General features: G+C 38.7%; 3 protein-coding genes and 2 long non-coding RNA genes across 7 annotated transcripts; 1 reads left to right on the forward strand and 4 right to left on the reverse strand.

Annotated features, from left to right (window-relative positions):
* Positions 1-9416: 9416 nt before the first annotated feature.
* Positions 9417-18333, reverse strand: LOC139977418 (uncharacterized). 2 transcript variants are annotated; one of them, XM_071986745.1, is made up of 5 exons: positions 18180-18333; positions 15075-15269; positions 11601-11672; positions 10125-10247; positions 9417-9589 (listed from the first exon to the last, which is right to left on the reverse strand). In XM_071986745.1, exons 2-5 carry the CDS (start codon positions 15250-15252, stop codon positions 9567-9569), a joined length of 396 nt encoding a protein of 131 aa, XP_071842846.1. In that variant the 5' UTR covers positions 15253-15269; positions 18180-18333; the 3' UTR covers positions 9417-9566. The 2 variants fall into 2 exon arrangements, with proteins under 2 accessions (XP_071842846.1, XP_071842839.1); XM_071986738.1 differs by lacking the exon at positions 18180-18333 and adding an exon at positions 17956-18001.
* Positions 18334-23660: 5327 nt separating this feature from the next.
* LOC139977445 (uncharacterized) lies at positions 23661-25268 on the forward strand. The gene is made up of 2 exons (XR_011796542.1): positions 23661-23905; positions 24171-25268. It is a non-coding gene; the product is annotated as an uncharacterized lncRNA (long non-coding RNA).
* A 209-nt stretch (positions 25269-25477) lies between these two features.
* LOC139977440 (uncharacterized) lies at positions 25478-27814 on the reverse strand. The gene is made up of 4 exons (XR_011796541.1): positions 27658-27814; positions 26773-26956; positions 26177-26390; positions 25478-25652 (listed from the first exon to the last, which is right to left on the reverse strand). It is a non-coding gene; the product is annotated as an uncharacterized lncRNA (long non-coding RNA).
* Positions 27815-34351: 6537 nt separating this feature from the next.
* Positions 34352-42851, reverse strand: LOC139977429 (uncharacterized). Of its 2 annotated transcripts, none has more exons than XM_071986768.1 (5): positions 42826-42851; positions 39921-40091; positions 37222-37293; positions 35751-35891; positions 34352-35066 (listed from the first exon to the last, which is right to left on the reverse strand). In XM_071986768.1, exons 2-5 carry the CDS (start codon positions 40072-40074, stop codon positions 35053-35055), a joined length of 381 nt encoding a protein of 126 aa, XP_071842869.1. In that variant the 5' UTR covers positions 40075-40091; positions 42826-42851; the 3' UTR covers positions 34352-35052. The 2 variants fall into 2 exon arrangements, with proteins under 2 accessions (XP_071842869.1, XP_071842861.1); XM_071986760.1 differs by lacking the exon at positions 42826-42851 and adding an exon at positions 42602-42647.
* Positions 42852-48229: 5378 nt separating this feature from the next.
* LOC139977869 (uncharacterized) lies at positions 48230-48934 on the reverse strand. The gene has a single exon (XM_071987571.1). The coding sequence runs from the start codon at positions 48932-48934 to the stop codon at positions 48230-48232; it is 705 nt and encodes a 234-aa protein (XP_071843672.1).
* Positions 48935-50551: the final 1617 nt, after the last annotated feature.

Consider the following 50551-nt stretch of genomic DNA (forward strand, 5'->3'; position numbering starts at 1 on the left):
CACTTACTTTTACACATTCTCTTACATCGGCTCTTTAATAGATAAGAAGTTTGCTAACAGTTTTTGTTTATTTTAAGAACAGTTAATTAGCACAATTCTCACCAAGCCATGTCATTTGCATTACCGGACAGCGCTTAATCTAATAGGTCTGTTTATGTATAGTTATAATCATTAGCAAATAGTGTCCGTATAGGAACCAGTACCAAAAACAAAAAGGGTCTAATAAATACTTAGCAAACTTTCTCTCTCTCCACCCCCCCCCCCTCCACACCTCCCTCTCTCTCAACCTCTTCTCTCTCTTTCGTATGTTTGTTTGGTTTCATTTGTAGGCCATTGAATTGTATACCAGCTTGGTCGTCTCTAGACTTTGCAATTTTTTTTTTTCGGCGAATTCTGTTTAATCTTCGGAGTCCTTATAAACCATACTTAAATAAATAGTACACTACATGTGATCTGCTACATGTGATCTGTTACGTGTGATCTACGTGTGATCTACATGTGCTCTGTTGCCTCTGCCTGCTCCGTGTCTTCTGTTGCTGTGTGTTATTTAACGGAGCTGGGAGGGCGTGGTGAGGGGGTGGGTGGGGTGGGGTGGGGGGGGGGAGCGATACAGAACAACAGAACAGTACTCAACATCGGGTGGTCGTAAAATAGTTGAGGTCGTTCCTTCTGTGATTTTTGTAGGTTTGTGGGCTATACAAACAGACTATGGTCCATTTACCTTATTTTTCCAGAAGTCTATAACGGTGAAGTGGAATCCATGGCGTCAAAAATTTGGGACAAAGTTCAACGCAAAATGAAACTTTGTGGAAAATCAGGACATTTGCAGTGCAGTGATCGAGACCCTACCCGTACTCGTATTGTAACATAGTTACCTGTGTATCAACTCGTACTCAGTTCTCTGTGGATAATTTTCAATAGTTGAGTGCAGGAATAAATGCAAAATTAAGTACTTCCACTCGTACTTACGGCCTTGTGCTCGTACTCGAGTATACTCATTGCAAGGGGAATTCTACTCGTTCTTCAGTCCTTGAGTTGGTAGTCGTACCCACACAAAAGCAGTGTCGGAGCTAGGGGTATTGGTCAGGGGCGGGGGGGGGGCGAGAATGGCCTGTAGGGGCGCTTTCGACACTATCTAAGCGGAGCGCCACCACAGGTTGGCGCGGAGCGTACACACATTTTTTGAGTAAAGATACTCCCTAGATCGCCGGAAATGACCCTTTCCGGGCCTTGCTAATTTGCAGAGAAACGAAGAATAAATAGGTGTCATCGCCAAAGTACATGCACTTCATCACAATCTCTGTGGTATCTTTGTTAGTGCTCATGTTTTCGAAAAATATAGATCGAAAACCCTGTACAGTTCTTGGAAATAGTTTCGTACAACGGAATTAAGTGCCGATAAATTAAAGACCCCCGTACGTTAGAGCATTTTGTCAGAAAATTACACAAACAAATTGTGACAAATGTCAATAGGTAGATGAGAGCGCAAAACAAAGTCAATAATCGCGAATAAGTAAAAAGTGATAAATAGCTGAAAAGGGCGCCAGCATTCCATTTGAGTCCGTCAGGGGGGGGGGGATCCGCTCCCCTGACTGTGTGGACGCTCCGCCACTGTACAAAAGGGAATTTTACTTGTACTCGTAAGTCATGCTGTTGTATTCATACTAATAGCCATGCTTTAAGTGCAATTGGTGTTGATGGGGGATGGGGTGGAAGAGGGGGGGGGGATTTCGGTTCATTCGTTGGTAAAAGACTATAAACAAAAGTCTCTAGAATTTGGACTTAGGAGATTGTAAAGGGGGATGGGGTGGAAGAGGGGGGCTTTAGGTTCATTCGTTGGTAAAAGACTATAAACAAAAGTCTCTAGAATTTGGACCTAGGAGATTGTAAAGGTCCCAAACTAACTGACTTTGAATAAAGGGGGTTGACAGTGGACTGACTCGATGTGTTAATTATTGAACAAAGGCATAAAGTATTCACAAAAGTTTCGGAAAGGGTTTAAAGACATGCCATTGTTATAGGAATGGGTTTCCTGCTTCGGATGGATTACCCTGCTTCAGTGCGCCGGTACATCGTGATTTGATTATGACCACGTACGTATAACACGTTCCTGGTAACTTGTAAAGGGACGGGGAGGGGTGGGGTGTGGTTTTAATAATGGGGGGGGGCAATTAGGGAGTTTGCCCCAAAATGCTGGTATGGTAAAGCTGATACACAAACATGAAACTAAGGAGGTGGACTCATAACTTTGGTTTTGTTTGCCTATTGCCCGGGTTGAAGTTTTCAATCGTATCTCGTGTACCCCCATCTTCTAGGCATGACAAAGGACCAAGTGGTTCTATAATTTGAACATCATGTACGCTCAAACTGACATTATGAAAGTCAAAAGGCAAGAACAGAAACAAATGGAAAATAGACAAATTGCAGTGGTCGAAGGTTTACTGAAAAAGTCCTTGACAACAACACACAGCAGCTACAGGGATTCATAAATATGTCACGTTATTGGATGGATCGAGCTTCCTGTTACAATGTCAGTCCTATAAGATATGTTCACTGTTATCCTAAATGACCTTTGACATCATGATAACATGATTCGATCACGTGCGAGTTTCCTGAACAGGGGTTAGTAATATCATCTAATGTGGTATCTATAATGTAAGATACAGCATACCAGCATACAACTACAACAACATCCGCAACCAGAGTCCCCAGAAGGAAAGGGCATGATAAGCCTTTGACCTATGCTTATATTTTTCCATGACTTCCCACGGCAGTATCGCCAGCGAAAACACAAGCAGAAATCGCAAAATCGTAAAAAGTTGAAGAATAATGGTTGTATCGTTGTGCCACCAGGCTTGACAATAGAGAAAAGGGCAGTGGCGTGCGCAAGTCCGGTAAAGGGGTAGGGGACAAATTCATTACTTCCCCGACTGACTTAGATAGGCGTAGTGGCCGAAACCGTTATGGAAAGCGACAGAGGTATAGATTTAGGATTTGATGAAGGAGGCGGTGTGACACTGGGGTCGCTAAAACCATCAATGGGGGTCTATGGTCCTCCCCCAGACAATAACAATAAAAGTTGAGAAGTCAAAATGGTGCATTCTAAGCCATATTTAGACTATAAATAATGTATATAATTAATATAAACACAACGAGGAGGTGTCTTGTACTTCCCAGACTGACTGTAAAAATAATTGCCCGACTGAACGTTTTCTCCCGACTGACGATGGGGGTGGGGAGGGTGGGGGGGGGAGGTAGGGAGGAGGAGGTGGTCACTGGGAGTCAGGATTCACAGCTGCGGGATCCGGTGTCAATAACGATGGCAACATGCATGGATGAAGCCGTGAAACTATAACGGTGCACAATGAATATATTAATCGCCGTTTATATGAAGAATGCAAAAACAGGGGCCCAGAAACTGAATATTATAGTCCCTGCGACGTGGCTAGCGACGTCCCTATGTGCCACAAGTGCAAATCTGACAAATTCGGTCACCAAATCACGCTAAAGACAGTGGATTAGCCAGGATTTACCCCCCCCCCCCAAAAAAAAACAGGAAATGAAAACGTTTTTAGTATTTCCGATGCCTAAACATATTCACTCTATTGTTCGAAAACTGGTGACAGGAATTTATTTTGTTCCTGTCACCATTTGTGAGGGCCTATACATGCACACACACGCACACGCACGCACCCACCCACACTGGCCCGCACGATCGCAAAGGTTACTGACTCCGGCCTTCGGCATAATAACCAAAAAGGAATGGATGTGACATGGAGGACGTTGAAGGCGACTCCGGATTTTTGGGTCCTCACCCAGAAGAAAATAAATTCTAGACGTCAAATGGTACTTTTTGATGCTATATTTTGGCTATAATTAAGATCTATGATTATGTCTACAAGAAAGTTTGTTTTAATGACTACTGCTAAGTTTTTGTATCGGTGGGGGTAAAATAAAGAGGGTGATTGTAAACCCACCGGCCTCCTCTCATATAACGCCAAAAAAAAAAAAAAAAACAGAAATAATCCCTGTATCCGGACCTGGCGACGTCAAACTGCAATGGGAAGTTTTAACTTCACTAATGTGAGCCGCGTAGCAATTAGACTGCGATGTTATGAAATGAAACGAACAGTGAATTCATGTTTTGCTTGATAGTAGACATACCGTTGTTTATTAGACTAATGCAAATCCAGGCGCGTATCCAGGGGGGCGTTGGGGGCGCGCGCCCCCCGGGTAAGAAAAAGAGGAGAGAAAAAAGAGAAGAAAAAAAGGGGAAAAGAAGAAAAGGACGAGAGGAAGGAAGGGAAAAGGAAAATAAGAAAAAAAGAAAAAGGAGAAAAGGAGGGGTAAAGGTAAACGCCAAGACACCGGGAAGAGAAAGAGGAACAGTCATAATTACAGCGCTGATCCCTATTATATACACAGGGTAGCCAGTGACAGATCGAGGATTACGGAGGGGACGTGCGCCTCACCCTACCTTTTACACCGACAACTCCATTTTTGACGTTTCCATTTTTCATCTCTCACTAATGTATCTATATATGGTCTATCATAACCAACTGTGGCTGGTCTTGAACTCGACCGAGTCGTCGGGAAACATGACGCAATTTGGGAAGGGGGCGACCGCCCCCCCCGAGCAAATTTTCTTTATGATATCGCTAGTTATTTTCAAAACAGAAAATGCTTAGATGCAACTTACAAGGCCTGGGAAGTGTCATTTCCAGCGATCTGGGATGCATTTTCGGCCAAAATGTTCTTGTACGCTTCGCGCGAACTCATGGGGGCACTACGCTTAGGTAGTTTGCCTACAGACTTCGCCCCTCCCTTGGCAAAATACTCGATACACGATTTGTAAAACAAAGAACAGATATAACACCATATCAGTCTCAAAACTGTCGATGTGTGTAGTCAAAGGCGTAGGAGCCCAATTAGATTTTTGGGCTGTAACGGCAGCAAAATATAACCAAAGTTTTTCGCGCGCTCCGCGCGTTCAACATGTTTATGTCAATATGATATAAGCAAGCATCGGTTATTACATCCAGTGGCAGAGAAACAGGGGGGTTGGGGGTTTTAACCCCCCACTTTTTGAAGAGGGGGGGGGGTTGGCCCACACAATCAACCCCCTAGTTTTTGCCAGTAATGTTCTGTTATAGCCTATGTTATGTGCTCCAAATGGCATAATAAATCAAATTATTAAATTTGAAATTGTTAAAGTCATTTCAACCTTTTACCTAGTAGGCTACATCAACAATTAACGACCGAAAACCGAGTTAGAATTGACCCACACATTATTTCTAGCCCCTTTCCCCACCTTGCGCATTGGAACTTGTAGCTCATAGCGCTAACTTCACCCCACAACAGACATACACAAAATAACGTTTTGTTGCTGTTGAATAGCTTTGGAACTGTATACACTTGCCAACTTCAACGAGGTGAAGGAAGGAAAAGAAAAAGAAGAAAGAGAGAAAAGGAGAAAAGGATGGAGTAGAAAATACGGCAAGAAAACGGGAAGAGAAAGAGGAATAGTGACAGAATAATTCGAATTTGTAAAGCAAACAGCAGACATCACATCCTATCTGTGAGCATGAAAATGGCGTTCCACGATAAACAGCCTCCAAACCATGGGCGCAGATCCTGGTGAGGACAGCAGGATGTGTCCCCACCAATTTGTCTTGACCAACAGCTGCATTTCAAGTTCCCCTGTATTGAACTTTGGCGCAGTTTGATCCAGCATTGTGCAAATGACATGCAGCAGTTCTCATTTTATTGTATTTTATCCACAGTTGTTAAATATAGGACGGAAATCGCATTTGCGGCAGTCTATATTTGTTTTCTGGGAGAGGACCCCAGACCCATCATATACAAAAGTCTACTTGGATTATTTGTCCCCTGATTCATTTTCTGCAGACGCCCATGTAGTATTCTCCAAACTAAATTTCTAAGCCATGAGATCTAAAACTTAAGGAGGTTTAGGAGCATCATTAGGTCTGGGAAGTGTTATTTCCGGCGATCTGGGAGGTATATTTGCCCAAAAAATCGTACGCTACGCGCGAACCCATGGTCGCGCTCCGCTTAGATAGTGTCATAGAACAAACACGCGTCTCCACCATTATCCAAGACTGATCTGCGCCCATGCTCAAAACTGTCGATGTGTGTAGGGTTCGGTTTCGGAAATATCTGGTATATTTTTATTTCCTTCAACGAAATTTTTTAGTAGCCGTCTGAATTTTCGAAAATTCCCTAACCAACATTCTTCATCATACTTTATCATACACTCGTGCAATTTTGACCCGTCTGTTAGGGTTTGAAGGAGGTTTTTCTATATAGGTTGTCCGTAGATGATATTTTGTGCAACATTATGGGTATGTTTTGAAGTGAATTTATTCACGAGAATTGTGAATTTTCAAATTCTGAACAGTGGGCTGACGGATATTGTGGGCCGCGATGAAGAATCACCTACAAAAGCAATGATCCACAGGATATGTGATGAAGTCGAACATGATGTGTGACTGGTGACAATCTTCAAAAAGGTTATAGATGAGAAAAAAGTATTTGGAAAAAACTTGTTTCTCAAGCAAAAGTGTACATATGGTTGGTCAGTTTCAAGCCCGAGAAGTGCCATTTCCGGTGATCTGGGGGTACCAAAACCAGAAATTTGCTTGTACGCTGCGCGCCAACCAATGGTGGCGCTCCGCTTAGATAGTAATACGCGCACTCAGGGTTAGAAAATCCTGCATACGCCCCTCGTTAAATGCAGCTTTTCAAGGCCTGGGCAGTGCCATTTACTGCAATCTGGGAGGCAATATTTGCCAAAAAATTAGATAGTGAGCCAGCAGTTATGACTTTTTATTTCATCAATGGCCTGCAACCCCCCACTTCTGACAAGAAATCTCCGCCACTGATTACATCGCATGCCATCGTGTACCGTACGGTCCGTAAAAGTTGCGCAGTATACCACCGGATGCTAATGTAAACAACGAAATGTCTTATGTAGATGGAGAAAAAGCATGGGGGTCCAATTATGTCAAACTCTCTTTTACATTAGTAGTGGCGAATTAGTTGGACAAGCTTAGAACTTTATTTTAACTACCAAGGAGATCATTTTTAAACCATTCACTCCTTAAGCTACATCATTGCAATTAATTTTTCTTTCAGTAGGTGCCCGAAAAATTCTCAGCATATTGCCCGAATTTTCAGGGAAAACAAATTTGGTTGGGGGGGGGGGGGGTTGTAGCCCCGCCTCCTACGCCATTGCGTGTAGTGTTCGGTTTCGAAATATCTGAAATCTGATATCGGAAATATCTGCTATTTTTCATTACCTTCAACCAAGTTTATAATAACCGTTATAAGAGGTTTTAATGTTTGTACACCAATAAATTAACTGTGTCTGGATTTTCAAAAATTTCCTGACCAACATTCTGAACAAATAATGGGCTTAAAACCTTGAAAAGTGGGGCTTTCGGGTATTGTGGGCCGCGACGTAGAATCACCTATACAAAATCAATGATCCACAGGATATGCGATGAGGTCGAACATGATGTGTGACTGGTGACAATCTTCAAAAAGGTTATGGATGAAAACAAAACTTTTGGGAAATGGTTCTCAGGTAAAAGTGTACATCTAGTTGGTCATTTTCAAGCCCGAGAAGTGCCATTTCCGGTGATCTGGGGGTTATCAAAACCAGAAATTTTCTTGTACGCTCCGCGCCAACCAATGGTGGCGCTCCGCTTAGATAGTAATTCGCGCCCCCCCCCCCGGGTTAGAAAATCCTGGATGCGCCCCTGGCAATGATGTACCATATACAACCCATTCATGTGATGCAAAACTACTAAAACTATATGCTTGGTCTGCACTTTTAAACAGTTCCAGATAGGATGTCGTAAAGCCTTTACGGTTCAAAGTAACAGTTTTTGTTTATTGTGAAGATTAAATACACACGTCTACACGTTAGACAGTTAGTGCGCTTAATGCTGAAAAAGTTGGGTGTAACAACATCCTAGAATTTGTTTTAATATTTAAATGTTACTGGAAGTAAGATTCAATAATCCACGCTTTTTGTCTTGTAAGGCTTAGAACATCAGAACATTTATTGAAAATTCTTTTCGCAGAAGAAGGCTAAAACCTAACAGAATCGGTTGATTAAATTAGATTCTTCAACTCGCAAATGAAACTTTTCTCGATCTTAGCTGCGGGTGACCACATCTTTTTATTTCGGTTAAAAATGCTTTTCATCTTTTAGATAGATGACCTTTCATGACATTGAGGTAAAGCTTGTTTAAGCATGTTATCAGTTACTGTCATCGTTTGTTTTGCCTTTATATGAAAGAGCATAATTTAAAGTACAAATTGTGTGAAAATAGGGAGGATCGAAGGTGATATAAACCCTTTTAGAAAATCTTTGGTTAAATGTTGATATTACTCCGAGCGAGCAGATGGAAGGGTGGGAATTCAGTATGCTAAACTAAACTTGCTCCTCTTCTAGCTCAAAATCTAAACGGTTATGATGTGGAAGTTTGCAAGCGCCATGATAGACCAAGATCTCAGTTATCATGTGGTGGGTAGGATATGCCAGTTGAAAACTTCTATCTATGCATTGGCAGGTCTTGAAAGTGACGAGTTTAGTGTATAAGTCAATAGAACAATTAATTCTGGTGCGAGACCTATAGACCAATCGAACGCTTTCCGGACTAGTGCAGAGCGTCTCGGAGTTGCCAGTTGAACGCACTTAATAGCTTAGCATCCTAAACGTCAACAGGAAGTTGTTACCATAGCAGATAGCGTAGAGCAATATAGACCGCAGAGATGTTATGAAATTGAAATGACGAATAAAACAAAACGTTCTGCTTTATGGTATATACTGTTGTTTATTAGACTGATGTCTTGTCATGTACCACACAACACATTCATTGCTAAACATCTACAGGAAGTTGTTACGAAAGTAAATGTTCATTCTCGGTTTTAATGATGTCCAGGTGTACCCACATGTTATATCTTTATTCAGCTACAGAGCTATATATAACAGGTTAATGCTTATACAGATGAAGCTGCGTAAACTTACAGGCCATTAGTAACACCCGCAAATAAGCTAGAAAAAGCCAAACGAATTGTCACTGATGTTCACACTTCAGCAAGCATTGTAATTCCACATACCAAGTATTTTTGCTTCATTGAGATATTTTCTAAACACCCCCTCAAAAATATCCGGGAATATATTGGAGGGCCGTGAAACCCTGCAGAAGACTACTTTTCCAAACTTCTAGCAAGTTTAGAACACTAGCATTGTGGCCATTACTGCTGACCTTTCAAATGTGTATGCGTGGTTGTAGAATATAGAATGTATACCCCCAAAAACGCCGGTATATATTTTTTTTCGTTTTACATGGGAGATTTTGTCTTCACCAAGATTGGTCGAGATGAAAAAAAAAAAAAAACTGCTGATGTTTATTTTATAAAGAAGACATAGTAAGTGCCCAACTTTTTTTCAAGATTGTAGCTTTCAGTTCGTTTTCTGCAGACAGAGTCGTTTCACTGTTTTGTTGTTCGGTCATGGTCATCTAGCGGACCCCTTAACATTCCTCACCGTTTGCATCTTCAAAGAAAGAAAGAAAAAAAAAACATACCAACAAACTTACCAACACAGACAGTTATGATTTTTTATTCTGGTCGTCAGAACACCAATAAACTGAATACAGCTACGAGAATCACTGGCGTGCACAGGTTTTCAAAAAAAGGGTGGGGGAGGGGTGGGGGGGAGAATGAGTTGGAATCCAAAATTCGCCTCGACTGATTCAGGCAGGGTCTGAACATTACAATAAGTACCAGAGGAGAATGAGGGATTTATGGTATTGGGGTATGTGTGTTTGAGAGGAGGCATCATATGTATATTTAGACCATAAATTAGCTGTATATAGCCCTGAACACAAGGTTCTGCTAATAAGGTTTGATTTTTTTTGGGGGGGGGGAAGGGTGGGGTGTACACCCGCAAATTCTTGAACGTTTCCCCCAGACTGACTATAGAAGGTGTGGCCATGAATCGAGTCATGCACGCCACTAAATGAGAAAACTACCAACGTAAACACAGTTTTATACAACAAAGATAGACTATATGGTAGTGATGTTCTTACCTGGCAATGTTACATCATCGTGATATTCTTCACGAAAGGTCGTACCAATTTTGCCCTCAATTAAAAGGTTAATTTCGTCGCAAAAGTTGAAGGTAGAGGCTGGAAACGTGTAGCTCCACGGCTCTATAAAAAAAAATACGAAGATTTCATCGTTAAAACCCAGATAAGCGAAAAGACAGACCAGCGGTGACACCCATGCACCATGCAGCCCCCTACATGGGTGTCACCGCTGGACTGTCTTCGAGAGAGTCAGGTCCCCCACCGTCCCCTTGGCAATGGGACAATTATCTCACATGGATCCTGTTCGGAAGACTACACTCTTAAATGCACGGCTACATTCATGGGGGGGGGGGGGAGGGTTGGTAAGTCTGGTGGACGGAAATAATTTCCTGACCTGATTTGTCCCTTTACCATACAATGCCATCCACACCCTAATCGTTGACCCTGAACCCAAATGGATTTGGTCCCCCCCCCCCCAAAGAAAAACAAATGTGACCCAAAATTTGTTGTGACCCAAACAGTGCTTGTGACCAAAAATTGCTTGTGACCCGAAATTTGTTTGTACTACAAATTTTGTGGACAAAAATTCTTTGGACCAAACTTTGGGACCAAAAAAGAATACTGCAAGCGGCGCGACTTGTTGTTGTATATTTGCAAGAATCAGATATAAACATGAAGATCAAACGGTACATACATACGGTAAGAGAAAAAGCCAGTAAAATGTATCAGTATATTAAGTTGTACTTAACTTGGAGGTATATAAAGAAAATTCAAAAATGACATACATCGATGACCATGAATGATACAAGACTATAAACCCCCCAAAACAGCCTTAAAAATTATGGTCCGATAAAAATTAGGACCCTAACAATTTTCAGGTTTCCGGCCAGTGGCGTCTGCACGATTTCATGGGTGGTGGGGCCAAGTACCCAATTCCCCCGACTGGCATCCCTTCCCCCTTCCCCACCACTTACTTAATTTGTTTTCAAATTCCCCCGACTGAGCCCCGAGGTTGAGCGAGGCATGGCTATTGCCCCCATTTGCGCAGGCCACTGCCCCCCCCCTCAAATAAATGGTAGGCCTACAAAATAGTTTTGGTCTAAATCTAAACACATTTTATTCGAAAATTGAATTGGCCAAAAACGATTTTGGTCCCAAAATATTTCGGGTCACAAGCACTGATTGGGTCATAACAAACTTTGGGTCACATTTTTTTTTCGTGAACAAAATTTTGGTCTCAAATAATTTGGTCCGAAAAAAAAGTCCCCCAAAAAATTTGGTCAAAAAATATTGGGGTCACAAAACTACTTTTCTTGGTACAAACACAATTTGGGATGAAATAAAAATGCTCCGAATTGTTTTTCTTTTTGTCGGAACGTAGAGACGTCGCAACATAGAGACGTCGGAACAAAGGGATGTCACCGATTTTAGATCAAACTTAGAGAGTAGCAATAACCACTGGGCGACATTACTTACCTCCGTCATTGTCAGTTCCAGTTAAAGACCCGACAAAAAATTGGACCTCGTCAAAATTTTCACCCTCAGGAGCTACGAAAGATGATACAAAAAATTAAATCAGCACTTTTACAAACTTAAATTTAATGCCAACTCACATAATTCGGTATAGATTTTTTCTACCAATTCGTAATCCTTAAGATATCACACAAGTACATATATTAACATTGACGGTGTAGGGTTTTTTTTCCAACCTTCAAATTTCGTGATATTTTGTAAATGCATCTGGCAACCGTAGAGTGAATGATTCCGTCAGGGCACTGTATCTATTTTCCCCTCTATAATATTTCAATCATATATCCACAGAGTAAAATGAATATTTCTACGAAATACTAGGATCAATATTAGATGAAATTACAGATACAGAGAACGTTGACAGCTTAACAAACATTCCAGATTTATCAGGGATAATCACAATCAAGAAGAACACTATTCATATATAACCTCATTCAAACTTTTGAAGAGCATTTGCCCAGATGGCATCACAGGTCACCAGCATCCTGGAGTAGTTGAAGGTTTAGCCAGTCAAAGTACTAGTTACATTCAATCGACCATATCTTGAGTTAGGAACACGATATTGATATGGGAATTTTCAACTCACCGTGCCGAAGGAATATTTGTTTATCTTCCATGTAAGCTTTTACATTGTGTGACGACAGATATCTATTTAAAGTTAATACTCCTCAGTATCCCAGTTAACACTCCTCAGTATCTATATATTATTTGGGAATATCAGAATCTCTGGGACAGTAATTCTGAGAACATTCATTCATACTCCGCATGTTCATGTTCATACTTAGCATGTTCGGTTATGATGGGGGGGGGGGGGCAATACTAAAATGACCTTTATGAATACTTTCAAGTTCTGTGCTTTTTTTTTTTTGGCCTTCGTAGCGCGAGTCAGTGATGAATAAATATCACGTATTTTGAAAAAGCTACGCGGGTATATTCTTAATCTACGTCTTTCTGAGAAGAAGAAGAAGAAGAAGCCAGGAATTCTTTGAACTGCCATCCTTTCTCTGTTAAATCAGTCAAATGTTGTTTTGATTTAACTTCTGATATCCTGTGTCTGAAGATTGGCAGACGTTATGAAGAGAATCGTGTAAAATATCACCTGTTTTCTGGTAAATCACCGTGACTGTGCAGTGGTTAAACTTTTCAACCCACACGTGCACGTAGTATCGCGATTGTCTGTGCTTCCCGAATTCCAAGAAAACAACGATTGTTTGATTGTTGCTACAATGTCAAAAGGTCAAGCAGCTGCGCAAGATGCAACGTCAGAGTTAATAAAAAAAAAGGAAAAAAAAGGGGGAAATCACTAAAATGTGGACGGTTCATTTGTTTACTAGGAAAATAAAAGACAGGTAAATGTTTGGTTTTGTTGTTGTCATATTTCTTTTAAATACTTTTAATTTGATGATCTGTAGAGTTCGAGTTGAGTTAAAAGCGTTTCCTAATTATGAGTCTACCGTTTCTTTGAAAACCTGTTTATTCCCCAAATTTAAAAATAAAGTGACCGTAAATAACTTGATTTTTGGCGAACAACCTTGATTATCGGTAGCAGAACCTGGACTACCGGTGAAAATCCAAGATTATCGGTCGAAAAACCAGAAATTCATAAAAAAGTTTGGATTATCAGTTGATAATCCAACCTTTATGCATGGATTTCATATTTTTTTGTTGATATATCGATCGATAAACCTGATTATCGGTCGAAAAACCTGGATTATCGGTTAATATTCCAGAATGGAACAGAAAAGAACAGAGCAGAATAGAAAAGAACAGAACAGAAAAGAACAGAACAGAATAGAACAGAATAAAACAGAATAGAAAATAATAGAACAGAATAGAACAGAACAGAATAGAACAAAACAGAATAGAACAGAAAAGAATAGAAAAGAACAGAACAGAATAAAACAGAATAGAAAATAATAGAATAGAACAGAATAGAATAGAATAGAAAATAATAGAATAGAACAGAATAGAAAAGAACAGAACAGAACAGAATAGAAAAGAAAAGAAAAGAACAGAACAGAACAGAAAAGGACAGAACAGAATAAAACAGAATAGAAAATATAGAATAGAACAGAATAGAACAGAACAGAATAGAAAAGAGTAGGATAAAATAGAAACGAATAGAACAGAAAAGAACAGAAAAGAACAGAACAGAATAGAAAATAATAGAATAGAACAGAAAATAATAGAACAGAATAGAATAGAACAGAATAGAATAGAACAGAATAGAATAGAGTAGGATAGAATAGAAACGAATAAAACAGAACAGAACAGAAGAGAACAGAAAATAATAGAATAGAATAGAAAATAATAGAATAGAACAGAATAGAACAGAATAAAATAGTAATGTTATAAAATAAAAAATAAAAACTTCGAGAAATAGAAATATTACAAAAGTACCTTGCAGAAATAAGCATTGATACATTATCAGCCAGTTTTTTTTCATTATTTTATCTTTTATTTAAAGGTATATTTCCAGTAACTTCATCCGGTACTAGATACAGCACAGACATTTCTTCAAAAAATTTGCAGCCAATCCTAGAAAGAAACAGACTTCTACATATTCTTCAAAAGCATATTTAATTAGAAACATCGTTTTTAATACTTAAAATGATTTATTCCCTTGGTTAATCTTTTAAAGGGTGTGAAGACTCGCGCAAAAAGAAACGTCTAATGCCGGTAATCTGACCTAGTTTCGAATGAGGTGTAACAGAAGTGTTAGACACCACCATCGATCCCAGAAAATACACACACAGCTTGCTACCGCCGGTAATTAGACACTAGTGTACAGTCAGTACATACAGCTGCGGTCAATACCCACAGCACAGTGTACAAACGATACAGCGATGGACATCTCAGGTCCAGCTAAAGATAACAATTAAGGTATCACGTTTCATTCTGTCTGCATTTTGTAATGACAAGAGAAAAACTTCACTTGCAAAGCAACAGAAAGTTAACTTTTTCAAATGGCCGCACGCGGTTTGGGGCGAGTCTTCAATGCCTTTAAAATGATTTATTCCCTCAGTTAATCTTTTAAGCTATCTCAATCAAGTAATCAATAAACCAAACCACCCCCAACCCCCCCCCCCAAAAAAAAACAAAAAAAAACACAGTACCAAACTTGATTCCAGATCAACTACTTTCAACTCATGGCTTACCAAATGGTAAAAACACAACGGCATTTATTCATGCAGGTCTTCTTCTTTTTAAATGTTCCAAAAGCATGTAACATCCAGGAATCGTACAGGCATATTGTTAAGTTTGGGCAGTGCGTCTCCTGAATTTGAGATTATATTTATATTTAGTATATATGAATGCCAACCTTCCTAACTATAGCTAAATTAAGGGAAATACATTGAAAACTGCCGTTATATCATGCAAAACTCATACTGTACTATAGAATTTTCTTTTGAGGCTTACCGTGAAACTCAAATAACCACTCATTGTTTACGAAGGTAATGTCTCTAACTTCATCTCCGTGAGCATGGTGGTCGTGGTCGTGGTCGTGGTCGTGGTCGTGGTCTTCAGAGTCTCCATGGTGACAAAAAGCGCAAGTCGCCACCAACAGCAGGAGAGTAACACAACGCATCATGGTCATCAGTAATTGTACAGTATCTATAAATGGGAAAGATTCACAAAAGGTATGATACCAGACGAAGATAGTAATCGAACCCTGGACCTTCGTGACAGAGACCCATATGTCCATACCACTCAGCCACGGTAATTGTGCTGATGGGCCCCGAAGGACAAAACCGGCCGTGAAGTGGATTTTCTTCTGGTGTGGGGATCTTTATTAATTTATTATGCATTTGTCATACCACTTGCTACACCTTCATTTCATAAATTACGGCTTAGCTTGCCTATAAAAAATAGTGGTAATTCGTTATACATTGTCAGTTTCAAAAGCACCAGGGCGTACTTCGTACCCGTAGCGTAGCCAGGATTTTTTCAATGGGGGGGGGGCGCTGGGAGGGGCTGAAAATTTCGTGGGAGGCCGTCTTGTTACTATCTTAGCAGAGCGCCACCATGAGTTGGCGCGCAGCGCACAACAGTTTCTGAGCTAAAAAGGCCTCCTAGATCGTTGGAAATGACACTTCCCAGGCCTTGTAAGCTGCTGTAAAGTTTTCTCAACATCCTTTATTTTGAGATCCCATGTCTTGATATGGTCATCAAATAGTTTAGTGAAATAGAAAGAAAAAAGAGTCTGGTAAGTTACTTTTGAAATACCATGACATATCTTTTGTGAGTTAGACACCGGCATTGACATTTTCGACAAATCTGCAAATTGCGCGTAGAAAATAAGGACAGATTGACTGGGCGTTCAGGCAAGTAACATACTGAAATGACCGAACTATATGTAAAACTGACATCAAAGATAGGGTCTGAAATATTATTAGGGTGATAGACTGATTGACCGGTATTTCTCAGCGATAGTATTGTCTTGCATTTTTTTTAGCGGTTTTAAGAGCATCAGGGCACGTCCCAGAAGTGAAAACCCGATTAAAACTTAACAGAGTATCGAGGCAATGACGCGAGCAATGATGCGAGAAACCTGTATGATGTCAGCATTTTTTTAACTTTTAATATCTTCTTTGGCATTCCAGTACCTGGAAATTACCTTTCTATAATGGTATAGTATAGCTTGTTTGATCAGTTAATGTGCACTGGTAACATGATCCTGGTTGGCTGTTTGTATTAGTATTTATTCAGGCGCGTATAGAGAGGGATTTTCGAAGGGAGGGGCGAACCTGTAGGCAAATTATCAGAGCCGTAGATTCGGCATTGGAAACTATCTAAGCGAAGCGCCATCATAAGTTGGCGCGAAACAAACCAGAAAATTTCCAGATCGCTGGAAATGGCACTTCCCAGGCATTGCAAGTTGCATCTAAGCATTTTCTATTTTGATATTACTAGTGATATCATAAAAACGTACACAAATATATGCTCATGGGGGGGGGGGGAGCGGTCTCCCCCTTCGCCCCTGGCTACGCGCCTGTATTTATTAGAGCAGGAATTATGATTCGAAGGTCGTTAACATTCGTTTTCAGTACGGTGCGACTACTGTAGATGTCTTCTCGGCCTATGCGCTATGTCACGTCAGGTTGTTTCAGCAACTATAGCATACTGCCGGTCCGCGGTCGAAGGGTCGTTTCATGAGTGGTCATCATGGAGATTCGAGACCACTCAGACTAATGATATATTTTTCACACATGTAATTTTTTTTTGACACCCAAAATCCCATGGGGGGCGACTGGGGGCCGACAAGCTTTCATGGGGGCTTTCACCCCCACACCCCCCGTAACTACGTCACTGCTCGGTGCAATCACAAAACGTGCTTAATACGCTCTCATTGACAGTGGTAGAAAGCTATTAATATATATATATATATATATATATATATATATTATATATCTATATCTATATTTTATATATCTATATTTTTTATATCTAATACGCTCTCATTGACAGTGGTAGAAAGCTTTTAATATATATATATATATATATATATATACATATCTATATTTATATATATAATATATCTATATAATATATCTTTATATATAAACAGGGTTATAGCCACGCCGACCGGCGGCGGCCGGTGGTAACCGCCACTCACGCCTGCCGGCCGGCATTGAGTGAATAAACAGTCCACCGGCCGGCACAAAAAAATAGTAAAATGCTTGTGAAATACAACAAAAGTAACAAATTTATCTTTCCCTTGCCGTAAAACATGATAATAACGTCACCTTTTTCTGTTATTTACCAATTGTAAATCTGAAAAGTAGCAAAAATCACCCTTAAGCGGGCCCCTGGACCCCCGGCCGTGAGATGCGACGCTTCGCAAATTTATTTAACCAGCACTCACAATCTCCTAGCTATAACCCTGTACATATATATATATATATATATCTATATATATATATATCTATATCTATATCTATATATATATATATATATATATATATATATATATATATATATATATATATGAAATATAAAGTACAAGATGTAATACAATAACAGTATGGCGTTAGATAAATATTGCTGGAATAAGTACTAAATAAACCATGACTTTTTATACAGAAAGCGGAAAAATAAGGAACTAAGTATAGGAAGAACGGATTGCATATCTAGAACATTTCTGGGAACCAAATCTAAAACCACTGCACCATTGGGCTTAAACATCAGAAACCACCTGCCTTCGCGCATAAACCAAAAGCAATTCCGGAATCGGATTAAAATAACCCGACACGGATATAAAATAACACAATTATCAAAAACTGCTGCCAATCTAACAAACCTGCAGTATGCCTCTTTTGACTCACTGCCATACCGACCCTCTTCTCCTATAACACAAAATTCAATTCCAGCTACTCCTTGCCATTTTCGGCAATCATGCACTGAAGAATAGCTAGCTATGCTCGAAAGCTCTGCAAAACCCTAACATTGGCAGTTTTACTTCCAATCACTCAATGCATATATACATACAGCTTACATGTAAATATGGCACAAAATAATACATACCTCTTATCAGGAAGCGAAGTACTCAGCAACTGAGCTAGACAGCTTCCGCGATTGTTCAACAAAACTACAAAAAGGCAAGTATAATTGTGATAGATGACCTTTAGCAAGCGCGGTCGGTATCGACCACGGTAGCTGATAAAACCATCACAACGATTACATACGGAAGAGTCAAACGTTTCAAAAGTAAAATACATTAAATATATAGACATATTAATATGATGTAATCGTTGAATATAATTTAATCTGGCACTCTCACTCCACAGTAGGAAAACGTGCCAACAATGGAGGGTCATGTCACATGCTCCCAGTTGCTACTAACAGTTCAGTTCGAGGAAACGATAGGCGTTCCGTAGACAAGAAAATATACCGGACGTTTGCGGTAAAATTATTAATAATAAAATAATATATAGGATAGGTTTGGACGATAACAATGTAAATGTAATGTAATCACTTAATAATGCGCAATAAATTCAGTGCGGAAGTCTTGTTCAAAGGCGCAGATGAAAATATTTATAAAACAGAAATGTCTTCAACTGGGATTTGCAACATTTAAATGAGGTGGCTTTCCTGATGTTGTTCCACAATGTAGGGCAGCGATTACGAAAGCCTTGGAACCAAATAAGGAAAGTCTGGCCTCTGGAACTTTAAGAAGTGCCTGGTTAGAGGTCCTCAAGTCACGGGATGGTTGATTTTAGCTCAATAAGTTCTTCAGGTAATCCGGGCCATTCCATTCAAACACTTGTAGGTGAGAAGCAGCAGCTTAAATTCATTGCGGGCAGATATTGGCAACCAATTAAGGTCTTCAAGCACTGGTGTTATATAACTTAGCTTAGGAGTTGTTGTCACTATTCGTGAGGCGGTTTTATGAATTCGTCGCTTCCCGGCCTTTTGGCTAAGATCATTTGTAGTATCTGTTCCCTTTCGAGGGGAATGGTGATGCACACCCGACGATGATCACACAATCACAGTCCCGAGGGGACTGGGGTTGAGAGCGGATCAGTCGTTCGGTAGTTTGGTTTTCGTGCCCAGGTTCTTTCCTGGGCGACTTTTTCTTAAAAAGTATGAATTCGTTGCAGATTATTCATTTGTACATTTGTAATTCCATAGAGCACAGAATTACCGTAGTCAAGTCGAGATGTTATCAGGGAGTGCGCCAACTGTTCAGTGGCTTTTCTAGTCAGGTATATCTTCTAATCTTCCTGATGTTGGGCAAATGAAAATAAGTTGATTTACAGATGTGCTTTATGTGTTCATCCATATTGAGTTCAGGATCAATTCTTACTGCAAGATGGCAGACTGATGTTTTATTGACGAAATTTTATGTTGCATTGTGCTACATTGCTATTGTTGTTTACTGCCACAAATCAGGACTTCAGTTTTATCAGTGTTCAGCCTTAGGTGATTGTGGTCATCCATGACTGAATTTAATCTATGCAAGATTGGACCTTTAGTATGACGCCCTCGATAATTGGATCCGTTATTTTGGATTCAATGACGAGGTAAAGCTGAGTGTCATCAGCATACATATGATAGTTTAGCTGATGGGTACGAATGATATCACCTAGTGGAGATGTATATACAGTGAAGATGACTGGTCTCAGTACTGATCCTTGGGGAACTCCACTCAACAGAGGCAGCTTCTCAGATGTTGCTCCATTTACACATACTGACTGAGTTATTTTGGTGAGGTATTACCTAAACTATCCCGCTGATGTCAAACCTGTGTTCGAGGCGATGCAGTTATATTTGATGATTCAAGTGTGAATCAAAACAACCACAGACCCTTGATCTATAGATGTAAGAATATCACTTTTGACACGTAGTAGGGCCAGCGACCTAGGAATTTGAAAGGGGAGCACTTTTTGCGATTGATATGGGGAGGGGTCTAAGGGTAGGTGATGTCCCCCTTCCATTTGAGATAATTTTGAACAATTGAAGGTCCTTAGATGCGATCTGGTACAATGTTTTGCCAGTTTCATCATTCTCATATGATATCATATTATCAGCAGATTTTGTTTCCTGTTTGAATTCTTTTAGATGTTTTTTTACATAATATATCAGAAAGACAAACATAGTGCTGCTTTACAATTTTTCCAGTAGGATGATTCTTGTTTATTGTCCAATGTCTGGAATTAAATACATTTGACGAACTTAATTGATGGACAATATAAACTTTCATATTTGCAATGTATTAGCAGTGTAGTGCGTATCACGTACGATTGCTAGCTTAGCTACATAACATGCTGTTCGTGCAACAACTTAGGACGAATCATAGAAAGGATGAGAACGAACGTTGTCGACGTCGTTGTGCATACGGTTCGTGACATTCCATGAGTGCGGTTAGGTAGGCAATATGTAATTTATTACGCAGTGGCCAACTGTAGGCTTGTAATAGGCTATAATCTAAATTTAGCTAATTGCATCTGTCAAACTAAGTAAGTAGTTGAATCAGTAGGCCTAAATGTTACTACGATTATAATGGAGTTAACAGAGCTGACGCGTATTCAAGATCAAAAGAGCACTGACAAAATACCATGCTAAAAAACAACAGTTTTTAAGCATATTTTTTCGACACTGAAAGGGGGGGGGGGGCAGTCGCTCCTCCTGCTCCCCCTGGCTACGTCCCTGAGTAGGGCTGTCTCAGTGCTGTGGCATAAACGATACGCTGATTGAAATGGTTCTAACAATGTGTTAGTAGAGAGATAGCTGCCATTCGTTCTATCAGTTTTGACACATAGCCCAGATTAGAGACTGGTCTGTAGTTTCCTAGAGTTGGTTTCAGATTATTCTTTTTTATGAACGGAGTGATAATTGCTTCCTTGAGCAAGTCAGGAACAAAACAGTTCTGTAGAGATTTGTTCACGGGTATGGTGAGACAAGGAGTGATGACTTCCAAACAGTCTTTCAGTAGCCATGTTGGAATGGGATCTAGACTACTGGATTTGGTTGGTGACGCTAGACAACATGTCATTGAAGTTTCACTTGAAACCATATCAAATTCTTTGAAAGAGAATGTACAAGGAGGATCCTCATCAAGGTTCAATATAAAACTGAGGGAGATAGTTGACAATTGGGTATGGATCTTGGTTATTTTTTCGCGGAAGAATGTTCCAAACTGGGAAGCCAAATCAAGTGAAGAGGATTGATGAGGAAGAGGCTTTTCCTGTTTTCTTTTGAAAGGTTGATTTCTTATCTTGAACATTTCCTTTTGATTTCCTAATCTTTCCCTTAATTAGCCCGATAAAATGATCCCTTTTGGCAATGGCAAGCAGCTTGGTGACTTCAAGACGAATGTGCTTGTATGCCTCCTTGTGAATGGTCTGTATCGGTTTCCTTTAACGCCTTCCAGCCTTTCGTCTTGCACACCTGACCATTTTGATGTTATCATTTAACCAAGGGGCGTATTTTCGCTTGGCAATTCTGCACTTTTTTTTAACGGTGCATGTTGATCTAAGAGATCAGATAATCCAGTGTTGTAGGTTCCACAGAGATTATTAATTGAGATGTCATTGACCTCTGTTGTTCTTGTAATACACATTGGTGAATTTATAATGTCGCTTCGGAACTGTTTAATATCTATACAACGATATTTGTTGAGATTCACTTTCCGTCTCATGAAAAGCATAATCTACATAGACCCTGGCTGCCAGAGCTTTATAGATTGCTTACCGCGGGCACTCATATCATGTCATAGCTCAGTGGTTAACGCCGGTGCCATTCAATCATAAGGTCCCGAGTTCGAGTCACTCCAAGATTAATGCATGTCGTCCAGTTACAGAGTTGTTGACAATTCATAATCATGGAAATTAAATATGAATCTAAGAGACTGACTTCGGTCACTTCGGGCTTTGATAAGCCAATGGTGGCTTCTTCTCGAGTTCCAGCCCGATAATAACCAAAAAGGAATGAATGTGACATGGAGGACGTTGAAGGCGACTCCGGATTTTGGGGTCCTCACCAAGAAGCAAATAAATTCTAGACGTCAAATGGTACTTTTTGATGCTATATTTTGGCTATAATTAAGATCTATGATTTTGTCTACACGAGAGTTTGTTTTAATGACTACTGCTAAGTTTTTGTATCGGTGGGGGTAAGATAAAGAGGGTGGTTGTAAACCCACCGGCCCCTCTAATATAACGCCAAAAAAAAAAAAAAAAAAACGAAATAATCCCTGCATCCGGACCTGGCGACGTAACACTGCAATGGGAAGTTTTAACTTCATTAATGTGAGCCGCGTAGCAATTTATACTGCGATGTTATGAAATGAAACGAACAGTGAATTCATGTTTTGCGTTATATATAGTAGACACCGTTGTTGATTAGACTAATGCAATGATGTACCATATGCAATATAGATGCGATGCAAAACTACTAAAACTATATGCTTGGGCTGTATTTTGTTCCAGATAGGATGTCGTAAAGTCTTTACGGTTCAAAGTAACAGTTTTTTGTTCATTGTTAAGATTAAATATACACGTTTACAGACTGTTGGACAGTTTGTGCGCTTAATGCTGAAATACATTCCCAAAAAAGTTGGGTGTAACAACATCCTAGAATTTGTTTTAATATTTAAATGTTACTGGAAGTAAGATTCAATAATCCACGTTTTCTGTCTTGTAAGGCTTAGAACATCCGAACATTTATTAAAAATTCTTTTCGCAGAAGAAGACTAAAACCTAATAGAATCGGTTGATTAAATTAGATTCTTCAACACGTAAATGAAAACTTTTCTCGATCTTAGCTGCGGGTGACCACATCTTTTTATTCAGTTAAAAAAAATTAACTGGCTTTTGTTATTTAGATAGATTACCTTCAATGATATTGAAACTTTCAAGAACAGAGAATTCATGACATACAAAAATTACCCCCCCCCCTCTCCTCCCATTGGTATAGAACTGTCATAATGATAATTGGCGTAAAGATGATGACGTCATCCAGGTAGAACGGAAGACATGGAGTGTGGCGCTGCTCGCGTGGCGACACAGCTTGCAGTTTCCTCTCGAATTCCATGTTTCATCGTTCTATCGTCGCTGTTTTATCCACCGAATGCTGTCAATATGTGCTCAATGCAATATGTGCTCAATATGTGCTGTCAATATGTGGATGTATATCGTTTTGTTGGTTGTGATTGTGACTGTTTGTATCGTTTCCCACGGAAATAGCGAGGTTTTTCATAATGGCCACCGGACAGTCTTCTATTACACTCCATCGGAACTTCGCGCAATCGGTACTATATGTGCAGTCGGTACAGGACTACCAGATATGCGATTACCAAAAGAGATGAGGCGACGAAAGCGTGGGAAAGCAGGGGGTGTCAAACGAAGGAATAGTCAGTGTAAGAACCGGCCTTATTTACCCTCAGTCATAATGGGAAATGTTCAATCTCTCAGCAACAAGATGGATGAACTTTGTGCGAGTGTGAGATATTTGTCGGACTTCAGGAATACTTGTATTGTGTCGTTCACAGAGACATGGTTGACAGGTAACCATACCCAGGTGAAAATTCCAGTTAATACCTGTTGAATTGGTTTTAACAGGTACCTGTTGCAACTGGTATTTGGTGACAGGTAATAACAGGTATTAAATGGTATTAACGGGTGTTAACTGGTATTGACAGGTATTAACTGGTATTAACAGGTTTCAACTGTTTTCAACAGGCATAACAGTTTTTAACTGTTATTAACAGGTATTAGCTGGTATTAACAGGTTTCAACTGTTTTCAACAGGTTTCAACAGGCACAACAGCTTTAGCTGGTATTAAGAGGTATTAACTGGTAATAACAAGTTTCAACTCTTTTCAACCGGCATAACAGTTTTTAACTGGTATTAAGAGGTATTAACTGGTAATAACAAGTTTCAACTGTTTTCAACCGGCATAACAGTTTTTAACTGGTATTAACCGGTTTCAACTGTTCTCAACAAGTTTCAACAGGCACAACAGCTTTTAACTGGCATGAACAGGTATTAACTGGTAATAACAGGTTTCAACAGGCGCAACAGCTATTAACTGGTAATAACATACTGTATGAACTGGTTTCAACTGTTTTCAACAGGGGTAACAGGTTTTAACTGGTTCTGTTTTCAACATGTCTTTACTGGTATTGAAAACGTTTGAACAGGTAAGAACATGTATGGAAGGTTTTAAGCTGGTTATAACAGTAGGATTTTCCACAGGTTCAATTGTTTTCAACAAGTTATCTGGTGAAAACAGGTGGCGATGAATTTCAACAGGTTAAAATTACTCTTTACAGTTGCACATGATGTAGGTCTAACACTTAACAAGCAAGTTAAGGCGAGGGAGAACTTCCAGCAGATGGAGTAAAAATCACTGTTAACAAAAATCTGAAAATATCATTTTATTCCAACAAAGTTAAGACAAGTTAATGGATCAAACATGAATGACAAAAGTATAGGACTGCACAATAATGCAAAGTTGAGGGCAATGAAAAAGAAAACATAAATTTGGAGTCTAACAAGAAAGCAAACTTCTGAAGTAAACGCTTTCATATTACACATTAAAAACTTACATATATTATGAAATACCAACTAAATATGTTCATTAAAACAATGATTTCATTTATTGCTGTGGCAATTAAGAAAGGAAACTCTATCTGTTAAAACAATATAAAGGTTAATTTTTATCAATCATTATATCAAAATAAAAGTTACAGCTGAATAGATAAAAGTTATTCAAGAGTTAGCATTACCAAACTATGTAGTCTGCAATTCTGCATGCTAGGCAGACAATAATAATAGCTAGTCAGACAGTAACCTTTTGAAAGGAATTCATTCTTAAATTGGCTACCAATCAGATCTTAAAAAAACAATATTTACCTACAAAGCATGTATTTGTAATGCATATTTATACTGAAAACATATGTGACGACAATATACTGTCTATTCTGGAGTTTGAATAAAAATCTGAATACTGTTTAATGGCATTTGTACATACTGATTACTAGAAATGTTAGTTCTTTAAAAAAAAATAAGGCAAAAGTGGAAAGATGACTTTGCCAAGTAAAAGTCAACATCAGTCTATAATAGTCATGGTTAAACCACTTTCAAGAAAAAAACTGTCCAGAAGATCTCCATTGAAAACTTAAGTTGTAATTGACAGCAAGTTACTTTCCATTTCCTGAATTTAATTAAAAAACTAAATACCATATAATGGCAAACAATAACTGTTTAAAACATAATAATAAGTATGGGTTTAATCCTACTTTGAAAAAAGAACTGTCTGGAAAAATTCCTCTGAAAAGTTAACTTGTCAGTGACAGCAATATGCTGTCAGCTTGAATAAAACTAAAGACTGTTTAATGGTAAGCAATAACCATTGAAAAAAATAATTTGATACTAATGTTTTAAGGCCTTCTTTGTTTTACGATTGACGTCAGCTTCTCGGATATGTATTTGCTGAACCTTGCAACTTCCTCAGTAAACTGCAGCTTTCTTTCAAACGTTCCACGAATTGTGCTGCAAGAAACAAAGCGTATGAACACTTAAGAATTGACTTATCATGATTAACAGTAACAGTGTGGTCCTAAAACTTAACAAACTCTCTTGCATTGCTAGATGAGTGCTTTCATGGAAAGTTAAGGTCAAACTTTCCTATGGTTTAGAATGTCTCACGATATTTATCTCTGTTGGTATCCAACCTGAATGGACTAGCAATCACAGTCTAACCAAGAACATTCTTTTGGTTTAGAATTTGGGTTTGCTCAATCTTTTGGTTGGAAAAACTACACCACTATGGTAGTTTGATTGTAGGCTTCCTGTCAGAACTCAAAGGCAATTAAGAACCAACCAAAATGATATCAGTTGTTAACTCATGATACTGGAATGCATAATCCTACTGATAAATAGTTCTGTCAGTGTTAAAAAATTACTTACTCCTGAAAAACAGCTTATTCAGTCAATTATATTGTACACTTGTGTACTAAGTCATGAGCTTGTAATATAAATGGTAACTTGTTTGAAAGCTTTTCATAATGACTAACCTTCCATAGCATTAACCTTCACGGGAGACAACAGCGGTTTTGCATCTCTCTCACTGTTGAATCTTGTGCAAGCATTCCCAACGACTTTCGTTTTCAAAGTGTTGGTACCCCAAATCAACATCAGTAAAGTCTTCACGAACATAGAGTGTTTCTCTTAACTACAAATGGCCTCCCACTTGTCTTCAGGAAGCCCAAAATCTCCACCAATATTGACCTGTGAACAGAAAATATGATATACCTGTAAGCATATATACAGATATAGCACATGATAACTCACATTATCATAAACATACATTAACATTAAAATTTTATATCAACATATTGGGAGGTAAACATTTAAATCAAGGTCCCTCAAGTTATAAGCCAGGAATAGCAGCTTACCAAATAATTACTAGCTTTGTACTATAACACCAAGTTATTTTTCAAAGCTTGATAACCATGTTTATAATTATCCCAAATCAGTAAAAAATTGGCCAAACTTATGACGCTTGTACGTAAATGATGTACCAGACTGTTTTTTTATATTTTATATAAACAGGTTATGAAAAGTATCTAAATAATATCATTACTCATTTGGGTACAATAGTTAAACTCACCCTTCCATCTTTTTTCTCTATGGCACTTGTTCCTTTGCTTTTTGGACTCTTGGATAAACTCTTAATGTCATCTTACACCATTATGTCTTTAGGCCATATACGTTCTCCTCTTCTGTTGTTGCCTCCACACTGGTGTCGTACATCACAGGAAACCTCACCTGGATATTTGGTTTTTCAATTCTTCCTGGAAAAAGGAAATAGCAAAGCAGCAGTAGCCATCATTTGAAAAAAATGAAATAAAGTTGTCACCACAAAGTGATGTGAGATTTGCTTCCACAATAATCTGAAAAAAAGATTCCCAAAGTCTGAAGCAGACTGTATAAAGCTAAACATTTGAACCAGAGTGTCATCATTGCAACCAGAATCAAATGCCCAGACTACAGAGATAATAAAACATGGGCTAAATCTTTGTCAGTTTGTCTTTCAGTCGTTTTTTTAGTCTTACTAGTAGTAGTACTAAAGTATATAATACCGGTGACTAGCCAACATAATTTGTTCAGCCTACTGTAACAGTAAGTTTGAAGGTCTAGCCTTGTTTTATTCAATATCACATAGCCTACCCATTTAGATTCACATGGGAAATTCAAGAAATCTTTACCAAATGAGTGTAGACCTAAGTTTCAAGTAAACTACACTATTGAAACTCAGTCCCAGCATTTGTTTGGAAATAAATTAGAAGATTATGTGCGACTGTTCAATCTAGCCCAATACACACATAACACATTGTTAATTGGTGTTTAGAATGCACAGTTTAGTGTTGAGAATGCACTGCAGTACTCAATAGAAAACCTAGGCTACTCACTGTTATTGCACTTGTGTATTGCGCAACGCTAGCCTAACAACGGTCACAAGTGCCAGTGGCCTAACAATTAACGTTAGTTTTACCTCCAAGTTTAAGGAACAACAGGTAGGCCGATGGTGGCGGTTAATACTTCCATTCTTCTATAGATCTTCTTGGGTGATTAACAGTTGAAAGTTGCTTAGAGTGATCGTATTAAACCATGCCAAACAATGCTTACGCTGTGCAATGCAAGTTACCGTTGCTCCTCGGTTTCGAAATTGAATATAGTGTTGAAGTCAAAGTTCAACCTCGTACAAAATGTGATTATCGAAAAAATTAAAAAAATTGTCTTTGGCCCCGATTTGAGAGTTTTATGTCACTGAAAATTACAAATATCATTAATTGATATCAAAAATTTAAAACAACAGTAAATAAGAAAGGATTAAATCATAATACAATTTAAACATTAATTATTTTTATCTTGATCTTGACTTGGCAATATGCGTCTTACTTTCTTAGACTATGAATCACTGATCTAAATATAGATGCGAGCTCGTCTCAATCTTTTGATGTATGTGTATGCTACGTATTCATATACTATCTGGAAGAACTCTCTCATAAATTTAATATGTGAATTTTTCATTTTACCTTAATGTACCAAATAGAATAAACAATTCAGTGATCAGACATATGTTATACCACATCTTTGCAGTGGCAAAGCCAGTGAGGGTGGGGAAGGGGGAGGGGGGCAGGGGAAAGAGTACCTTCACAAAAAAAAATTTGGGGACGTGATGTCCGACGGTGAAAAAAAAACGAAGGGAGCAAAAAAAGGAAATAATTGCATCATTTTGCATATAAGCACTTTTTGAGAAACAAAAATTTTCAAGCCCCCCTCCCCTCATAAACCTTCCCTGACAACGGTGATCCACCATTATGTGCCTTAAAGTGGAGACAAAAATTTGAACCAACTGGTACCTTTTGAATGCAACTGGTGTAACAGGTACCTGTTACACCAGTTGTTTTCAACAGGTACCTGTTAAACCAGTTGTTTTCAACAGGTACCTGTTAAACCAGTTGTTTTCAACAGGTACCTGTTAAACCAGTTGTTTTCAACAGGTACCTATTAAACCAGTTGTTTTCAACAGGTACCTGTTAAACCAGTTGTTTTCAACAGGTTCCTGTTTAACTAGTTGTTTTCAACAGGTACCTGTTAAACCAGTTGTTTTCAATAGGTACCTGTTAAACCAGTTGTTTTCAACAGGTACCTGTTAAACCAGTTGTTTTCAACAGGTATTTTACCTGTTGAAAGCAACTGGTTTAACAGGTACCTGTTAAAACCAATTGGTACCTGTTACTGCTTACAGGTAATTTACCTGTTGCAACAGGCAATTAACTGGTATAAACTGGTTTTGGTCACAATACCTGTTAAAACCAATTGTCGTTAACAGGTACCTGTTAGTCCCTGTTGGTTCCGGTTAAAACCAATTGAAATTGTAACAGGTATTAACAGGAATTTTCTCCTGGGTAGTGACGATCATGTTAACATCGACGGATTCCAACTGGTACGTGGTGACAGGGATTTGGAAGCGGCTGGTAAACGCAATGGGGGAGATGTGTGTGTTTACGTCAACCAGAAGTGGTGTCACCCGAATAATGTGTACAGAAAGGACTATGTTTGCACCCCCCACCTGGAAATGTTAACTGTTTCTGTACGACCATTTTATCTACCGCGGGAGTTCTCACACGTTTTAGTCTGTACTGTTTACATACCGGACAAGTCCGTTGCCAAGGCGGGTAGTGCTGAGTTGATTAAGGCCATTCAAGATTTGGAAGCTAAAGCCCCTGATGCCCTTGTTGTGGTTAATGGAGATTTCAACCATGGATCAATGAAACACCCGGGATTACGGTTTTATCAACACGTCAATTGTCCAACACGGGGGGAATCGACTCTGGACCTTTGTTACACCAACGTCAAAGACGCTTATGTATCATCCCAGTTGACTAAGCTTGGTGAAGCCAACCATGACCTCGTTCTCCTGTTACCAAAGTACAGGCCTGTCGTCCAGCGTGAAAAGCCGCGGGTAATTACAATCAAACAATGGTCGGATGATGCCCTGGATCAACTCCAAGACTGTTTTGATCGCACGGACTGGGAAATGTTTGTTGACACTGCCGATGATATTCACGAATTAACGGACACCGTCAGCTCCTATATCAAATTTTGTGAGGACGCCATCATTCCCACGAAGAAAGTCAAATGTTACCCCAATAACAAGCCATGGATTACTAAAAGGGTGAAACAGTTAATCAATAAGAAGAAACTGTTATTCAGAACGGGTTCTAAAAATGACTTCAAGCTAATTCAGAAGGAGATTAACTCTGTAATCAAACAAGAGAAAGATGCTTATAAACGGAAAATCGAAAATAATTTCACAACAAACAACATTAGGGATGTGTGGCCCGGCATGCGTTTGATGAGTGGTTATACTAACGGTAGCTCGAAGCATTGCTCATTACCAGAATACTCCCAAACCTACGCCAATCAACTGAACTCATTTTATAACCGGTTCCATTGCCACGATTTCACGAATGAATTCGAACGTATTCTCAGAGTAACTTCCGGGGAGTCCGCGCCTTTCCTAACCGTAACAGAGGATGATGTACTTCGAGATTTCTCTCGGCTAAACGCATCAAAATCAGCTGGACCGGACAAACTCTCACCGCGAGTTTTGAAACTCTGTAACCATCAATTGTCATATATCTTCCCCCACATTTTCAACTTGTGCTTTAGGACCCAGTGCATCCCTCGCCTATGGAAACAATCCTGTATTATTCCGGTGCCCAAAAAGTCAACTATCACCAGCATGAATGATCTTCGTCCGGTGGCGCTCACTTCCGTAGCTATGAAATCATGTGAAAGATTTATATTGCAGTATATCAAAAGGCTAACTGTAAACCTAATGGATGATCACCAGTTCGCATATAGGAAGGGACGCAACACTGACGATGCACTCCTGTTCACATTGGACACATTATACTCCCATCTCGAAGACTCTAAATCTGGTAAAGTCTCCGCTCGCATCATGTTCTTTGATTTTTCATCTGCTTTTAATACGATGCAACCTCATATTTTAGCTAACGTTTTACTTGGATCTGATGATGTGCCTAATGCTTTGGTTCGATGGGTATTAGACTATCTCACTAACCGCTCACAATTTGTTCGTATCGGTCGTGATGTTGCATCTGACATTATGGAATGTAGCACTGGAGCACCACAGGGCACTGTGTTAGCACCATTCCTATTCACTCTGTATACCTCCGGAATACGCTCTACTGACCTCAGCTGTCCGCTCATCAAGTTCGCGGATGACACTGCTCTCGTTGGCCGGATTAAAAATGACGATGACCGGATCTACCGTGAACAAATTGCCAATTTTGTTGCTGAATGCGACAGGAATTATCAACATCTTAACGTCAGCAAGACGAAGGAACTCATTATAGACTTCCGGAGAGCGAACAAGATAGTGCCCGAACCTGTGGTCATTGACAGTAAGACAGTGGATAGGGTAACTGAGTACAAATATTTGGGTGTAGTTATGGATGATCAGCTAAAGTGGGATGCACATGTTGAGTATGTTGCTAAACGTGTGAAACCACGAATGTATTGCTTGAGGAAATTAGTCTCTTTTGACGTGAACCAGAACATTTTATCCATTTTTTACAACTCTATTATTATTAGTGTTTGGTCATACTGCATAACTTCATGGGTTGGTAACATAAATAAGACATCCAAGAAAGTGTTAGATGATACTGTTAAAAGGGCAGGTAGGGCTGTTGGGAAACGCTTGCCATTGGTTGACGAGGTCTTTGATAGTCGGGTTGATGATAAGCTTCATTCAGTTCTCAAGGATATCGATCACCCTCTCCACGCTCCATTAAATAATTGTATTATCCCTCGTAGTGGGAGGATGAGACCTCCGAAGGCTCATACTAATCGTTACCCCTCATCTTTCATGGGACAAGCTGTTAGAATTTTTAATGCATCTTTTAATCGTTAATCTCTTGCCTTTGTCTTTCCTTCTTTCATTGGGTTCTTTCATATTTACCGTTTGTGATTTGTTTATACTTTTTATTCCTTGCCATTCTGTGAGCTTCGGCGCATCTGTTCCCGTTCCTTGTTATTAGCATTTCTTATGCTTTTATTGTCCTACTGTTTTGTTCTCTTATTGTTGTATAGTATCGTTTTTATATCTTACTGTTTTATCTGCAAGCATGTAATTTCCCTATCGGATGCAATAAAGTTTATCTATCTATCTATCTATCTATCTATCTATCTATCTATCTATCTATCTATCTATCTATCTATCTATCTATCTATCTATCTATCTATCTATCTATCTATCTATCTATCTATCTATCTATCTATCTATCTATCTATCTATCTATCTATCTATCTATCTATCTATCTATCTATCTATCTATCTATCTATCTATCTATCTATCTATCTATCTATCTATCTATCTATCTATCTATCTATCTATCTATCTATCTATCTATCTATCTATCTATCTATCTATCTATCTATCTATCTATCTATCTATCTATCTATCTATCTATCTATCTATCTATCTATCTATCTATCTATCTATCTATCTATCTATCTATCTATCTATCTATCTATCTATCTATCTATCTATCTATCTATCTATCTATCTATCTATCTATCTATCTATCTATCTATCTATCTATCTATCTATCTATCTATCTATCTATCTATCTATCTATCTATCTATCTATCTATCTATCTATCTATCTATCTATCTATCTATCTATCTATCTATCTATCTATCTATCTATCTATCTATCTATCTATCTATCTATCTATCTATCTATCTCTCTATCTCTCTATCTCTCTATCTCTCTATCTCTCTATCTCTCTATCTCTCTATCTCTCTATCTCTCTATCTCTCTATCTCTCTATCTCTCTATCTCTCTATCTCTCTATCTCTCTATCTCTCTATCTCTCTATCTCTCTATCTCTCTATCTCTCTATCTCTCTATCTCTCTATCTCTCTATCTATCTATCTATCTATCTATCTATCTATCTATCTATCTATCTATCTATCTATCTATCTATCTATCTATCTATCTATCTATCTATCTATCTATCTATCTATCTATCTATCTATCTATCTATCTATCTATCTATCTATCTATCTATCTATCTATCTATCTATCTATCTATCTATCTATCTATCTATCTATCTATCTATCTATCTATCTATCTATCTATCTATCTATCTATCTATCTATCTATCTATCTATCTATCTATCTATCTATCTATCTATCTATCTATCTATCTATCTATCTATCTATCTATCTATCTATCTATCTATCTATCTATCTATCTATCTATCTATCTATCTATCTATCTATCTATCTATCTATCTATCTATCTATCTATCTATCTATCTATCTATCTATCTATCTATCTATCTATCTATCTATCTATCTATCTATCTATCTATCTATCTATCTATCTATCTATCTATCTATCTATCTATCTATCTATCTATCTATCTATCTATCTATCTATCTATCTATCTATCTATCTATCTATCTATCTATCTATCTATCTATCTATCTATCTATCTATCTATCTATCTATCTATCTATCTATCTATCTATCTATCTATCTATCTATCTATCTATCTATCTATCTATCTATCTATCTATCTATCTATCTATCTATCTATCTATCTATCTAAGACATTAGATGCGTTCGACTGGTGGTCTCGAACCGTTACTCCAGTCAAGTTGTTGTGACGTATACCTGTTAACGCGCTTGCGTGGTGAATACCTCACGTGAACGGAAACTCCAGTAATTCATCATACTTGTGACTATGTGCGCGTGCGTACTAAGTTGTTCAGCGAAAAAAACTTTGTATATTCATGTTACTTTCCTTCATCTATTCATAGCGCACTGTTACCAACCATAGAAATTGTGCACTGCATTTGTCACTATTTACCACTCATGACACTGGTTGCTAGTTTTCTGTGTGACGCAGATCGCATCACGTGGATGACCGAGAGCGCTGTTCATTGCTTTGCCGTCCGGCTAGATTTGCTACGTTTTGATGACGTATAGGTACCTCACCACAATTAGATTAGTGTTCAACCGCTCGAATGGTTAACCATTGTCAGAGAAAAGAGGTTAAAGTACCTAAGGTAAAGCTTGTTTAAGCATGTTATCAGTTACTGTGATCGTTTTTTATGCCTTTATATGTAAGAGCATAATTTTAAATACAGACTGAGTGAAAATAGGGAGGATCGAAGGTGATATAAACCATTTTAGAAAGTCTTTGGTTAAACGTGATATTACTCCGAGCGAGCAGATGGAGGGGTGGGGGTTCAGTATGCTAAACTTGCTCCTCTTCTAGCTCAAAATCTAAACGGTCATGATATGGAAGTTTGTAAGTGCCATGATAGACCAAGATCTCAGTTATCATGTGGTGGGTAGGATATACCAGTTGAAAACGTTTATCTATATTTTGGCAGGTCTTGAAAGTGACGAGTGTAGTGTATAAGTCAACAGAACAATTAATTCTGGTGCGAGACCTATAGACCAATCGAACGCTTTCCGGACTAGTGCAGAGCGTCTCGGAGTTGCCAGTTGAACTCACTTAATAGCTTAGCATCCTAAACGTCAACAGGAAGTTGTTACCATAGCAGATAGCGTAGAGTAATATAGACCGCAGAGATGTTATGAAACAGAAATGACGAATAAAACAAAACGTTCTGCTTCATGGTATATACTGTTGTTTATTAGACTGATGTCATGTCATGTACCATACAACACATTCATTGCTAAACATCTACAGGAAGTTGTTACGATAGTAAATGTTCATTCTAGGTTTAAATGATGTCCAGGTGTACTCACATGTTATATCTTTATTCAGCTACAGAGCTTTAACAGGTTAATGCTTATACAGATGAAGCTACGTAAACTTACAGGCCATTAGTAACACCCGCAAATCAGCTAGAAAGCCAATCTAATTGCCACTGATGTTCACACTTCAGCAAGCATTGTAATTCCACATTTCAAGTACTTTTGCTTCTTTGAATATATTCTATACTCAATAGCCGGGAATATATTGGAGGGCCGTGAAACCCTGCAGAAGACTACTTTTCCAAACTTCTAGCAAGCTTCGAACAGTAGCATTGTGGGCATTACTGCTGATCTTTCAAATATGTATGGTTGTAGAATATAGAATGTATACCCCAAAAAACGCTGGTATATTCTTTTTTTCGTTTGACATGAGAGATTTTGTCTTCACCAAGATTGGTCGAGATGAAATAAAAAGCTGCTTATGTTTATTTTATAAAGAAGACATAGTAAGTGCCAAACTTTTTCAAGATTGTAGTTTTCAGTTCGCTTTCTGCAGACGGAGTCGTTTTAGTGTTTCGTTGTTCGGTCATGGTCATCTAGCAGACCCCTTAACAATCGTCACCTGAAAATACAAGGAGAAGAAATTGCGTACTTAAAATGTACTTAAAAGAAAGAAAGGAAGAGAGAAAAACAAACATACCAACAAACTTACCAACACACACAGTTATGATTTTTTATTCTGGTCGTCAACGGCAATTTTCCCAAAATTGCACGTACAATTCATTTTAAGATCAACATGTGATCCACTCAACTGAGTAAAGGCATGAGGGAACATAGAATGATGTTATACAGAACAGCACTCAACTGAGTACAGGAACGAGAATCAGTGGCGTGCACAGGCTTTCAAAAAAGGGGTGGGGGAGGGGTGGGGGAGAAGGAGTTGGAATCCAAAATTCCCCTCGACTGATTCAGGCAGGGGCTGAACGTTACAATAAATACCAGAGGAGAATGAGGGATTTATGGTATTGGGGTATGTGTGTTTGAGAGGAGGCATCATATGTATATTTAGACCATAAATTAGCTGTATATAGCCCTGAACACAAGGTTCTGCTTAATAAGGTTTGATTTTTTTTGGGGGGGGGGGAAGGGTGGGGTTTACCCCCGCAAATTCTTGAACGTTTCCCCCAGACTGACTATAGAAGGTGTGGCCATGAATCCAGTCATGCACGCCACTAATGAGAAAATTACCAACGTAAACACAAGGTTTATACAACAAAGATAAACTATATGGTAGTGATGTTCTTACCTGGCAATGTTACATCACCGTGAAATTCTTGACGATAGGTACCATCATTTTCGCCCTCAACTAAAAGGTTAACTTCGTCGCAAGGGTTGAAGTTAGAGGCTTCAAACGCGTAGCTCCACCTATAGTGATTGAAGTGACTTTCTATAAAAAAAAACACGAAGATTTCATCGTTAAAACCCAGATAAGCGAAAAAGACAGACCAGCGGTGACACCCATGCACCATGGGTGTCACCGCTGGTCTGTCTTCGAGAGAGTCAGGTCCCCCTGGCAATGGGACAATTATCTCACATGGATCCTTTTCGGAAGACTACACTCTTAAATGCACGGCTACATTCATGGGGGGGGGGGGGTGGTAAGTCAGGTGGGTGGAATTAATTTCCTGACCTGATTTGTCCCTTTACCATACAATGCCATCCACACCCTAATCGTTGACCCTGAATCCAAATGGTTTTGGTCCTCCCCCCCCCCCCCAAAAAAAAGAAAAACAAATGTGACCCAAAATTTGTTGTGACCCAAACAGTGCTTGTGACCAAAAACTGCTTGTGACCCGAAATTTGTTTGTACTCCAAATTTTGTGGACAAAAATTCTTTGGACCAAACTTTGGGACCAAAAAAGAATACTGCAAGCGGCGCGACTTGTTGTTGTATATTTGCACGAATCAGATATAAACATGAAAATCAAACGGTACATACATATGGTAAGAGAAAAAGCCAGTAAAATGTTTCAGTATATTAACTTGCACTAAAGGAGGTATATAAAGAAAATTCAAAAATTACATACATCGACGACCATGATATAAGACTATAAACCCCAAAAAACAGCCCTAAAAATTATGGTCCGAAAAAATTAGGACCCTAAAAATTTGTCAGGTTTCCGGCCAGTGGCGTCTGCAGGATTTCATGGGTGGTGGGGCCAAGTACCCAATTGCCCCGACTGGCATCCCTTCCCCCTTCCCCACCACTTACTTAATTTGTTTTCAAATTCCCCCGACTGAGCCCCGAGGTTGAGCGAGGCATGGCTATTGCCCCCATTTGCGCAGGCCATTGCCCCCCCCCCCCCCAATAAATGGTAGGCCTACAAAATAGTTTGGTCTAAATCTAAACACATTTTATTCGAAAATTGATTTGGCCAAAAACGATTTTGGTCCCAAAAAATTTCGGGTCACAACCACTGATTGGGTCATAACAAACTTTGGGTCACATTTTTTTTTTTCGTGAACAAAATTTTGGTCTCAAATAATTTGGTCCGAAAAAAAAGTCCCCAAAAAAATTTGGTCAAAAAATATTGGGGTCACAAAACTACTTTTCTTGGTACAAACAAAATTTGGGATGAAAAAAAATGCTCCGAATTTTTTCTTTTTGTCGGAACATAGAGACGTCGGAACTGTAGAGAGACGTCGGAACATAGGGATGTCACCGATTTTAGATCCAACTTAGAGAGTAGCAATAACCACAGGGCGACATTACTTACCTTTTACTGTGTCAATTCCAGTTAAAGCCCCGACAACAAATTTGACCTGGTCAAAATCTTCACCCTCAGGAGCTTCGAAAGATGATACAAAAAACTAAATCAGCACTTTTACAAACTTACATTTAATTCCAACTCACATAATTCGGTATAGATTTACTCATCCCAGTTCGTAATCCTTAAGATATCACACAAGTACATATATTAACACCGACGGTGTAGGTTTTTTTCCAACCTTCAAATTTCGTGATATTTTGTAAATGCATCTGGCAACCGTAGAGTGAATGATTCCGTCAGGGCACTGTATCTATTTTTCCCTTTATAATATTTCAATCATATATCCACAGAGTAAAATGAATATTTCTACGAAATACTAGGATCAATATTTGATGAAATTACAAATACAGAGAACGTTGACAGCTTAACAAACATTCCAGATGTATCAGGGATAATCACAATCAAGAAGAACACTATTCATATATAACCTCTTTAAATTCTTTGAACTCCCCTCCTTTCTCTGTTAAATCAGTCAAATGTTGTTTTGATTTAACTTCTGATATCTGGTAAATCACCGTGACTGTGCAGTGGTTAAACTTTTCAACCCACACGTGCACGTAGTATCACGATTGTCTGTGCTTCCCGAATTCCAAGAAAACAACGATTGTTTGATTGTTGCTACAATGTCAAAAGGTCAAGCAGCTGCGCAAGATGCAACGTCAGAGTTAATAAAAAAAAAAGAAGAAAAAGAAAAGGGGGAAATCACTAAAATGTCGACGGTTCATTTGTTTACTAGGAAAATAACAGACAGGTAAATATTTGGTTTTGTTGTTGTCATATTTCTTTTAAATAATTTTAATTTGATGATCTGTAGAGTTCGAGTTGAGTTAAAAGCGTTTCCTAATTATGAGTCTATTGAAAACCTGTTTATTCCCCAAATTTAAAAATAAAGTGACCGTAAATAACTTGATTTTTGGCGAACAACCTTGATTATCCTTGTAGCAAACCTGGACTACCGGTGAAAATCCAAGATTATCGGTCGAAAAACCAGAAATTCATAAAAAAGTTTGGATTATCAGTTGATAATCCAAGATTTTGAAACCTTTATACATGGATTTAATTTTTTTTTGATATATCGATCGATAAACCTGATTATCGGTAGAGAAAGTTGGATTATCGAGGAAAATCCTGGATTATCGGTTAATATTCCAGAATGGAACAGAAAAGAACAGAGCAGAATAGAATAGAAAAGAAAAGAACATTATAGAAAAGAACAGAACAGAATAGAACAGAACAGAATAGAATAGGTTATGATAGAATAGAAACGAATAGAAAATAATAGAATAGAACAGAATAGAAAATAATAGAACAGAACAGAACAGAATAGAACAGAACAGAACAGAGATAGAACTGAACAGAATAGAATAGAGTAGGATAAAATAGAAACGAATACAACAGAAAAGAACAGAACAGAATAAAACAGAATAGAAAATAATAGAATAGAATAGAAAATAATAGAATAGAACAGAAAATAATAGAATAGAACAGAACAGAATAGAACAGAACAGAATAGAGTAGGATAGAATAGAAATGAATAGAACAGAACAGAACAGAAAAGAATAGAATAGTAATGTTATAAAATAAAAATAAAATCTTCGAGGAATAGAAATATTACAAAAGTACCTTGCAAAAAAAGCATTGATACATTATCAGCCAGCTTTTTTTCATTACTTTATCTTTTATTTAAAGGTATATTTCCAGTAACTTCATCCGGTACTAGATACAGCACAGACATAGTGACGAAATCGTGAACATTTCTTCAAAAATTTTGCAGCCAATCCTAGAAAGAAACAGACTTCTACATATTCTCCACAAGCATATTTAACTAGAAACATCGTTTTTAATACTTAAAATGATTTATTCCCTTGGTTAATCTTTTAAAGGGTGTGAAGACTCGCGCACAAAGAAACGTATAATGCCGGTAATCTGACCTAGTTTCGAATGAGGTGTAACAGAAGTGTTAGACACCACCATCGATCCCAGAAAATACACACACAGCTTTCTACCGTCGGTAATTAGACACTAGTGTACAGTCAGTACATACAGCTGCGGTCAATACCCACAGCACAGTGTACAAACGATACAGCGATGGACATCTCAGGTCCAGCTAAAGATAACAAGGTATCACGTTTCATTCTGTCTGCATTTTGTAGTGACAAGAGAAAAACTTCACTTGCAAGCAACAGAAAGTTAACTTTTTCAAATGGCCGCACGCGGTTTGGGGCGAGTCTTCAATGCCTTTAAAATGATTTATTCCCTCAGTTAATCTTTTAAGCTATCTCAATCAAGTAATCAATCAACCAAACCACCCCACCCCCCCCCCCCCAAAAAAAAACACAGTACCAAAGTTGATTCCAGATCAACTACTTTCAACGTATGGCTTACCAAATGGTAAAAACACAACGGCATTTATTCATGCAGGTCTTCTTCTTTTTAAATGTTCCAAAAGCATGTAACATCCAGGAATCGTACAGGCTATTGTTAAGTTTGGGCAGTGCGTCTCCTAAATTTGAGATTATATTTATATTTAGTATATATGAATGCTAACCTTCCTAACTATATCTAAATTAAGGGAAATACATTGAAAACTGTCGTTATATAATGCAAAACTCATACTATATACTATAAATGTTCTTTTGGCTTACCGTGAAACTCAAATAACCACTCATTGTTTACGAAGGCAGTGGTTATTACTTCTGCGCCGTGAGTATGATGGTCGTGGTCGTCAGAGTCTCCATGGTGACCAAAAGCGAAAGTCGCCACCAACAGCAGGAGAGTAACACAACGCATCATGGTCATCAGTAATTGTACAGTATCTATACATGGGAAAGATTCACAAAAGGTATGATACCAGACGAAGATAGTAATCGAACCCTGGACCTTCGTGACAGAGACCCATATGTCCATACCACTCAGCCACAGTAATTGTGCTAATGGGCCCCGAAGGACTAACCGGCCGTGAAGTTGATTTTCTTCTGGTGTGGGGATCTTTATTAATTTATTATGTATTTGGTATACCACTTGCTACACCTTCATTTCATAAATTACGGCTTAGCTTGCCTATAAAAAATAGTGGTAATTCGGTATACATTGTCAGATTCAAAAGCACCAGGGTGTACTCCGTACCCGTAGCGTAGCCAAGATTTTTTTCAGTGGGGGGGGGGGCGCTGGGAGGGGGGCTGAAAATTTCGTGGGAGGGCGTCTTGTTACTATCTTAGCGGAGCGCCACCATGAGTTGGCGCGCAGCGCACAACAATTTCTGAGCTAAAAAAGCCTCCTAGATCGTTGGAAATGACACTTCCCAGGCCTTGTAAGCTGCTGTAAAGTTTTCTCAACATCCTTTATTTTGAGATCCCATGTCTTGATATGGTCATCAAATAGTTTAGTGAAATAGAAAGAAAAAAGAGTCTGGTAAGTTAGTTTTGAAATACCATGACATATCTTTTGTGAGTTAGACACCGGCATTGACATTTTCGACAAATCTGCAAATTGCGCGTAGAAAATAAGGAAAGATTGACTGGGCTTTCAGGCAAGTAACATACTGAAATGACCGAACTATATGTAAAACTGACATCAAAGATAGGGTCTGAAATATTATAAGGGTGATTGACTGATTGACCGGTATTTCTCAGCGATAGTATTGTCTTGCAAATTTGTTTTTTTAGCGCTTTTAAGAGCATCAGGGCACGTCCCAGAAGTGAAAACCCGATTAAAAATGTAACAGAGTATCGAGGCAATGACGCGAGCAATGATGCGAGAAACCTGTATGATGTCAGCATTTTTTTACCTTTTAATATCTCCTTTGGCATTCCAGTACCTGGCAACTACCTTTCTATAAGGGTATAGTATAGCTTGTTTGATCAGTTAATGTGCACTGGTTTACATGATCCTGGTTGGCTGTTTGTATTAGTATTTATTCATGCGCGTATAGAGAGGGATTTTCGAAGGGAGGGGCGAACCTGTAGGCAAATTATAAGAGCCGTAGATTCGCCATTGGAAACTATCTAAGCGAAGGGCCATCATAAGTTGGCGCGAAACGTACCAGAAAATTTCCGGATCGCTGGAAATGGCACTTCACAGGCATTGCATGTTGCATCTAAGCATTTTATATTTTGAAATTACTAGTGATATCATACAAACGTACACAAATATATGCTCATGGGGGGGGGGGGGGGATGAGGAGCGGTCTCCCCCTTCGCCCCCTGGCTACGCGCCTGTATTTATTAGAGCAGGAATTATATAATTCGAAGGTCGTTAACATGCGTTTTCAGTACGGTGTGACTACTGTAGATGTCTTCTCGGCCTATATGCGCTATGTCACGTCAGGTTGTTTCAGCAACTATAGCCTACTGCCGGTCCGCGGTCGAAGGGTCCTTCATGAGTGGTCATCATGGAGATTCGAGGCCACTCAGACTAATGATATATTTTTCACACATGTAATTTTTTTTTGACACCCAAAATCCCATGGGGGGGGGCGACTGGGGGCCGACAAGCTTTCATGGGGGGCTTTCACCCCCACGCCCCCAGTAGCTACGTCACTGCTCGGTACAATCACAAAACGTGCTTAATACGCTCTCATTGACAGTGGTAGAAAGCTATTAATATATATATATAGTTTATATGTCTATATCTATATTTTATATATCTATAGTTTTTATATCTAATACGCTCTCATTGACAGTGGTAGAAAGCTATTAATATTAATATATATATATTAATATATATATATATATATATATATATATATATATATATATATATATATATATATATATCTATATTTATATATATAATATATCTACATAATATATCTTTATATATATATATATATCTATATATATATATATGATACATATATATATGATATATATATATATATATGATATATATGAAATATTAAGTACAAGATGTAATACAATAACAGTATGGCGTTAGATAAATATTGCTGGAATAAGTACTAAATAAACCATGACTTTATATACAGAAAGCGGAAAAATAAGGAACTGAGAATAGGAAGAACGGATTGCATATGTTTGTGGAAATCGTAGTTTTTTTTTGTTGAGACTGGTCCGGTGATATGAGAATTAATACGAAAATTCCAATCGATTTCTTTTCGTTTACGTTTAGTTAAGGATTTGAAGTTTGGACATACAAATCTAGAAAATTTCTGGGAACCAAATCTAACACCACTGCACCAATCGGCTTAAACATCAGAAACCACCTGCCTTCGCGCATGAACCAAAAGCAATTCCGGAATCGGATTAAAATAACCCGACACGGATATAAAATAACACGATTATCAAAAACTGCTGCTAATCTAACAGACCTGCAGTATGTCTCTTTTGACTCACTGCCATACCGACCCTCTTCTCCTATAACACAAAATTCAGTTCCAGCTACTCCTTGCCACTTTCGGCAATCATGCACTGAAGAATAGCTAGCTATGCTCGAAAGCTCTGCAAAACCCTAACATTGGCAATTTTACTTCCAATCACTCAATGCATATATACATACAGCTTACAGGTAAATATGGCACAAAATAATACATACCTCTTATCAGGAAGCGAAGTACTCAGCAACTGAGCTAGACAGCTTCCGCGATTGTTCAACAAAACTACAAAAAGGCAAGTATAATAGTGATAGATGACCTTTAGCAAGCGCGGTCGGTATAGACCACGGTAGCTGATAAAACCATCACAACGATTACATACGGAAGAGTCAAACGTTTCAAAAGTAAAATACATTAAATATATAGACATATTAATATTATGTAATCGTTGAATATAATTTAATCTGGCACTCTCACTCCACAGTAGGAAAACGTGCCAACAATGGAGGGTCATGTCACATGCTCCCAGTTGCTACTAACAGTTCAGTTCGAGGAAACGATAAGCGTTCCGTAGACAAGAGAACGCCACTATACCGGGCGTTTGCGGTAAAATTATTAATAATAAAATAATATATAGGATAGGTTTGGACGATAACAATGTAAATGTAATGCAATCACTCTAATAATGCGCAATAAATTCAGTGCTGAAGTCTTGTTCAAAGGCGCAGATGAAAATATTTATAAAACAGAAATGTCTCCAACTGGGATTTGCAACATTTAAATGAGGTGGCTTTCCTGATGCTGTTCCACAATGTAGGGCAGCGATTACGAAAGCCTTGGAACCAAATAAAGAAAGTCTGGCCTCTGGAACTTTAAGAAGTGCCTGGTTAGAGGTCCTCAAGTCACGGGATGGTTGATTTGAACTCAATAAGTCCTTCAGGTAATCCGGGCCATTCCATTCAAACACTTGTAGGTGAGAAGCAGCAGCTTAAATTCAATGCGGGCAGATATTGGCAACCAATTTAGGTCTTCAAGCACTGGTGTTATATAACTTAGCTTAGGAGTTGTCACTATTCGTGCGGCGTTTTTATGAATTCGTCGCTTCCCGACCTTTTGGCTAAGATCATTTGTAGTATCTGTTCCCTTTCCAGGGGAATTGTGATGCACACCCGACGATGATCACACAGTCACAGTCCCGAGGGAACTGGGGTTGAGAGCTGATCAGTCGTTCGGTAGTTTGGTTTTCGTGCCCAGGTTCTTTCCTGGGCGACTTTTTCTTAAAAAGTATGAATTCGTTGCAGGTTATTCATTTGTGCATTTGTAATTCCATAGAGCACAGAATTACCTTAGTCAAGTCGAGATGTTATCAGGGAGTGAGCCAACTGTTCAGTGGCTTTTCTAGTCAGGTATATCTTCTAATCTTCCTGATGTTGGGCAAATGAAAATAAGTTGATTTACAGATTAGCTTTATGTGTTCATCCATATTGAGTTCAGGATCAATTCTTACTGCAAGATGGAAGACTGATGTTTTATTGACAAAATTTTATGTTGCATTGTGCTACATTGCTATTGTTGTTTACTGCCACAAATCAGGACTTCAGTTTTATCAGTGTTTAGGTTTAGGTGATTGTGGGTCATCCATGACTGAATTTAATCTATGCAAGATTGGACCTTTAGTATGACGCCCTCGATAATTGGATCCGTTATTTTGGATTCAATGACGAGGTAAAGCTGAGTGTCATCAGCATACATATGATAGTTTAGCTGATGGGTACGAATGATATCACCTAGTGGAGATGTATATACAGTGAAGATGACTGGTCTCAGTACTGATCCTTGGGGAACTCCACTCAACAGAGGCAGCTTCTCAGATGTTGCTCCATTTACATATACTGACTGAATCATGTTGGTGAGGTATTACCTAAACCATATAAGAACTATTCCGCTGATGTCAAACCTGTGTTCAAGGCGGTGAGGTAATATTTGATGGTTCAATGTGTCAAAAGCTGCAATAAAATCAAGTTATACAGAACAACCACAGACCCTTGATCTATTGATGTTAGAATATCACTTTTGACACGTAGTAGGGCCAGCGACGTAGCCAGGAATTTTGAAAGGGGGGGGGCGCACTTTTTGCCATTGATATGGGGAGAGGTCTAATGGTAGGTGGTGTCGCCCTTCCCTTTGAGATATTTTTGAACAATTGAAGGTCCTTAGATGCGATCTGGTACAATGTTTTGCCAGTTTCATCATTCTCATATGATATCATATTATCAGCAGATTTTGTTTCCTGTTTGAATTTTTTTGGATGCTTTTAGATGTTTTTTTTTTACATAATATATCAGAAAGACAAACATGGTGCTATTTTACAATTTTTCCAGTAGGATGGTTCAATATAAACTTTCATATTTTGTAAGACAGCCAGTTGTGCAGTGGCCTAAAAACAAATATCGTTATCGCAATGTATTAGCAGTGTAATGATTATTTACAGGAAGTGCGTATCACGTACGATTGCTAGCTTAGCTACATAATATGCTGTTCGTGCAACAACTTTACATAGAAAGGATGAGAACGAACGTTGTCGATGTCGTTGTGCATACTGTTCGTGACATTCCATGAGTTCGGTTAGGTAGGCAATATGTAATTTATTACGCAGTGGCCAACTGTAGGATTGTAATAGGCTATAAGCTAAAGTTAGCTAATTGCATCTGTCAAACTAAGTAAGTACTTGAATCAGTAGGCCTAAATGTTACTACGATTATAATCGAGTTAACGGAGCTGACGCGTATTCAAGATCAAAAGAGCACTGACAAAATACCATGCTCAAAAACAACAGTTTTTAAGCATATTTTTTCGACACTGAAAGGGGGGGCAGTCGCTCCTCCTGCTCCCCCTGGCTACGTCCCTGAGTAGGGCTGTCTCAGTGCTGTGGCATGAACGATACGCTGATTGAAAGGGTTCTAACAATGTGTTAGTAGAGAGATAGCTGCCATTCGTTCTATCAGTTTTGACACATAGCCCAGATTAGAGACTGGTCTGTAGATTCCTAGAGATGGTTTCAGATTATTCTTCTTTATCAACGGAGTGATAATTGCTTCCTTGAGCAAGTCAGGAACAAAACATTCTGTAGAGATTTGTTCACGGGTATGGTGAGATAAGGAGTGATGACTTCCATACAGTCTTTCAGTAGCCATATTGAAATGGGATCTAGACAACTGGATTTGGTTGGTGACGCTAGACAACATTTCATTGAAGTTTCACTTGAAACCATATCAAATTCTTTGAAAGAGAATGTACAAGGAGGATCTTCATCAAGGTTCAATATAATACTGTGGGAGAGAGTTATACAAATGGGAATTGGATCTTGTTTATTTTGTCGCGGAAGAATGTTCCAATCTGGGTAGCCAAATCAAGTGAAGAGGATTGATGAGGAAGAGGCTTTCCCTCTTTTCTTTTGAAAGTTTATTTCTTATCTTGAACATTTCCATTTGATTTCCTGATCGTTTCCTTCACTTAAAATGATCCCTTTTGGCAATGGCAACCATGCAGCTTGGTGACTTCAAGACGTCTCTCCTTGTATGCTTCCTTGTGATCAAACGGTCTGTCTCGGTTTCCTTTAACGCCTTCCAGCCTTTCGTCTTGCACACCTGGACATTTTGATGTTATCATTTAACCAAGGGGCATATTTCCGCTTGACAATTCTGCACTTTTTTTAACGGTGCATGTTGATCTAAGAGATCAGATAATCCAGTGTTGTAGGTTCCACAGAGATTATTAATTGAGATGTCATTGACCTCTGTTGTTCTTTTGATACACATTGGTGTATTTATGATGTGGCTTCGGAACTGTTTAATATCTACATCACGATATTTGTTGAGATTCACTTTCCGTCTCATAAAAACCATTATCTACATAGACCCTGGCTGCCAGAGCTTTATAGATTGCTTACGGCGGGCACTCATATTTTGGACCAATGACGTATCCGCTGGTTTAATTCTTTTAATTAACCAAACGAACACGCAAAACAAAAACACATGAGAACGGTCTTATATATATATACGTCGTTTTTCTAAACGAGTAAATGCCGAACTGAATCTGAGTTGATACATATTGGTTTATATACAATATGATAAATGATATGTAGGTCATAAGGTCAGCGGACAGACCAACGGGTGGTTTCGAAGAACACTGGGAATACTACATCAGAATATACAAACTTTATCAATATACTACACTGGTGGTGGTGATTGGCACTTGGTTTAGGTTCTCTAGCAATAATGGTATACCAGCCGGCATTGGCACATGTGTGTTGTAATCTTTTAAGCGTAGCCTACTGAACGCATCGGCAGAGCCATGTTCAGATGTAGGTCTAAACTTCAAATTATATTCATAATTCGCAAGCATCAATGCCCATCTTTTAATTCTAGACGATGCTTGTGGTGGTACGGACTTGAACATTGCAACCATTGAACAATGATTGCAGTGGTTTGTGATCGGTGACTAGTTCAAACCTACGACCATACAAATAAGAATGATATTTCTTAACACCAAAAATGCATGCCAGTCCTTCCTTCTCAACTTGCGAGTAGTTTTGCTCAGCTTTGGAAAGAGTTCGAGAGGCATATGCAACAGGTTTCTCTGACCCATCAGGCATTTTATATGACAAAACTGCGCCTACTTCGTACTGAGACGCATCGCATGACAGTATTAATTTCAACTGCGGGTCATAATGTGTGAGAACTCTGTTAGAAGTCAACAATTTCTTTGACTTGACGAAAGCATGGTGCTTCTTTTCAGCCCACGTAAATTTGACTTCTTTTCTAAGCAAAGGGTACAACGGAGCAAGCGTACTCGTCAAGTTAGGAAGGAACTTACTGTAATAAGTAAGCAATCCTAAGTAGGACTTCAGTTGTGAAATATTCTGTGGTTCTGGAGCATCTTTTACTGCTCCTACTTTGTCTTCTGTTGGATGAAGACCTTCGGCGTCAATCCTATGACCTAAATAAATCACAGACGTTGACATGAATGCACAATTGTCTTTCTTAAGACGTAACCCTGCAGACTCTAATCTAGATAACACAAGATTTAGGGTTTGTCAGTGCTCTGTATCCGTCTTACCCGTTATTAATACATCATCTAAATAAACAGCGACCCGGGGAATTCCCTGCAATACATTTTCCATTATCCTCTGAAAAATACCGGGTGCCGATAATACCCCAAATGGCAACCTGTTGTATCTAAAAAGACCTTTGTTAGTATTAATTACGACATAGCCTGTGATTTGTCATCTAATAACACTTGCTGATAGGCTTGGCTAAGGTCAAGTTTTGTGAACTTTTCTCCACCTGTCAGGGTTGCAAACAAGTAATCAACCCTGGGCAGCGGATATTTTTATCTACGTTTGCACCTGTCGGGTTTCATCACCGGAGTATTGAATCGGTTCGATAATTCCCTGGTCCTGTAACCTTTGCAGCTCCGCTTCAACTGTTTCTCTCATCGCGTATAGAACTGTCCTCGCCTTACAATATTTGGGGGCTATACTGATTCATCAACGTGGATAGTAGCCTTTGACCCCATTAATGTTTCAAGACCCTCCTTGAAAACCGCGGTATGCGCGTCAAGTGCCTAGTGGGTTAAAGAGGTCGGTATCCCCGAAAAAGAGTTGACGTTGAAAATCCTTTCCCAGTCCAGTTTCAATTCCACGAGCCAGTTGCGTCCAATTAAAGAGAGACCCTCACCAACGACTACATACAATGGGAGTTTTGAACTGCGTCCCATGTAATCAATATCTGCCGTGAACATTCCCAGTATGTTCAATGTTTCGCCAGTGTAGGTACGCAGATTAATATATGACTGGCTCAGTTTAATTTTCCCTATTGAATCATACTGCTTCTCCGAAATGATAGTGAATGAAGCACCGGTGTCGATTTCAAAGGTAACATCATGTCCGTTGACTGTAACGTTTTCCTTAATGGCTTCTTTAACATCCTCTTTGGCACGATTAACAAATAATGAGTACATCTCATTCTCACTTTGTAATGATTTTTGAATACACTTGTGCTGTTCAGTGTTCTTTGAACGGCAAATTTTAGCGATGTGGCCAGTTTTATTGCATGCGTTGCATACTTTCTCTTTAAAGTAGCAATCATTTGGGGTGTGGTTCTTTCTCCCGCACCTGTAACACGGTTTTGTGTTGTTAGTAGCCTTAGTGTCACTGCTAGGCCTAAATCTTCCGTACCTGTTTTTGTTGTTCAAGGCGTTCAGTTGTCCAGCCTGCGAAGCAGAACCCATTCTTTGCAAATTTGCAACATTTTGAAATGCTGTTTCCATGGCGATTGTCACATTTAAAGCTTTCTCTAACGTTAAATCGGCTTCTGAAAGGAGGTGCGCGCTTCTGGATGTTGCCACAAACTAAACGATCGCGAAGCATATCATCCAGCACTGTTTCAAAATTACATGTATCGGCAAGAGATCTCAATTCCGAAACAAATGTAGCAACTGATTCACTTGGCAACCGGAAACGACTGTTGAACTTGCAACGTTGTACAATTGCAGAGGGCTTTGGGTGGTAATGGTTGGCCAATAAATGAACCAAGTTCTTGTAAGACTGTTCTCCTGGTTTCTTAGGGGCGCATATATTTCTAAGTAATTTGTAAGCATCGGATCCTATAGAACTCAACAATATGCTTTTCTTCTGACTTTCGTCCTTGATCGCATTTGCGTCGAAAAAATGTCCCATTCGTTCCGCATATTTTGTCCACTCTTCCTTGGCATTTACTCGTTTAGAATAAAGACGTATACATATATGAGCTCGTTCTCATGTGTTTTGTTTTGCGTGTTCGTTTGGTTAATTAGAAGAGGTAAACCAGCGGATACGTCACAGCACACATAGTTTGTTACAATGTTAGGAAGTTGTAAACATTTTGTTTTGAAAAAAAAAAAACCATAAAGAAAAATGTAAGAGAATGTGTTTCTTCTTGGCCAATGAGAAAGTGCCTCATCTTTATTCAGAAGGTAAGGTCAGGGGCGGCGATTTGTTTCAAATATTGGGCGGACATTTGCATGGGTGCAGGCGCGTAACAACTTTCATCCCCAAAATTGTTCTGGTTGCTACAGCCTACTTTCCCTTTTTATCGGAAAACCAAAGTTCAATACGGATGCGGTCCGTCTCGTGGGCAGATCAGTTCTGGACAATGGTGAGGACGCGTGTATGTTCTCTGATACTATCTAAGCGGAGCGCGACCATGGGGTCGAGTGTAGCGAACAATAATTTTGTTGGTGGCAAATATACCTCCCAGATCGCCGGAAATAACACTTCCCAGACCCAATGATGCTCCCAAACCATATATATATATATATATATATATATATATATATATATATATATATATATATATATATATATATATATATATATATATATATATATATATATATATATATATATATATATATATATATATATATATATATATATATATATATATATATATATATATATATATATATATATATATATATATATATATATATATATATATATATATATATATATATACATTGAGGTTTGATGGATGACGTCATCATCACAATGTATGAGTCAATATTATCCTTATATGAGATATCACGAAAACGATTTGTTTATACGAGTTCTGCAGATATTGTTTTTGACCTTCACAAAAATTAATACATTTATAATCCAATATTTGCCCATTGGAAATTCATTGGGCATATATTGCGACAAAACCCTAACAACGACTGCAACATCGGTATGACTCGGGCACCAGAGGGCAGGAAAAAGAGAGGGCAACCAAAAACAATATGGCGTAGGACAGTAGATAAAGAGAGAGAGAGGGCTGGTTGGCGATCCTGGAATGAGGCCAGAAATGCAGCTGCCGACCGAGATAAATGGAGACACTCTGTTGGAAGGGGAAACACGCTCAGGAA

This window comes from Apostichopus japonicus, chromosome 2 (genome assembly GCF_037975245.1).
Source record: "Apostichopus japonicus isolate 1M-3 chromosome 2, ASM3797524v1, whole genome shotgun sequence".
Taxonomy (NCBI): Eukaryota; Metazoa; Echinodermata; class Holothuroidea; order Aspidochirotida; family Stichopodidae; genus Apostichopus; species Apostichopus japonicus.

What these genes read in the sequence shown, in the direction of transcription:
- LOC139977418 (XM_071986738.1), bottom strand. Translation starts at nt 17,986, where the DNA reads ATGGCAGTGAGTCAAAAGAGGCATACTGCAG. An exon ending in TCAAAAGAGGCATACTGCAG is followed by an intron (nt 15,270 to 17,955) that starts GTTTGTTAGATT and finishes TCCCATTTATAG; the next exon opens with ATACTGTACAATTACTGATG. An exon ending in TGGAACTGACAATGACGGAG is followed by an intron (nt 10,248 to 11,600) that starts GTAAGTAATGTC and finishes TTTTTTTTATAG; the next exon opens with AGCCGTGGAGCTACACGTTT.
- LOC139977429 (XM_071986760.1), bottom strand. Translation starts at nt 42,632, where the DNA reads ATGGCAGTGAGTCAAAAGAGACATACTGCAG. An exon ending in GTGGTTATTTGAGTTTCACG is followed by an intron (nt 37,294 to 39,920) that starts GTAAGCCAAAAG and finishes CATCTTTCGAAG; the next exon opens with CTCCTGAGGGTGAAGATTTT. An exon ending in TGGAATTGACACAGTAAAAG is followed by an intron (nt 35,892 to 37,221) that starts GTAAGTAATGTC and finishes TTTTTTTTATAG; the next exon opens with AAAGTCACTTCAATCACTAT.
- LOC139977869 (XM_071987571.1), bottom strand. Translation starts at nt 48,934, where the DNA reads ATGGAAACAGCATTTCAAAATGTTGCAAATTTGCAAAGAATGGGTTCT.